Source organism: Canis lupus, chromosome 17, assembly GCF_011100685.1.
Source record: "Canis lupus familiaris isolate Mischka breed German Shepherd chromosome 17, alternate assembly UU_Cfam_GSD_1.0, whole genome shotgun sequence".
NCBI lineage: Eukaryota > Metazoa > Chordata > Mammalia > Carnivora > Canidae > Canis > Canis lupus.
Window position 1 is genome coordinate 30,595,797 of NC_049238.1, and position 70,972 is coordinate 30,666,768.

At 36.9% G+C, this 70,972-nt stretch overlaps 1 protein-coding gene across 5 annotated transcripts; it reads right to left on the reverse strand.

Moving 5' to 3' along the window:
* Window positions 1-2,563: 2,563 nt before the first annotated feature.
* On the reverse strand, window positions 2,564-58,939 carry ATL2 (atlastin GTPase 2). Of its 5 annotated transcripts, XM_038561298.1 has the most exons (15): window positions 46,190-46,206; window positions 41,797-41,917; window positions 36,264-36,508; window positions 19,968-20,102; window positions 19,562-19,666; window positions 15,856-15,906; window positions 15,496-15,552; window positions 13,924-14,016; window positions 11,494-11,632; window positions 10,600-10,727; window positions 9,378-9,434; window positions 7,572-7,643; window positions 6,513-6,944; window positions 4,988-5,002; window positions 4,765-4,890 (listed from the first exon to the last, which is right to left on the reverse strand). In XM_038561298.1, the coding sequence occupies exons 3-15, from the start codon at window positions 36,462-36,464 to the stop codon at window positions 4,783-4,785; spliced, it is 1,593 nt and encodes a 530-aa protein (XP_038417226.1). In that variant the 5' UTR covers window positions 36,465-36,508; window positions 41,797-41,917; window positions 46,190-46,206; the 3' UTR covers window positions 4,765-4,782. The 5 variants fall into 5 exon arrangements, with proteins under 5 accessions (XP_038417225.1, XP_038417224.1, XP_038417226.1 ...); XM_038561296.1 differs by lacking the exons at window positions 41,797-41,917; window positions 46,190-46,206 and adding an exon at window positions 58,783-58,939 and having other exon boundaries at window positions 4,411-4,890; XM_038561297.1 differs by lacking the exons at window positions 4,765-4,890; window positions 4,988-5,002; window positions 41,797-41,917; window positions 46,190-46,206 and adding exons at window positions 2,564-4,401; window positions 58,783-58,936.
* Between the last annotated feature and the right edge of the window lie 12,033 nt (window positions 58,940-70,972).

Sequence of the window (70,972 nt, forward strand, 5' to 3'; positions counted from 1 at the left end):
CCAAAGCTCGGTTTTAACTCCAAGGTCTATCTCCTTTTCCTGGAATTGAAATTTAAGTATGCCTCCAAGTTTTTAAGTAATCTTCATATTTTGTGACTGGGGAAGTCTAAGCTAATGCACAAATGATCCCCACCCCACAACCCAAAAAAGTTCCTGACAAGCTTCAGGAAGTTATCAGACTACATGGAGCATTAAAACAAGAAAAATTGAGTGCAAAATTTCTATCCCTGCTTCCCAAACACCTTTCACATTTTATTACTTGACTCTCTTACCAATCCTGTGGTGGGGGAAACTCAAAAAATAAGACAACTATTAGCAATCCAAGGTCTAATGGTCTCTCCTTAAAACCCCATCTACCCTCAGAAAAATCAAAGCAATCTACATGAGCATAAAGGATCTTCTTGGCCTAGGTAAATGTCTGTTATTTGAAAAAAAAAAAATCACATACAGGGTAATTCTGTTTTTGTGCAAGATAAAAATCAAGAGTATGTCTTATGCATAAACAGACATATCAATAAGCACAGGAGTTATTTCTACAGCATACCAGATAATGGTTACCTCTGAGGTACACAAAGAACAGGAAAATTTCACTTCTTGCTTCATATAAAGGAATATTGTGGGTGATTTTCACCTTGTTTCAGTATTAATAAAATTGTGTTTCCTCCACCTTTTGGTGCTTTACAGAATGCCACCAAGACAGCTTTCATCATGAGGAACTTGATTTGTCTGTGTCTGAAACCCCTGAAGGTGTGTAGTAACATCCTGGTTTGCAAGCCTGAGTTCCCCAGATACTTTTTTTGATAACGTGCTTTCCTACCAACCTCACAGGACCACTGTATGAAGTGAAAGTGCTTCGCTGGGCTATACAAAAGCTGTGATCCCCTCTTCTCAACCTTTTTGTACATATCTTTAGGCAATTTTGAACTGGTCAACTGCTAGCTTTGGCTCCAAAGAGCCCAGAAAGTCACAAATCTAAAAGAACATAACAAAAGTTGTATTGCACTGAAGGATGTCAAGAGTGGTTAATTCCTTAACCTTAACTCCAGCAAACCCCAAATCTGGAGGAGAAATCCCTAGGATCTAAGACTTCAGTAGAGAAAGCAGCAATTCTGTCCTCCTTTGAAAAGTCCCAATTCCACTTTGTTTGCCCAGGAGGCCTACTGGCAGATTCCCCAAAGTTCCAATACAGAGGCTTCAAACTGAATCCAAGACAGACAGTCACTTGGTTAGCAAACCTTGTGAGATTAGTAAACGCTGGCATGAGAAGGTGGCTGCCAGCAGCACAGTCAACTGCTCTCAAGGCTGATTTTTCTCATCATCCCACAACTATGACAGGAATGGGAAAATAGACGCACAGATTGATTCTGATCAAAGTTTAGGAATTCGACCATGAATAAAGTCTAACAGTTGGAGAACCTACCCAAGTAACCTCCCCTAGCAGATAAGCAGCTTATCAAAAAGCTGATTCCCTGGTTAAAAGGCTAAGCATGCACTTATGAAGACTGTGAAAGGCCACTTTGAATATTTATCTAGTGCACCACTAATAGCACCACCACAGCGTTTACTGAAATTTTAACAGGTTCTTAACCAAGTTAAGACCAAGCTTCCTTTAATCCCATAATAATGAAACAACGTAACTAACACCAACAGTACCCATGCCTTCAACAAGGATAAAGCCCCTAGTCCCATCCAATTCTGGAAATAACTAAAGCCCAAGTCCAAGTCAGAGTTTTCTGAAAATATAACCCTCACAAGTGAAATACTGCTATTCAATTCTACAGAGGAAGTTCAGTAAAATGAGGAGGACTAGCTATCTTCATGAGAAATGTGTATGTCAGAGGTGCCTGGGTGGCTCCGTCCATTAAACATCCAACTCTTAATTTCAGCTCAGGTCATGAGATGAAGCTTCACATTGGTCTCACTGGGCATGAAAAGCCTGCTTGGGATTCTCACCTCCTCAACCCTCACACCTCCTTTCCCCTCTCTCTTCATCCCTGCTCATACACTTGCTCACTCTCTTTCAAAACAAAAATTTATATATATATATATATATATATATATATATATATATATATATATATACACACACACACACACACACACACACATACACACACACACACACACACGACAGTAGCAGGGTTGTGAAGGACTGTCCCTCCCATAAAAGTAAATTATTTGTGTCTTAATTAGGAAAATAAATATTTGTCATTAAGCATTCCTTTAAAAAAAAAAAAAACTGTCATATTATATGGGCTACTACAAAATTGTACCACAGAAAATATACTAACACCAAAGTTAGTGCAGTCAACAGTTTTGAATATGCCTTTAATCCCTTTTATTGCTTCTTACTTAACAATTATTTTCAGTCTTCCAGCTGAAACCAAAGTGTTTTTTCTTGGAATTCTTTATAGAATTTTATCTTCTTCGTGGAAACACATTCTCCAATAAGAAATATTAACAAATCCATGGTCTAGATTTCACAACTCTTATGATTTGTTGTTGTTGTTGTTGTTTAAAAAAAAAAAAAAAAAGGTAAGCTCTGTCTTTAATTTCAGAAGAATTGCTATTATACAACAAACTTTTTATTTTTTCATTCATAAAAACAGTCCACAGCATTCATAAAACAGGGTGTTAGAAGAAATAAAAAGACTTTTCAAGTAGATTCTTTATGTTTTAAGAACAGATGAGTCGGTAGCAATTTAATACAGATGGAAACAAATACAATCCATATAAAAACAGGATTTGAAAGAAGGAGGGGAGGAGATATATCAACCGAAGTAAATTTAGAGCTTTCAGGCATGCAACTCAACATCTGAATTTTCTTTACTTAAAAACCAAACTAGGTGCTTTAATAATAAGTGTTTATAAAGAAGGCTACAAAAATATTGCAAAAATATTAAATATTAGCCTTACATATACCATCAAAAAAAAAAAAAAAAGGAGAGAAAGAGGGAGAAAAGAAATTAACAAATCCCCAGCTACACCTAGGCTAATCACAACAAGTTTTCCCTAACAGAGACAGACAAAGAAAAATAATTTTTACAAGCTCAGCTTTGGGTACAATACCTTAGAGCTCTCACTTGGGTGTTTCCTGCTCATGCTCTTTTCAGTTTAAACAAACATGGTTTATGTAATGGAATACATACTTGAAGGATTCCTTAAAAAAGAATCACAAGTTTCATTTTATATATACAACAAATTTTTAATTATGTACTGAAAATAAATTACAGGAAATAACTTTAAAATGCAACAGAGGACAAAGTCACAATAAACATTCCCATTGAATTCCCTTGGGGGGGGGGAGGTGAGATTGCAGTGCTCAAGAAGATAAATATCACAAATATATCAAAAACTTCAAATTGTCTATGCATTCACACACTGACATGAGCCACAAACATTCCTTCACAGGGACTGTACTTAGCCTACCACAGAACCAGATTTTGCCATAAACTACAAAACTTTTAATACAAAATCGTATTTATATATTTATAATTCATATACATGCCCTATCTGTGATTTTAGAAAATAAAAGCTACACACTGTACAGACACTCTTAACTCATAGCTGTAGGCAACATTTTTGGATGGAATTTCTCCCCCAATAAAATTAATGGCATATTTTATGTACATGAAGGCTAAACTGCATAAAGACAGTTCAGTTTCCCAGATATGCATCTCCTTTTAGGGCAGGTTTATAAATTTAAAAAGGCAAGACAAATGTACACCTCAGAATCACTTTCTTAGCTACAAGAGTTGTCATGTAATTTCTGTGAAATTTCTGATACATGCACTTATGTAATACTGGTATTGAAGGCAGTAAAGCAATATATACTTTTAATGTAGTGGCTCAATAAAGGCTTCATTGTCATTCTGATTCTTGATACAGTGATTTGTAACTTCACTAAAAATTAAAATTTCAATGGGACACTGGTGTTAAAGAGACTCTAAATAGATTTTTTAAAATATTTCCCTGAAATATCCTTTTACATAAGACAAATTTCACTAACATTAGATTAAAAGGAAAAGAAAATAAAAGAAACATGGCACAAATGTGCATGATAAACTAATGCTCCTCAGCCAATCTCCATGTCTTAGGAGCCAAGAACAGAATGCTTAAAACCAACAAACAATTTTCACACTCTGTGGCAGCCATCTGTGAAGCCAGTTATACTAAACTACTTCTACAGTTGATTGTAAACTTTGGTTTATTTTTATTTGAGTTCTCATTGTACAGCAAGCATGAAAAAAGGGAGAGTGGAGTCCATGAGGAGATGAATTGTCAGTCTGTCTTTAATCTGGCATGATGAGACACCTGGTCAGTCAGGCCTGCTTTGATAGAGTTTGTTACAGACTGCCTTATGTTTTCCTCCATCAAATTATCACCCAGGGGCTTCAATACCTGTGGTATGAGAAATGTGCAAAACAAATAAAAACATGAGGTAAAAAAAGAGTTACATATAAAAATAGATATAAAAATTCAATTCAAAGCAATGAAGAAAATAACCAGAAATGTGGGAAATAAAAAGATGCTTCTCCCAAAAAAAGCTATGATGCTACAAATAATGCAGTTAGACATCTGATAATGCAACAAAAACTAGTTTCCTCCTATTCAAACCATTTACAATTCCTAGGAGACGGATGTGCAATTCCATACCCTATATGCAGCATCAAATCTGGTAAGTATACAGCATTTATGCAGACCGGCCCAGACGGTCCTGCTTATTGTCCTACATGTATTAGTGGGAACACTTCAGATAGAGAAAAAAGTTAAAAATACTGTCTAATTTTTCTTCTTGTTATTGTTGGATGACAGTCTCTGTCGCTGTGCTGATGAAAGAGCACGATGGACCATTCGACGTCTAGTAACTTCAAACAGTTTGGAAAACACCTAAAACATGGAGTGATTCGTTAGGACAATGACTCAGAGTGCCTTGAAGTTAAAGAGTTTAAGACTACAAGAATCGGAGACTTTGTGGGTTTCTCACCTTCCTGGGACTCCTCTGAAGCAAAAGAAAAGAGAAATGCAAGAAAATTTAGGCAAGGTTTGTTGACACAGCACAGATCTCTGACTAGTGATCAACTTACCTTCACTACACTGAAAATAATTTTACACACTTTAGATTCTTCCATTTAATTATTTTGTAATAATGGCACCTCTAAAGTCCTAGAATCAATGCTATACAGGAGAATGACTGGCTTTCAAAAGAAAACACTGTACAATGATTAAAATTCATGCTGCAGAAAATTAGTAATGGTCCAAAATTTTAAAGTAGGTAATTTTTTTTAAAGTGAGATTGTTGATAGCTTTTAATCCATCCTCTATTAGAAGATATCAAAGGAATATGAAGAGTGAGATTTTTTTAGATAAAAGGTTAAATTTAACAAATATCCAAACACAAGCTTCCAAATCAGATCCAAATAAATCGAGCATTTCTCTGAAGAATAAATACAAAATCCAAATTAATATAGTGGGTCACTTTATAAAATAATGACATTATTACAAGAAAAATCAATACCCAATCAACCTTCAAAAAATTATTTACTTCGTCAGTCTTTAAACTTAATGCCAAAACCAACATGAACCTGCATATCCTAGATCTTCAAAATAAGCTCAATTACTTCATCGGCCCAGAAATGATATTTGAAAATGCCATTATTATACTGTCCGTCAATAATAACTGCAGCTTTCCTTCTGATCCTTGACATGATGCTCAAGTATTTCATGATGATCATTTTAATAACATCCTTGAATGGAATTTTCTCAACACAGGCAATTCCAGCACACAGTTGGCCAATATACAACATGGCTTTCCTTAGTAGATTCTTGTCAGGCCCGACTCTGAATTCTGGTTTGAGGTAAAATATTATGATTTGAATTCTGGCTGAGGTAAAAGATTACGATTAAGAGAAGCTGGTTCTCTTTGTAGTGCTTTGCTTTGTTCAGAGTGTAGTGTTTCCAAAGTACAGAAGTCAAACAAAATTCCTTTGGTAAAAGAAATCTCTACAAGATTGTTCCTTGTAGTACATCAGCAAATCACCACTATCTTCATGGATGGCAACAAAGACCTGAATGCCATCCACTATTTTTCCTCAAATAAGCATGCATTGCTTCTTGCCAGTATTATTAAGAGACTTCTTTTGCTTTCTTAAAGCATTGCACTTCCAAATTTCTTTTCCTTATACCGATTCTATTTTCTTTCCTCTAAGAAAAAAATCCTTAGAGACTCTGGCCCTGCCCATCATGTGGCATAATCAGGCCCATGACTAAGAATCTATCCAAAGGATATTACAGATTTAAGCTAATCAAAGCACACTATAATTATTTATGACTTTAAGAAAAAATTTCTCCGGTTCATTTTTATATTCATATTATACAACCAAACAAAACAGAAAACATCCTCTTGACATTCCTCATACAAAAGAAAAGCAGGTGTGCAAATACTGCAGAAGGGTGGGGAAGTGTCACAGGGATGAGATTAGTCACTGAAAAACCAAAAGATAGATACCAACCTGTTCCCACAGTGTTTCAGCAATCTGATCAATCATTGTTCCAATTTCTCTGAACTCCCCAGAGTACTTTACATATGCCCAAGTACAAAGAGATGTCAGTGCTAACCCCATGATAAGGTTACACAAGACGGCTATAGAGTTTAGGCCAATGAAGCCAGTCAGTCCTGAGATTATATACATAGCAAACATGACTGCAAACAGTGTGGCAGGGGTACGAGCAGCATAGAAGATATTTTTGCCATCATTGTGCTTTATAAAATTTGCATAGGTTTCTTCGATTTCAGCTTCAAGCTGGTCCTGATAACGATGGCAGAATTCATCTCCACCCATTTTTTTTACTGAACGGAACTGTTTAATCGCCACTTCCTTGAGATCCAGGTGTTTTCGCTCCAGATCTGAAGGTGCAATGTAAGGCTTGTCCCCACCACATACCTGTACAGACAGAATTACAGGAGGACACATTACAGGCTAGAAGTAATTTATATTTGGGAAGAAGTTCCCTGCTCACAGTTTTTAGTCTCAAAGTCAAGCCACCTACATGGTTGAGTTTTAAACTTGTTCATAATACCCTACACATAAATTACTTCTTATATGTTTAACTGACTTGGGCAAAATAAATAATCCCAGTAAAGACAGAAACAATTATACTGCAATCTATACCTGACTTCATTGGCCCACCAACACACCATTAGAATACAAAAAGACTGCTGGCACAGAGTGGGTAAAAAAGAGAAAAAAGGTATTTTAATGTTTGAGTTAGCAAGATTAGCACAGAAGTTGTTATTGGCCTTAAACTGATATTACATCATAAGATACTAATAAGAGCACTCTGAATCATGTGTCAAAACTATTTTAGTACAATTTATATAATAACTTGCCACCTGTATCCTGCACTCCAACCATGTGAATTATATTCTTAGTTTATTTGCAGTAGAGATGGTAAAGGGGAATCAGTAACTGATATAACGTGATAATCCATGCGGAGCACAAATTAGTTCAATTATTTTAAATGTAAAAATCCTCTTACTCTAGTGTCAAATTTAAATGTTGGTTACAAACCTGCTCCATACTTTTGCAATAGATCTCTCTTGCTCCTGCTACTGCAGCAAGATTATTAGCTTCAGCTGTTGCCTAAAAAAATAAAACAAAATGTGTCAATTTTATGCAAAAGATATTCAATGACTCTATAAATTCTGATTAACACAATAAATTATATACAATGAACATGCCTGAAAATGAACCAGAGAAAACATTATCGACTTCCAGTTTTCCTTTCCAATGGAAGGGAAGACCAGTATAAAATATCTAATAATTGCTTCTAACAGGACTGCCTAATTTTGTTTTGCTTAGGTTTATTAAAATGGGTATGCTAAGGTGTCTGGGTGGCTCGTCGGCTTAGCATCCGACTTTTGGTTTTGGCTCAGTAAGAGTCATAAGACTGAGTCCTGAATTGGGCTCTGTGCTCAGCAGTCTGCTTGAGATTTCTCTCTGCCCCTTCTGCTTGTGTTCTCTCTCTCTCGAATAATCTTAAAAAAAAAAAAAAAAAGAAAAAAAGGATTGTAAAAAAAATCCGTATGTGCTCAAGAAATCAAAGAATCAGACATGATCATAAAATGTGTCAAGCCCCCAAATGTACAGAACCAATGCTTGCTCTCTCTCCTATAAGTATTATACAAGAGACTTTCAAATTGACAAAACAGCTTATTGCAGGAGCTGTAGAAATAAATACTGTTTAATCTACTATAAAACTGAGAAATTGCCCAAAAATATCACCTAGAAATGCATCTGAAAAAAATTAAACATAAATTTAAGTGAAAAATTAACAGTATGAACACAGTGATATAAAAGTTACAAGAACAGGGATCCCTGGGTGGCGCAGCGGTTTGGCTCCTGCCTTTGGCCCAGGACGCGATCCTGGAGACCCAGGATCGAATCCCACATCGGGCTCCCGGTGCATGGAGTCTGCTTCTCCCTCTGCCTATGTCTCTGCCTCTCTCTCTTTCTCTCTCTGTGACTATCATAAATAAATTAAAAAATTAAAAAAAAAATTAAAAAAAATAAAAAATATTTAAAAGTTACAAGAACAGATGGACATTAAAATAACAATTATTCTTGATCTCTTAAATTAAGCTGTCTCATCTTCTCTTAAAAAATGAACTAGGTTAAAAAAAAAAAAAAACTAGGTTAAAATAACATTGTCCCAAAAGAACACTTTTTTTTTTTTTAAGATTTTATTTATTTACTCAAGAAAATGAGACAGAGACAGAGAGAGGCAGAGACACAGGCAGAGAGAGAAGCAGGCCTCATGCAGGGAGCCCAATGTGGGACTCAATTCCAGGACTCCAGGATCACGCCCTGAGACAAAGGCAGACACTCAACCACTGAGCTACCCAGGCATCCCAAGAACACTTTTTATAAAAAAGATTTTATTTACTTATTTGACAGAGAGAGAGAACAAAACCAGAGGGAGCAGCAGACTCCCCACTAAGCATGGAGCTAGCTTAGAGTTCCATCCCAGGATACTGGGATCACGATCTGAGCTGGAGGCAGACACTTAACTGACTAAGCCACCCAAGCACCTCTAAAAGAACAGCTTTTAAAAAAGGAGAGGGAAAAAAAGAAAAAAACTATATGCACTAGAGGCAGCTCTAAATCATTAATATCAAAGGGATAAATAAACTTTATTTCCAACGTTTATGGTCAAAGCTCAGAGAACAGAAGAAATTTGGTTCAGAGAGGCCCATATCAAGCCATCTCCTGCAAAAGAAATTATTTGCTTGAAAGAAGCACAACTCCATCTCCAGCACTTATTTCTAAACCAAAGACTTTTTTCCTTCATAAATATATGTACAACACACACACTACCTGAAGCATGGACTTTGGATGTGGAAGTTCCTCTCCTTGATAAATTTTAATATAAGCCTAAAAATACAAAAGACATTATATTGGCAGGTTAAACAACTTGGCTCTACATCATGAAGGAAGAAAAACCATTTAATATAAAAATAATTCATGCTTGTAAAAGGGAAGTCTAGGAAAAAATTCTAAATAAAAAAATAAAAAAAAGGAAATTAAAATCTTAAAAATCATAGACTCTCATTTCCAAAGTTAACCCTATTCTCAACATTATTAAAAATACATGTTGCAAAAAAGTTGCTAAATAATATCCTAGAGATTGTTTCTAAATATAATTCCAACTTGCATAAGTTATCTCATATATAAAAATTATTTATACAACGCCATCTACTTTATGAAAAGACATTCATAATTCTTCCCTCCTGCCATTGTTTTAAATGTTAGAAAATATTTTTACTCAATATTTCACTTTGACCAAGTTAAATTATATTCCAGTTCAAGAAAAAAATTACCTAATTTATGCTTTAAGGATAAGAAGGAAAAATGAAAGTTTTTGGTAAGTTCATATAGGAATTGCTCATCTTAACTCCTTACTACCTCTAAATTAATTCATAACAAAAATAGTATGAAAGTGAACATCAACTGTCCAATAAATGACCCAAAATATACTTTCAACTGGAATTTCCCTTCCATCTCTAACTACTATGAACAGAAAGAACCCTGACAATGGTTTTGTTCTGGCAAGCAAGCTATGAGGACTAGAAAAGAGCAGAGAGAGAGAGAGAGAGAGAGAGAAAAAAAAAAAAAAAAATCTATGAGTAATTTACTTAAACTCAGAAACCAGTTTTGTACTTTCAGTTGCTCTTATCAAGTTTTCAAGAACTCAGAGAGAAGGCTTTTATGAGAACTCAAGATGCAGAATTACATTCCCAATTATTTATCATCATTCACAAATGATAGAATGGTATGACAATTATATGGTGAATGGTCTTCTCTTCATATCAGAGCTGAAGAAAAAGCAGGATAATTCCATAAACAAATAAAATCACTGTCTAAGAGATACAAGTTGTCTGCTGTAATTTTAACTATCCTTAAAAACTGATATAGCCGATTCAAAGTAGAAAAAGAAACTATATATAAACCTCACTTTTTTGCTTTAAAGTATACATACATATCAATTTTAAGTCAGCTATACTTCTAACTGAGACAAAGTCATTTAATGTAGTTTTACCTTAAAGTATTCTACAAGATCTCTACAAGTGACTTTAGATCCACTTATCTCTTTTTCTACCAAATTTTCAGGGGCAAGCAGCAATGGAACTAGATTTCGAAGCTCTCTTTTAAAATCTTCATCAATATCTGGAGGAGATGAGATAAAAGCCAGCATGTTAGTCAAGAAAAGAAAGAAAGATTAAAAGCAGTCCCCTCTGGTAAAGATTCATAAAATCTTGTTTCATGAAAACGACAATATACATACAGTATTTATTACTTGAGTAGATTTATTTTAAAAAAAAATTTCATCCAAACACCTATCTCCTAGGAAAAAATACTCCTCTTATTCTGCTATTCCATTTCCCTCATCCTCCAATAATTTTTTCAGCTCAAATAATAAACTGCGATCTACCAAAATAAATTCCAAGTCTTTTTCAAAAGACAAACAATTCCTGAAATTATACTAAATTTTAATACTAGATTTTGTATTTCCAGCTATATTGTAAAACTTTCATTATTCCTCCAGCCTTTAGCCATCACATTTAATCCTAAAACATACCTAAAAATTTGCATCATCCCTAAAACAGTCTTAAATCTGATTACATGAATACAATATATTAGTAAAACATTTTACAGACTGCAAACAGATGAAATACTGAAATGTTCTCAGCCTTTGGAATTTTTAGGACACTAGTGCTAAGCAACAGATCACATTATAAAATATGCTAATCCATACACTAGGTGTCTGTGACAAACCCAATGGAAAGCTAGACAGACCACACAGCATTAAAATCACCTCATTAAACTATCTTCCAGTACAAAACAAAACATTAAGGAACCATGTATTTTTCTTTTAAACTCTCAGCCTCTAAAAAATTAAAGTTCTGATTTTAGCAAGAATGGGAATTCCCACCTTTCAATCTCCCATCAAAACTAGGATTAGTTGCAACTTTAAGACCAGGATGTGGCAAAAGGAAGCAACCAAGATTTGAGAAACAATTGTGAATGTGCTTCCTTACATTCTGTAGCTCTTCATGTTGATTCTGTTTTACCTGAGGGGAGAAAGAAACAGGGTGAAGATGCAAACAATAAAAAAAAAAAAAAAAAGAAGAAGAAGAAGGAAGAGGAGGAGGAGGAGGAGGGGGAGGAGTTGGAAAAGAAGAAGAAGAAGTTGTTTTAAAGAAAATACACATGCATACTCACAAGTGTGCACACTTAACTCCAATGCTACTTCCAGATGGGTGTTTTTTGACAACATAAAATTTTACTAAAGACCCATTTCTGACCACTTTGGTAAGACCCCACTTTATCTGAAAACTAGAAAAGATGTTTTCCCCCATGTTTGCTGCGAACGGATGAAAAAATACAAATAATAATTAATCATACTATCTAACACCAGACTAACAAGTAGTGGTTGTGGTTTACAAACCAGTAGATAAATTAAGAATTTGCCTTTAGGGATCCCTGGGTGGCGCAGCGGTTTGGCGCCTGCCTTTGGCTCAGGGCGCGATCCTGGAGACCCGGGATCGAGTCCCACGTCGGGCTCCCTGCATGGAGCCTGCTTCTCCCTTTGCCTGTGTCTCTGCCTCTCTCTCTCTCTCTCTCTCTCTCTCTCTATCATGAATAAATAAATAAAATCTTTAAAAAAAAAAAAAAGAATTTGCCTTTAAAGTACTTGTAACAGCAAAGAGAAAAACAAAGTACTAATTTGCCTACAAATAAAAAGGTCAACCCCCGAGCAAAATAACAGCTAAAAATGAAAAAGCTCCAATGCAGTCTAAAAATATTTGAAACTTGTTGGGATTTCACTACTTACCCCAAATGACTATTTATGATTTATGCTAGTTATCAGTGTTTTGGGAAGAGAGATTGCTATGTGTTTTCTAGAAGAAAATCTTAAATTTAGATTTCGTTTAATAACTACTCATCTCAGTATAATTCACATACTCTCTCAATGACTCTTCTCAAACACCATTTTAAAAAACGATGCACTATTTATAATCAACAAAACCTTGAAACTACCTAAATCTCCATCAAGAGTAGAATGAAGAAATTGTTGTCCAGTCATACAATAGAATACTGCATAACAATGAGACTGAATGAACTAACTACATGTAACAATATCTAAGAAACATAATACTAGCAAACGAAGCTAGACACAAAAGAATACATGATGTATATGATTCCTTTCCTAAAAAGTACACACAAAGCTCGTCAGAGGTCAGGATACAAGTAGAGGGCTGGGGGGTAATAGATGAAGGTGGGTACTTCTGGTGAGTACCGAAGATGGCTACATTCATTTGTATAAATTTATCAAGCTGCGCTTACAACTTGAGCACTTTCCTGTATCATTTCAATAAGATAAAAACAAAAACAAAACGTGGTCTTTGAAGTTCAAAAAAATTCTGAGTTTAGTTAGTATGTCTGATATGCTCTGTATTCATTTCTTCTGAATAAACCAGAGAAAACTCTGATGATTGAAATTATCTCTGACAATAGGGTCTGGAAATGCCTTTCCAATAGCCAAGAACGAGGAATTGGTTTCCCTCTTATTTTTTTAATAAGAAAATTATATTATGCCCCGAGTTTTTTAATGTAGTTGAGAAACTAAATACATCATCCTACAGGCAATAAAACTTTATTACCCAAAAGTGAGGACCCTACCACTTACAAATTAAGAGATTTTCATGTAACTTTTGTGTATGTGAGTAGATGGATACATCTGACCTGATAATTTCCCCCAAGTACTTCGATAGGAGGGTACACCTCAGGAACAAAGGATCATGTTGTGAGGTTATTTTCTAGGAATGCTTTAATGTAGCATGTTGCATGGATCAGGAGTCTGGACATTAGGGTCCTAGTTCCAGTTATCAACAATTAGTTAAGAGACCAAAGGCAAGTCACTTTTCTGGGTTCAGTTACATTATATATTTAAAAAAGGAAGCTGAATTAGATTTGGTTAAGATCCTTCTTCTAGCTCTATATGCTGTCACTCTAAGAGACAGTATTCTTTGGACAGAACACATCATCTGTGTTCAATGTATGTATATCATATTACCTATACCTAGTCTGTTCCAATTGTTTGGAAAGCTCAGCTATGCCAAAAAGAGACACATGCAAGTAGATCAAAAAAGTTAGTCTCCTTCAAAATTTTATCCTTTGAATATTGTACAGGAGTACAACCAATCTACTTTTCATCAATTCTATATAGGCTAATTTGGGATATGCAATTTATAGTGGCAACACTTAAGAGACAGGAAGTCTAAGCAACAGTCCAGACAGCAGACTCCTTCATCTGGCTTCATGCTTATTATGCTCTCCTCACTAGGAAATGGGGGCTTACCTGCAATCTCTTTTCAAGGAATTGTTTTCCACCTTCCAAACCATATGAATGTTCATAAGGATAACTCCAGTCTCGAATCAAAAACATTAGTGTCTACAGACAGAAAAAAGTAGAAATCATTTCTTACAAAATTTTACAAAAAAAAAAAAAAAAATCACTAAACAATTTAACAACCACTCCCCTAAACAATCCCTATGAAAAGTTATAGTAACCAAATGGTTAATACTGCTCATAGTTCTAGCAAGGTCCTACCTAAGCCTACAACACACACTCCTAGCCCCTATACCAAGCAATTGCTTCCATTTGAGAACTTCATGGTATTTGAAGAGTCACCAGAGGCAATAATACGGGATCTTAAAAAAATCAACAAAAGGCATTATTAGGGCATACAGATCATAATTTTAAGTCAAGGTTGTATAACTAACAGCAATTAATCTAATTCTAGACCAACTGATTCTTTTCACTGAATTTCTTATTCATATATGCTTTGGTTTCTCAATCGCAGCCTTACTGATAATTTGAACCAGACAATTCTGCATGTGGCTGGTTGGTGAGAAGTATTTCTGGCCTCTATGCACTAGGCCAGCAGCATTAACCTCCCTCCAAAACTGTAACAACCAAAAATGTCTCCAGACATTGGCAAATGTCCCCTGGGTGACAGAATTATCCCAATTAGGAAAAACTGATTTGGGCCAAATACAGTATATTTCATCCCTAGACAGAAAATAAAGCCATAGCCTGCCCCGATATTTCATAAAAGTGATCACCTGAGTCACATAAGACTGAGGCAGAATCAATATAAACCCACCAACACTAAAGATCATCAGCTGTCACACAGTAAGTACTTCACATACTGATGAGCAAACAGGGTGGAGTCATTCTCACCTATTATAACACATCTGACTAAACAGTACTAATGTCAACTTACAAATTACACTTACTTGAAAAAAGAAACCACCTGAAATTAGCTTTGCTTTTATTAATTTAAATCTCTGTCACAACAGGACTCTACAGAAGCAAACAGAGCATATACTTCTCAAATAACTCCACCTAGGTTTATTTCTGACTTAATATTCTGTACCTGGCATTTAACAGGAGTAAAAAATATGGGGATTGAGGGAATGGAAGGAAGGGAGAGATATAATAAATTGTGAAATTTTCTATATGAAACCAAAATTAAGAATAACTACAAAAAACCTACAATATTTTGTAATAGTTTTCCATGTATAAAGAAACTTACATGACTGTCTCAAGTTTAGGAATTAAATTACATCTAATTAAGAGAAACATTAACCTCTTAATCTAAGCATAGCATTAACAATCTAACTATATTCATTTGTTCTATTTCCTACTCTTGTTAGCCCACTACAGGTGGTAATTACATTAGTTTCAACTACACTGAATCTGTTACTAAAAATGAGTTTGAAAAAAAATAAAATAAAATAAAAATAAAAATAAATAAAAATAAAAATGAGTTTGTTATAATATCCTCTTATCTTCAGACTTAAAAGATAAAGTGGCTTGACAGCTTTTTATATGTAAGTTTTTAAAAATGATAAAATACTTATTTACCTGAAATGGTTTCTGGTAGATTTCTTCCATTGCAAGTCTGCCGTACTCTGTAAATAACTATTAAAGCAAGTTATTTAAAATAATGCCCCCAAATAGATTGAAAGAAGACATTTATCTATAAAGCCGTTCTATGTAAGACCATATAGATGTCAGAGCCTTTAAAATCATTTGAAAGTCAAGCATTTAATTTTCTAACAGACTAGTTATACATTAAAATTTCTTCTAGCTAAGAAGTTATATTTCAGTTTAAAACCATGTAATACTGAATCTTCTTACACTATAATAGGTTTCTAGATGGAAAGTCACAAGTAAGAATTATATTTTCAATTCTTTGGCACACATTCTTTGAGAAATACATACTTGCAAGTGTTGAAGATCATCTTCTTGAATATTCTGAGACAAATTATATACCTGTTAAAACAAAATTGTAGTTTTTATCCATTTTTTTTAATACCTAGCTGTGTACAACTTTACTTGTTGAAATTAAGGGTATTTTATACATCAGCACAAAAGAATCACCTAGCCATTAGCTTAACCAGTGGCACATGAAAAGAATTTTCTTTTTTCCTAACAGGATAAAACATTAAGGGGGGAAGTAGTGGCGGTAAATTACGCAAAAATCATGAAAACATACATAAGGGGTCTAGAAAGTGGCAGATATTTTTTTAAAGGTATATTATGTAATAAGGATTTTTTTTCCTCCTTCCCAAAGTTTCTTTAATGTTGTGACATGATCATTTTTTTTAACAGTGAAGACTGTTTCCACAATTATTTTCCTAAGTCAATGGACATAATTCTGCAAAAATATACTCCTCCCTAGTATAATCTTAAGAGTGTGTGTTTGGGTGGGTGGATGGATAGATAAACAGATGTGTTTGGACAGATGGATGGATAGACAGATATAGTTTATAGTTATTTAGTGTGTGCCTTGACTATCATCAACTTTACATGGCTTTTTTTTACTTCAAGTAAATCATTGGTCTAAATAACTTAAAATGAACATTTTACCAGCCTATGATAGCTGAAAAATATAACAGTAGGTGGCACTCTTGCCCTTTCTAGAATCTTTTATGAGGCTTTACAGGGCACAGAGCCCAGAGCTGAAGATTTGCGTGCTGTCAAGGAAGGAAAACTGGAGAAAAGACTGGAATTGCAAAAGAGGTCCAATCCTTCCAAGTCAGGCTAAAAAGTGACAGTCTGCCGAGGGAGAAAAGTGAGTATCCACAGATGTCACCCCTGCAGAAAAATAACTCAGGTCTAAGAAAATAGGGTTACTCCAAAAATAGAACAATTTGTTCTAATGGCAAATAAGTGATAATCTAGCTGAATCACGTGGATGTCAAAAATATAAATAGCCAAAACAGGCCAGCAAACCTAAAATGACATTCTCAACAGACTAACTCCAAACATGGAACTTAAAAAGTAGTTAATGACTGAGGTGATTATACTAGAGCTAAATGTAAAATCTGAAAGCATGACCAACCTATTCCTACCCATAGGGATCTTAGGTTTTAGAAAACAGGTCAAGATATTTTCATTGTCTGGGCCAGGTTGCAAATCACAAAGAGAGACTTGTTTATCTTAGATCATTAGTACTTAGTATATTGTATTTTACTTAATAGATGCTTAACAATCACTTGTTGAAAGAATAAATGACAAATGGATTTGTCATTGATCGACCAACCAGATAATTTATGAAAGAAAAATGTAACCTCAAAGATGAAGAAAAAAATGAAAATAATTTTCACCTTCATTGTTCATAGTTTGCAAAGTATCTTCTTCTATATTATCTCATTTAGATCTTATTTCTGCCTCCACACAACAATCACATGCAAGATGGGTAAAATCCTCATTTTACAGATAAGAAAGTGGTGGAATGGCTTTAAGTGATTGTCTAAAACCAGGCCACCTACTATCGTGAAGTTAAATAAATTGACAAAAGAACACCAAGGTACAAATTTCAGGACAGAGAATTCCTTCATTATAACTTAAGGCAAGCTACAGAGCCAGCTAATCTGAAGTGCACAAAGACTGGCTTCTGCTTGCCTCAAGGGAATGGCAGTAGTGCCACCCTGCAAGATCAGAGAAAAAAAAGGTAGAACAAAATGGAGAAAAGATATTGTAAGGGTTCCCAAAAGCATTATTTAATTGGCAGTACCAGAGCTCACCGGCCCTAAAAAAAAACAGAAGCCACTCTGAAAAGCATTCCTGTTTTATCTCATAATAATATCCAAAATTTCTTTTCATTCTGACAGCTAGGTATTTCAAAATGAGGAAGGAAGGAAATGGGAACTTATAAGAGACTGGACATATGTTCCAGATATTACCAGAAACCATTAGCAAAATTCCAAGATGCTATGACAGTACCACCTATGATCTACCATCAATAAGAAACATCATCTGAGGAGCATATACTTCTACTGTTTGCACATATACTTCTGCGTACATCACCACCAGCTAGGGCTAACCACCATACTCAATAATTCACTCTTCAGCCAGAGGAGCATCAACCACAGATGATCTCAGGGGAAAAAAAGTAAAGAGATACAAAATGACATGTGGTAGTTTAAATCAGTCCATCAGCCTAAATTATACAGAAAAGAGATGGACTAGCTTGAAGAGACCAGAACTTGATATAATAAAAAACACAATTCAAGTACAGAGTAAGTGAAAAACAGAAGGGATTTTACTAAATCAAATGGTTCCTATAAGTCCTTAGAGTATTATAGGACCATCACATAACATTTTGTAAGTTTAATATGAATTAATTCTTCTGCCTCTACTACCACCAAATAATCAAGTACTAGTTGTCATACATATCAAGTAGAAAACTAAGTTTAATTACTTGGGATCTTTTCTTTATTGGTTTAGCCAAAACATAAAAGACATACTCTATAATATAGCTGGGAACCATATGACTGAATTCAATTAAAGATAACATGCGGGGCAACCCCGGTGGCCCAGCGGTTTAGCGCCGCCTTTGGCCCGGGGTGTGATCCTGGAGACCCAGGATCAAGTCCCACATCAGGCTCCCTGCATGAAGCCTGCTTCTCCCTCTGCCTGTGTCTCTGCCTCTCTCTTTCTCTGTGTCTGTTGTGAATAAATAAATAAAATCTTAAAAAAAAAAGAAAAGAAAAGAAAAGAAAAAAGATAACATGCGGTATCTTTAAAAAGAAAGAAGAAAGGAAAAAAGAAAAGAAAGAAAACGAAAATAGAATAGAAAAGAAAAGAAAGAAAAGAAAAGAAAAGAAAAGAAAAGAAAAGAAAAGAAAAGAAAAGAAAAGAAAAGAAAAGAGAGAAAAATCAAGCAAGCATAGGGGTGCCTGAGTAGCTCAGTGGATTAAGCCTCCAACTCTTGGTTTTGGCTCTGGTCATGATCTCAGGGTTGTTGAGATCAAGCCCCATGTAGGGCTCTGTGCTCAGCGCAGTCTGCTCGAGATTCTGTTTCTACCTCTGTCTCTCTTCGCTCCCACAGGTTTGCGCACACACTCTCACTTTCTCACTTGTCTTTTCTCTCAAATAAATAAATCTTAAAAAAAAGTATAGATGCTATGATGAAAAAACAAAGGGATTGGTTATTGGTTTATTACTTCCTAGCTAACCACTCAAAGTATGAAATTCCACACTGTGAACCAGAAAAGCATGGAAATGTAAATAACTCTAATTTTAATCCTTCTTTCTTCAATCAAAAGACATTTGTTTTTCAATGTGGATCATTTTTTTTCTTTTTCAAATTTTTATTTAAATTCTAGTTAGTTAACATATAATGTAATATTGATTTCAGGAGAATTTAGTGATTCATCACTTACATATAACACCCAGTACTCAACAAAACAAGTGCCCTCCTTAATCCAGATCACCCATTTAGCCCATCCCCCACCCACCTCCTCTCCAGCAACCCTCAGTTGTTCTCTATAGTGGAGTCCTTTACCAGTTCAGGTTTGCTTCCCTCTCTCCCATCCACTTACCCTATGCTCATCTGTTTTGTTTTCAAAAAGCATTTGAAGAAAGAGCAAAGGTATTAGGATTATCTGAACTGATTATACCATGCCATTTCGTGTCTCACCTGGACAGAGCTAGTCATGGTGCTCAGAGCGAACACCGTTGCGCAGTCTTTGATAGTTGACTGGCTATCAAAGGCACCCTGGGTATCCATTAGCAGCACAGCCACCTAGGAATTTAAAAGTTTAAAATACTAAGTAAAATATTCACCAACAGTGACCAATTTTTTTTTTTTTTTTTTACCAACAGTGACTATTAAAACCAAATTTAAAATGATAAATGTCAAAATCAGTAATAAAGTCAAGGAAAGTACTCTAAGTATCTCACACGTTTTGACATGATAATCCATATATGTTATGTTAAAGTTAACATCGCATTAACAGTTCTGTGTTTTGATCTTTAATACCAGGAAAGAGATCAAAAAAAGAATATGGGAGGAAAAAAAACAGAAAGAAAGTATAAACATTTACTTTTGTTCCATTAGGTCTGTCGATCACAAATACTTCATTCCAGACTTGTATGCCTGTTGTTTCTCTTTCACAACCACCTCGCCACGTAAAGCCAGTCAATGGTTCATTGTTTCCACCAATCCAACTTTGGGAATCCTGTTAAAGTCAAGCATAAATGTAAAATAAAACACAAAAAGTTAAGAACTAATTAATGAGAAGTGTAAGAAATCACCCATTCTTTATTTTACAAATGAGGCAGGTAAGCCCAGCAAGATAAAATACACTTTAACATTACACAAGTAGTTACAAAAGCAATTCCAAGTCCTATCTGAGGTGCTTTGGTCTTAGAGACAGTCTCCTACAAACTAAACATCTCAAATCTCACATTTTCATTCCCTAGGCTTCTAGATAAGTGAGATCATACCCACTTTCTCCCCATTTTGAAGATTTCCTATGTTTAAAAATCACAAAAAATAGATACTAGCTATTGTGACATCTTGTACAAATAAGCAAAACTAAGTTCCAGAAAGAATGGCTGTCAAAAAAGCACTCCTCTCTTAAAATAGCTTATACTAAAATGTTTTCACGCTGCCTTAATTTTCTCTTTAAAAAATACCAACTTTAAAAATAACCAAAACACTTATTTAGAATCAGATTCAAACAGTCCAATTGTTTTTTTGGTTTAAAAGAGAAAAAAAAAAGCCTTTTTTAAAACCAAAAGGGACATCTGAACCCTGACAGGATATTTTACTAGGCAGTGCTAACTCACAGTAAAAATGACTGTTTGGTGTGATAACGGTACTGTGGGTAATACTAACAATAACAGAGTTCTTATCTGTTAAATACTCAAGTACTTATGGTAAAAAAATATGCCCGGCATTTGCTTTAAAATATTCCAGCAAAAAAATAAAAGTGCAGGGAGGTATACGGATGAAACAAGACCAACAAAATGTTGATACATACATTGGAGTTCATTATACTATCCTATCTTTGGTTATGTTTAAAATTTTCCAAATAAAATGTTCTACCTAAACCACAGGGCTAGACGGTTATAATTAAATATCGTGAAATAACATAAAAATTAATACATAATAAGATAATTTATCTGGAAAATTAATTCTGGGACACAATAAATGAATAAGTTTGACAGATATCAAGATCCCTATACTTTAGCCCACATACCCTTTACTCAAAAGTAACCCACAGGAAAAATTCATTTGTTTCAGAAATACTTTTAACAAGCTTAGATACATAGTCCAAAACAGATAGCAAAGGTCACATTAAGAGTAAAGATGTTTAAAGTAGGCTCAATGAGGAATGAAACAATTTATGAAAAACAGATTTAAGGTGGGGAAAAAAAAAAGTGTTGTCTAGACCATCATCTAATGTAAAAATCAGCCTTAAACTTCAAGCCATCCTATAGTTATTATTATCCCACAAAACTCCCATCCCCAATAGGTTACCAATCTTATCAATCACAAAATTCTCTTGCAGTCTTCTTCACTTTTCAGTGTCTTCAACTTAAGGCCCCTTCATCCCTGTTGGTGACAAAGCTACCTCATGGCATAACTCTATTTACATTATATACTAAGGACTTGCACTTCAGGAGGGGCCCTTCCAAGGATTAGAGAGATTATGATATCCCCTAAACAAGCCCAATGGTGGTCTTGCCCCTTGGACTATATTTTGGATGCTCCACATAGGTCTTCTTATACCTCCATGCTATATTCTCCAACCCATCCTTCCATAGTCACTTAATTTTCTCAACAAGAAATGGAATCATGCTACTGTCCTAAAATGTTATCTGCAGAGGTGCCTGGGTGGTTCAGTTGGTTAAGCATGACTCTTGGTTTCAGCTCAGGTCATGATCTCATGGGTGGTAAGATGGAGCTCCAAGTTGGGCTCTGCTTGAGATTCTCTCCCTCTGTCCCATGCCCAAATAAGTAAATAAATAAAATCTTTTTTAAAAAAGTCATCTGGGGATCCTTGGGTGGCGCAGCGGTTTGGCGCCTGCCTTTGGCCCAGGGCGCGATCCTGGAGACCCGGGATCGAATCCCACATCGGGCTCCTGGTGCGTGGAGCCTGCTTCTCCCTCTGCCTGTGTCTCTGCCTCTCTCTCTTTCTCTCTGTGTGACTATCATAAATAAATAAAAATTAAAAAAAATTTTAAAAAAAAAAAAAAAATAAAAAAATAAAAATAAAAAAGTCATCTGCAGTTCCCCATTTATCTATAGAACTCTGGAGTTCTGTTGTATACAACCCACTTTTAATTTTTTTAATTTACTTTTCCTATCTCTGCTCCCAATAGTCCCTACGATCCCCCTAACACACACACACACACACACACACACACACACACACACACACACACTTTTTCTGCCATACCAAAAAGATCACTATTCTAAATATGTATGTTGTTTAGCAGATCTATACCTTTGTTCCACCTGTTCTCTGCGTGGACTGAGCCAGCAATCAAGAAACTCTAACTTTTATGAATTCCTAAGAATACTGCTGACACTACAGGTGGTTATCTTTACATGGCTTTGGACTGCACTTCTTGCGTGAGTCTTCAGAGCACACGGTATAAATTCCACCTGTTTACCAAATTGTTCCTACCAAAGTGTCTTACCCCATTTTAGGCTCTCACATGTGGCTTCTCATTCCCCTAACAATGCCAAAGTGGTACTTGATAAATTATTTTTAAAAGGTCCAACCTATAGGAACAACTTAAAAGAATCCACCCTGTTAATCAATTTTTATTCTATATTTTACTTGTCTTATGTATCTATGAGAATGTATGAGACTGTAAGTTCCATGATGTCACCTGAATGTATGTTCCATGAAGAAGGAAGTTTTGTCTTTTTTTTTTTTTTTTTTTGTCTCAAAACATAGATCAGTATTCCCAGGACATAGAAAAAACACAGATCAGTATTCCCAGGACATAGAATAACGCCTGACCTGCAGTAGGCACTCAAAATATTTGTTCAATAAATGAACACAAAAAATTTTACTAAGCTTCAATGTGTTTCCTTTTGAGCATGGGTAAGATATATGGAAGAAATACGATCCCTTTTATTATTCCTAAAATCAATTACACAGACAAGAAAGTAAAAACAAATTTTAAAAAGCAGACATGACTGAAATCACAGGCCAACATATTTGCTAATCTTACCTTCTCCAAAACTTAAAAAGAATTGATGTCTCAAAAAAAAAAAAAAAGTCTCATAAAAAAAATCTACTATGTATCATGGTTTCCTAGTTCACCCTGTTACGGAAATGTTTAAAAACCACTAAATTTACTAGTCAACAAAAGTATGAAAGAGGAGCACCTGGGTAGCTCAGTTGGTTGGACGTCAGACTCTTGGTCTTGGTCATGATGTCATGGGTGGTGAGATGGAGCCCAGAGTCAGGATCCACAATCAGCAGGGAACCTGCTTGAGATTCTCTCCTTTTGCCCTCCCCCCACTCATACACTCATATTCTCTCTCTAAATCTTTTTTTAAAGAGAGAGAAGAAAGGTAAAACTTGAAGAAGTCTATCACTATATCATACTGAATACTGATAAGCTCCATGAAACATATTCATACATTCACTCAGCAAGTATTCACTGAACCCCTACCACGTATCAGCTACCGTTCTAGGTTCTAGGGCTACAACAGTACACAAGAACAAACTTTCCTGCCCTTCAGAAGCATTCTAGGGAATTCTAAAAGCAGTCTCACTGTAAAAAGATATTTGTCATAAGTTACTAAAAATAAATCTAAGAACTGAAATACAGTAAACTGGTGCCATTTACTACTGGGGAGATGAAAAAAAGCCTTAAAACTCAGAATTCCAAAAATAATCTTAGTCCTTCAGTAAAAAAAAGAGATCTTTTAGAATGAATCTCAATGGTAAAAAGTAATCTAAAAACACCTGAACTTTAAATATAATCAAATTCTATAGAGAATAAACATAAGCCTTGCCAAAAAGACTTACCAATGTAATATAATTATCAATAATAAAGAAACCCTACCTACTCTAAATAATAAGAAACAAATTCTTTTTTTTTTTTTAAGATTTTTATTTACTTATTCATGAGAGAGAGAGAGAGGCAGAGACATAGGCAGGAGAAGCAGGCTCCATGCAGGGAGCCCGACATAGAACTCGATCCCAGGTCTCCAGAATCATGCCCTGGGCCGAAGGCAGCACTAAACCACTGAGCCACCTGGGCTGCCCAATAAGAAATAAATTCTTATTTCACCATAGGCAAGATAACACTCCCTAGCAATGAAGTGAAACAAGCTAGGTAAACTTTAAACAGAGTTGGTGGTCCAGCCAGGTCAATGTCAGAACACACACAACTTCCTGTTTGAAGGCCTACACCCTTCAATGGGCAGATTGGAAAAATAAAGACCATAGTAACTTATCATAGCTAGGAGGAAAAACTGACAAAAGAGATGAAATTAAAGTTTCAAGTAACACTACAATAAAAGAGGAGACCCTTCCTAGTTGAGAGACATTCCCCCACAAAAGCACCACAGATGAAAATTTTAATCTTGTAAATCTACCTAATTAAGGAGATAGGTTATTAACAATCAACATCCAAATTGTGGATAGAGTAATATACATATTCTGACCACAAAGCATCAGTTAGTCTTTTTATTTAAATACATAAGAATCCTCTGCAAATCCTAGAACAAATTAAGAAACATTAGAGTCTTAAAACAGTTTTAAACTATCTAACATCTTACCTAACCCCATGCCCAACTCCTCTCTTTGGGGGCTAGACAGATAACATTATGACTTATCCAAGTCACAAGCGCAGACAAAGGACAACTCTATCAACTTAGGTGCACACTAACGAAGAATTAAAAAAAAAAAAAAACTGGTTAAAAGATGTCCTTGACTTTGATGACATTATACTAAATGAAATAAGCCAGCCACAAAATAACAAATATTGTATGATTCTATTTATATGAAGTACCTAGAATAAATTCATGGAGACAGAGGAGAATGGTAGTTACCAGGCACTGAGGGGGAGGGGAAAAATGGGAGTGTCATGGGTACAGAGTTTCAGTTTGTGAAGGTGAAAAAGTTCTGCAGACATTAAAAGGAAAGCTACAGACCCATAAAGCACAGGAACACAGATGCAAAAACATTCAACAGAATGTTAGCAAATTAAATCCAACAATGTATATTAAAAAAAATTATACACCACAGCTAAATGAGACTTATTCCAGGAATGCAAGAACTGACTCAATACTCAAAAAATTAATAACATATCAACAAGCTAAGAAAAATCACATGACCATATCGATAGATACATAGAAAAAGCACTTGACAAAATCCAACAACTATTCACGATTAAAAAACAAAAAACCTCCCAACAGACTAGTAACAGAGAGGAACTTCTGAACTTGATTTAAAAAAAATGCAAAGGAAAAAAAAAAAAAAAATGCAAAGGGATCCCTGGGTGGCGCAGCGGTTTGGCGCCTGCCTTTGGCCCAGGGCGCGATCCTGGAGACCCGGGATCGAATCCCACATCGGGCTCCCGGTGCATGGAGCCTGCTTCTCCCTCTGCCTGTGTCTCTGTCTCTCTCTCTCTCTCTGTGACTATCATAAATAAATAAAAAATATATATTTAAAAAAAAATGCAAAAATTCCTACAGCTAAAAATCATAGATAATGGTGAGAACTTCAACACTTCCTCCCCCAAAGATTAAGAAAACAAATAAGAATACCAACCTTACCACTTGTACTCAACATTGTACTGGAGATTCTAGACAGGATAGTTAGCCAAAAAGAGGTTAAGAGGTACTTAGATTGGAAAGGATGAAGTAAAACTATCTCTGTTTACAGATGACATGACCTGGTATGTAGAAAACTCTAAAGAACACACTAGAGAACTATTGAAACTAATGAAGGAACTGAACAAGGTCACAGGATACAAGATCGATATACAAAAATTGATTATATTTGATGGAAGCTTGCAATGAACGATCTGAAAATAAAATTAAGAAAACAATTTCAGGGGTGCCTGGATGGCTCATCTGGTTAAGCATCTGCCTTCAGCTCAGGTCATGATCATGCCCTCACTGGGCTCTCTCTGCTTGGTGGTGAGTCTGCTTCTGCTTCTCCCTCTCCCTCTCCAATCTCTCTTGCTTTCCTTCTCGCTCTCAAAAAACAAAAACAAAAAGAACCACAATTCCATACTTAATAGCATTTAAAAAGTAATACATTTATCAAAAGTAGAACATACTCTGCAAATAATTAAGCATTTTTGAAAAAAAATTAAAGATCTAAATAAACAGAAAAACATCTTTAAAACAAACAAATAAATGGAAAAAAATCTCATGTTCATGAAGTGGGACACTTAATATTAATATGGCAATACTCAAGTTGATCTTTCACAGTCAACCTAATCACCAACAGAATTCCAGCTAACTTCCCATAAAACTGACAGGCTAGGGATCCCTGGGTGGCGTAGAGGTTTAGCGCCTGCCTTTGGCCCAGGGCGCGATCCTGGAGACTCGGGATCGAATCCCACGTCGGGCTCCCGGTGCATGGAGACTGCTTCTCCCTCTGCCTATGTCTCTGCCTCTCTCTCTCTGTGTGACTATCAAAAAAAAAAAAAAAAAAACCGACAGGCTAGGTCTAAAATTCATATGCATGGACTTGCAAGGAACCTAGAATAGACAATCTTTTTTTTTTTTTTGAGATTTATTTATTTATGATAGACAGAGAGACAGGCAGAGACACAGGAGGAGGGAGAAGCAGGCTCCATGCCAGGAGCCCCACGTGGGACTCCATCCCAGGACTCCAGGATCGCGCCCTGGGCCAAAGGCAGGCTCTAAACCACTGAGCCCCCCAGGGATCCCCAGACAATCTTTTTTTACTATTATTTTTTATTTTTTAAGAATTGACAATCTTTAAAAAGAACAAAATAAGAGGACTCTCACCTCCTAATTTGAAAACTTCCCTAAAGAGCAATTGGTAACCAAGAGAGTCTGGTCCTGGCATTAAGAATAGACATATAGACCAATGAAATAAAACTGAGAGTCCAGAAATAAATTCATATGTCTATGACCAACTAATTCTCGACAAAAAAAAGTACCAAGACCATTCAATGGAGAAAGAACAGCCTTTCAACAAATGGTGCTGGAACAAATGGATAGACATATACAAAAGAATTGAAGCTAGACCCTTGCCTAATTCCATTATTATTATTATATACTACTGTTTTATAATTAGTGAATTACATTAACATGTATTCAGATAATTATAACATTATTCATAAGCCAAAAGGTGGAAACAACCCAAATGTCCATTAACTGATAAACTGGATAAAGAAAATGTGGTATATCTATAAATAAAATGATATTGTCTTAAAAATTAATGAAGCACTGATAATGCTACAACATAAATGAACCTTTAAAACGTTATGCTAGGGGTGCCTAAGTAGCTCAGTTGGTTCAGTATCTGCCTTTGGCTCAGGTCATGATCTCAGGGTCCTGGGATCAGGCCCAGTGTCAGGCTCCCTGCTCAGTGGAGAGTCTCCTTCTCCTTCTCCCTCTATCTCTAAACCCCCACTCATTCTCTCTCTTAAATAAATAAAATCTTTAAAAAAAAATAAAATATTATGCTAAATGAAAGAAGCTAGTCACCAAAAAAACCACATATATTATTTATGTGTATGTCCAGAAGAGGCAAATCTATAGAGACAAAAAAAATTGGTAGTTCCTTAAGGCCAGAGGTTTTGGGGGTAGAGAAGGGGAAGTGATAGTTAAAGGATACAGGGCTTCATTTTTCTCATTTTTAGGTGATAAAAATATTCTAAATTTGATTTTTGGTGACAACTATCACCATATTTTGTGACTGTCTATTCTAGGTCCCTTCCAAGTACAACTCTGCGAATATACTAAAAACCATAAAACTGTGCAGTTTAATTGGATGGATTATATGGTGTATGAATTATATCTCAATAAAGCTGTTAAAAGAAAAACCAAAAATCAAATACACTTAGTAGACAAGCTTAACAAAGACTTCCAGTCATACAAAATCCATCCCATACTACTACAGAAGTCTAGGAGGAAAAGGAAAGTCCACTGGAGGTTCTGCTATATATCCATGTACTAGTGTAACATGTCATAAATCCTATGGCTTAAGTTTTTTTTTTTTTAAGATGTTTTTATTTTTAAGTAATCTCTACACCCAACATGGGGCTCAAACTTACAACTTCAACATCAAGAGTCGCATACTCTACTGACTAAACCAGCCAGGCACCACTAAACTTGTTTGGGTTTTTTTAAGATTTTATTTGTGAGAGAGCGCGCGCACGCGTTTAAGTGCACGTGAACAAGGGGAGAGGGGCAGAGGGAGAAAGAGAGAATATTCTCAAGCAGATGCCCCAGGCTCAATCCCAGGACCCTGTGACCATAACCCCAGCAGAAATCAAGAGTCAGCTGCTTAACCAACTGAGCCACCCAGGTGCCCCTAAACTTGCTTTTTGATGGACGGATTATGATAACCATTATCCAAAGTATCTAAAGAAAATGCATCCTATTAGTGATTTTAAAAATGTGTAAGATTATGATAACCATTATCCAAAGTATCTATAGAAAATGCATCCTATTAGTGATTTTAAAAATGTGTAAGAAAATGATGTTTCAAACAGAACAAACATTCCTGAACGAAAACTCATTCAGTTAAACAGCAAAATTTTCTGGGAGAATGAGAGAGACAGGGAGTTAATAACTTTAAAAAACTATTCTTCAACAACAGTTAATAATAAAAGGCACTTAATTTATACAAGACTGTTTAACACCCTAAATGTCTTAATGTGTTTGATCAGTTCTTACATTAACAGTCTATTACTTAAAGATATCCTTCAGTAAATGACCTAAATGAAATCAAGTACTTTAGAAATAGTAAATTTTATTTTTTTTAAGATTTTATTTATTTAATCATGAGAGACACAGAGAGAGAGGCAGAGACATAGGCAGAGGGAGAAGAAGGATTTCCACAGGGAGCCAGATATGGGACTCAATTCCAGGACCCCAGGATCACTACCTGAGACAAAGGCAGATGTTCAACCACTGAGCCACCCAGGTGCCCCAGAAATAGTAAATTTTAACTTAAAAGAAACACAGATTTCAGAATGGAAAAAAGCTCTGTTAGAACAATTTATGTTCTCCCAAGTACAAATATATGACGACACAGGTACTGTAATTGTGATGATACTACAAAACAGGCAGTATATACAAGTGGGGCTTATAGCTGGAGAGATGTTTTCAAAGCCTACAAACAACAACATTTTTCAGGGAATAGACACTCAGGAATGCAACTGAGAAAGCCTCTCTTAAGATACTGCTATAAGGACTTTGAACAATATATTGTAGACTACTCCATCTCATCTGCTTTTGATTCCTCTAGCTTTGGCAACATTTGGTGAAGTTTTTCTAACTGAAATTACTCACACTAATTTTAAACCTGCATATGAGAGAACAGAAGGTTAGTTTCAGCCCAGAAATCAAAATCTAAGAGGAAAAAAAAAAGCCAGTGTGCTGATGAAAAAAGGGTAATCCACAGTTCACATAACTCAACCCTTTAGCTTATATTCAGGGATAAAAATAAGCCTAACAATTTTTATTTTCTTTATTAAAATTCTGATCAAATTTTGCTGGCTTAAAAAAATTTTTTGCTGGCTTCCTGCATAGGCAAAAATAGAACAATGTAAAATTTAAATTTTCAGCAGCTTATCACATAAGTTATATAGAGTATTCCTTTCACCTGTCGTAAGTGAAATACACAAGTTAATTCAGTTCAATAGATGAATAAGCTAAATTTCTACATTAAATGTAGCAACAGTTTTATAAACATGAACCTGTAAAGAGTAGGATGATGACTTAAAACTTACAAAATGCATACCTATCAGAACGCTAAAATTAAAAAGACAATAGTGTTCATAAGATGCATAACGAACGTAAATCTCTTACATTGCTCGTGGAAGTACAAATTGGTAAAGCCACTTTGGAAAAAATTTTGGCAGTCCATCTAGTTAAATGGGCATTATGGACCTAGCATTTCTACTCTTGGGAATATAACCGACAGAAGTAAGTACTTATGTCACCAAGACTTATATAAGAATTTCATGGTAGCTTTATTCATAACAGACAAATATTACAAATAACTCATATGTCAAAAGGAGTAAATAAATTGTGATTTATCTTAATCCAATGAAATACCACTCAGCAATAACAATTACTAATGCATGTGATAACACAGATAAATCTCTTAGATTCAATGTTGAGTGAACGAAATGAGACACAAGACTGAATACTTTATGATTACATTTATGTAAAGTTCAATCAAGAGTAGACAAAACTAATCTGTGGTGATGTAAGTCAGGATTGTGGCGGACTCTTGGTGTTGAAGACAGTAATACCTGGCAGGGAGCACGATGAGAGAGCCTTCTAGAGTGCTAGTAATGTTCTCTTTCTTGATTTGAGTGGCAGTGGTTACAAAAGTATAGGTACACAAAAATTCACTGGCTATACTAATAAGGTTTATGCACTTTATTTTAAGTTATACCACAAAAAAAAATAATGACCCTTGGAAGAACCTTTTAAAAATATTATTCATACTCTAAATATATTTCTTTCTTAGAAAAGAACATGAAACAAGCCTTCCTTCATGCATCCACACATTTCCCACAAGTCTCACATCTCAGACATTGTTATTAGCCTTAGGGAAAAAAAAGGGTGAAATCAAGTTCAACATCCCATATGGCCAATTCGGAGTTATTTGTACTTTTGGCAAATTATATGTAGCAGCACATATGATCCTTAAAGATAGTTCTTACTCCTGATCTCTGGAAGCCATTCAGGGAGCAACTCTAGTAAAATATAAAAACTATATATAGTTTCCCTTAAAATGCCTTTAGTAATTATGTTATAAATGTAGTCAAAACTCTTTACTCACCTAAGCATAGATACCAGTGGGCAGCAAACAAGTTAACAGGCATGCACTCCTGTCAGTCTATCTCAACTACTGAAATAGACACTGAAAGTGACCATTTTCAAAAGAACAGTTCAGTGAAAGTATGGAAAAGGACCAAACATCATTTTACATAGTGGTTTTAAGAATAAAGACTTTGGAATCAAACTGTCTGGTCTGGCTGGTCTCAGCCTTGCCATGTCTTTTAAATTTAGCCTCATTTCCTTACCTATCAAGTTGAAATACTAATATTACTGTATTGGGGTAATGTGAATACTGAGTGAGATAATACCTATTAAATGCCCAGTAATCAGAATACCTAGAATTCGACAAAGATTCAGAAACTGTTATTTTAAGAGATAATCTGTACTTCCTCATGGAAGAATACATCATCTATGAGATGCTCTTGCCAAAAAGTCGAACAAGTCCTGAGTCTGATCAAGTCCATAGATTTAACTCACAATTTATAGTACATTCACAGGACAAAGGAACATGTAAAACTACACCATTCAGATAAAAAACAACAACAACAACAACAACAGCAGCAAATCCAGACTGGAGAAACTGTAAGACCAGCAACTAATTTATTTAAAAAATAAACTGCCAAGAAAGAGACGGAGGGAAGCCTAAAAAGAATTAAAAGCACTTTAAAGGCCACCAATCACAATGTGGATCTCATTTGGTTCAATCTTGACTTGAACTGTAAAAAAATTTTTAAATTAAAACATATGAGTCAACTGCAAAGTTTATCCCTTTTATTACCTAACTTACGAATTACTCGTTTTTATGCATGATATTATTGTAATGCCCACAAAACCCCTTATCTTTAAAGAGATATACTATAATATTGACAAATTCTATACCTGGACATACTTCAAAACAACATATAAAGTATGGAATGAGTTGGAGTATAGATGAAATGAGATTGAGTTGATAACTATAAATACATGAGCACTCATTATGCTATCATCTACTTTCATAGGTGTTAAAAACTCACAGTAAAATTTTTTTAAAAAACAGAAAATGATATAAAAGTACAAGCAACTCTGTACAGAATTAAGACTAGCTACAAGAGTTCAGTAGCAGCTCTCACCCATATATCCCAAGTATTAAGTTTTACATTCATAATTTAATTCTAAATTAAGTTTTGACCTTCCTAAACCAATTCCTGAAATTCAAATTACTTTTACATGATAATTTTTGATCAGCATTCTTCTAATACTTCCTATTATCACAGGTGTAATCTACTTGGGAAGCAGGGGATTCACAAAAATCAACTTACTAAAACTGGTAAGATCAAAACAAATATCCACTGACAGCTAAATGAATAAATAAAATGTGGTATAATCATATAGCAGATAACAAAGTAACAAAAATAATGAATGCTCACTACATGCAAAAACACGGACACATTTCATAGATATCTCAAAGAAATAAGCCAAACACAAGCTTTTATAGTATGATTTCATTTACATGCAGTTCAAAACTAGGCAAAACTGTCTGTGGTACAAGAATCCAGGATAGCAGTTATCTTTTGGAGTAGATATTAACTAGGGGGTAGATATTAACTGGAAGGGATATAATAAGGTGGGGGGTGAGGTTCTGTATCTTTATCTGGGTAGTGGTAATATGGGTGTGTACATGTGTAAAATTTCAGAAAGCTATACAGTTAAAGATTTGGATACTTTTCTGTATATAAATTATACTCCAGGAAAAAAAGAAAAGAAAAAACACATTTATCTAAACTACACCCCCCAACAACCAAATCAGCATTAGAAAGGGAAAGGCAGGGATCCCTGGGTGGCGCAGCGGTTTAGCGCCTGCCTTTGGCCCAGGGCGCGATCCTGGAGACCCAGGATCGAATCCCACGTCAGGCTCCCGGTGCATGGAGCCTGCTTCTCCCTCTGCCTGTGTCTCTGCCTCTCTCTCTCTCTGTGTGTGTGTGTGTGTGACTATCATAAATAAATTTAAAAAAAAAAAAAAAGGGAAAGGCATAGAATACTTGAATATACATATATAATTCGCAAGGAAAAGTCATCCTCTCTCCCACCACTACCACCTATTCTGTTTCTCATTACAGATTTTCATCTCCTCTTATATAACTCCCTACTTGTACAAATAATGATTTTTTTAAAATACTGACATAATAGACCTAATAGTTCTCACATAAATTTTTATAATTATTTACAGCTTTTTGAGAATTCAGTTTTTGAGAAAACTCAAACTCTTTTACAAAAAATATTCTACTTACAAATTACTAGGTTCACCAACAATATTTGAATTTCTGTAGTATTCCTCATATGTGGCATTCATAGTGAATGTCGTAAGTGATATCCTTTTAAGTTCAAAATGTGCTACTACTTTATGAATTCAAGAATCAACAATTTTAGTGACCCTCTCATATCTTATATTTCATGGTAAAAGTTGAACTGTAGTTATTGATCAATTCCAATACACAACAGAATCTTATTCTAGAAAAATGTCTAGTTCATCTCTTGTTTACAAAAGAAGACTAACTTCTTTCCTCCTATACTTTTAAAACAATCTTTTCAAAACACAGTGGTAGCTCAAACAAAAACCCTGTGTAAAAAGCTATTTACTTCACAAGAATATAAGACCTAAAAATCAGAATTTCCCCTATTATTTGGAAATGTTTGATAAAAACCTCAGAATATTCTTAGTTTTAAGAATTTGAATACCGAAGTTTTCATTTTTATCCAACGGAAACAAGCCTACATTCAATCTTGTATTACTTTACTAATTACTCAAAATGAAGTCATCTATTTCTAAATCGTAAAGTAAAATATTTATATTTCGCTCCTTTAGTGAACTGCATCCTTACATAAATTGACTCACGTCAATAAAAAGACAAAGTCAGTACAAGCCACTGCTCATCTCCTACCTTCTTCAGCTATCATAACACCTTTGCAGGCAAGATATGGTTAATGAAATAAATTCAGAACTATTCCATTGTGACTTTCCTTCTATACTTTCATTCTCCTAGGAAAAGCATAACCCACCACTAAATCAGTGTAAGTAGAGGCATGCTGTCCCAAAATTCAGACTATGTTTAGCATCATTTTTATTTTTTTTTTTAGCATCATTTTTAATTAACAGAGTAAGATTATTAATATCAGAAATTCTATATGGAAACCTTATCAATCAAAAATTAGTAAAGCTATTTCAGCTTAGAAGCCACTAAGTAGGTATATAACCTCACTCAGGTCCTGATAACCTTCCTATGGCTTCAGTGTCTCCCCCAGGAAAAGGGATATTGTGTTACTTCAGAGACGATAAATACAAGACACATGCTACTCCCCTCCTGAACCACCACTACCAATTGATCAGAGATTGATGTAGAAATGGCACCTGAGGTGAAATTTATCTGTCATTGCTAGGTAAGTGATCTACACTTCCTTCCCCTTTGAACATTCTGTCTGTGACCTACCTGGAATCAAATACATTTGCACTCAACATCTCAAGACACACATACATACAATAGTATAAGCTTACTTAAGGAGTCAGAACCTCAATTATCATCTTTAAATGTACAGTCTTTTTTAAAAAGAATATGCCACTATTTATTCATTTCTCTATTTCAGATGTAAAATTTTGAGAATAATCAATCTAAATGGATGAAATAATGCATTTTTCTCAGTTTGCTACACATGTAACATAGTGCTGTTTAATATGAACTACATTCTTGATATTGAGGCATACCTGACCATGCCTGAGGAGATCTTATGAAAAGAATTTACTACTGAAAAGTTTCCTGGAAAATCAGCTAGGAATGTTTACCTTGTTACTTACCTTAAGGCAGATGCACACCCAGTTACAGATTGATATAGAACTTGTAAAGGTGAGCACCCTGACATGTGTTTAGACAATTACATAATTCTGTCAAAGCGTTATTTCTAGCATCTTCATGTGGCTTCTGAATGTCAAACGCCCCTGTAATGAGAGTTCTTCCTCCTAAGTGCGGCACTCCAAATTTCCAAGTCCTCCTTCTTTGTCCCTATCAAATTCTCCCTCCCTCAGCCCAATATTCAATGGTTAGAAAAACATTCTGATTCAAGTGAAATTATTTTTTGCTTTTTTTCAGGGGAGAATGCCAAAATCAGGGGAAAGAAGGAAATAACAATTGCTTGGTATTATGAAAAAGTGAAAATCTGTGGAGAAGGGGAGATTCACTGGTCAAAACAAGAAGTGCTTACTACGGGACAATTAATGTGTTAGATGAGGGAGATGTGGTAATCAAGATAAGACCCACTCCTGACAGAGGTTAAACTCACCAGGAAAAATAAGTAAGTAAAACAGTATCAATGAAACAAATGACTTGTACATCAGAGGTGGGAGGAGAATATAACATAGTCTTAAAAATCAGAGGAGTCCTCAGGGCACCTGGCTGGCTCAGTCACAAGCATGTGACTCTTGATCTCAGGGTTGTGAGTTCAAGTCCCATTTTGGGCATAGAGCCTACTTAAAAAAAATAAAAATAAAAAAAATCAGGGAAGGCCTGCTATGCAAAGATTAGCCAAAGATAAAGCAACATTTGAAGAAATAACAAGAAACACTTGAGGAACTGCAAATACGATGGAATGCTTGACACAGAGAAGCAAGATACGAAGCTCAGACATCATCAAAGGCCTTGGAAGCCACTCTAAGGAACTGGACTTTAGCTCAAAATGTAATAGTGACTGAAGCGAACTTATTTGAAGAGCATAGGTATACTTTTACAAAAGTCTCTATCAGCCCACTTCACACATTGTTGGAAAGGTGATTAAAAAGGGGAATGTGTGGGATCCCTGGATGGCTCAAAAGTTTAGTGCCTGCCTTCGGCCCAGGGCGTGGTCCTGGAGTCCTGGGATGGAGTCCCACAGCAGGCTCCATGTAGGGAGCCTGCTTCTTGCTCTGCCTGTGTCTCTGCCTCTCTCTGTTGTGTCTCTGCCTCTCTCTCTCTCTGTGTCTTTCATGAATAAATAAAATCTTTAAAAAAGGGGGGGGGGGGAATGTGTGAAGAAATAACAAAAAGGGAGAGATGAACAGTGTATCAGAGACCTTAGCGTATACTCAGACATCTCGGGTTAGAGCTACAATGACTCTGACGTAGATTCTCACTCACATGCATCAACATGTACTACATGCAAAAAGCAATTACGGAGATGAGGAGGAATCAAAAACTCAAACAAACTTAGATTACTGTCTTAGAACTGAGTAGTTTTAGCAAGAACTGGATTTTGGTAAAATTAAAGACACAGTTCTCACTGTTTTTTGTCTATTATTTTTAAACAAGGTTGGGTTTTGGTTTTAATTGGGTTCAATTTAAAAGACACTATTCACCTTGTTATACATATATCTAAGCATGAAGTCCAGTAGAAATGATTTCCCTTTACGAAAAGCTCCTGCCACGGATACCACTACTATGTTAAGATCTCGTATGTGCTCCTGTAGCAATATCTGCTCCAAAGCTTCTTCATCGAGCTCAAAGTTATGGTCATCTTCATGAGCAAGAACAATCTGTACTGGACATGGTTTCTTCATAACCTCATCAGAGTTTACTAGGTCATCATCTTCATAATTCTCACCTAGAATTAAAACAAGAGAAAGAGGTTACTTGAATTCCTGCATGACAAATTTCTAAAGGATCACAACTAAAGCAAAATTTCAAGTAATTTCCCCCTTATTGCAGATCATCTGAAAATACTTATATAAAGTAATATTCAAGTACATACTGGATTTCTCACTCCCTCCTCTATAACAGAACCAAGAATACGCTAAGATTTCCCACTATATATACAATAAGCAGCAATACTGAGTACAGCCTCTACTATTAAGTCTTAACAGCTAAACGTGAACAGTAGCTGTTTCTTGAGCCTGCATTATTCTATAAACAATTCCTGTATGCACACATAAAGTTGATCTGTGCAAAAGGGAGTAGGAGGGGAGTCTATTTTACCGAATAACTCAGATTCCAATTCTCCCTGTGGGCATCACCTGGAAATTACTCTAAGCCACAAAGATTAAAACATGAGTTGTAAACATTGCTCCCTGGGAAACTTAAAACGGCTAAGCTAGGGTCATAAGAAGTTTCTAAAACGGACACTTATGGTAAAGCTAACAAGTCCCTAATTTAGTAAGAGTAACCTAAGAGTACAGCTTCCCTTATTAAAGCAAAGCACAGGATTAATATCTTAGTGGAAAACACAAGAACAGTGAGGTGCCTAACTATAAGATAGTTTCATTTGCCTCTGGGCTCTTTTTCACCAAAGACCACAGCCACCACTTCAAAATTACACATCTCCCCAAAACAGTTATATAAACTCTTCCTTCATTCACCCCGCACACCAAAAGAAGGTAACCTTTGCAGAACTTTACTCAACAATGAGAAGAAAAAAAAAAAAAAAATGAGTAACTATAAAACCCGAAACAGCAGAGACAAGTTTCTAAAGTTTAGGTTTCTGTTCTTTTAAAAAAATAAACAAAAACATCTAATAGCTGGTTTCAGAGTCTATATCCCTTGTCTGGCTCTCCTCCCTATCAATTATCCCATGTAGCAACAACTTACTCCTGAGGACCTTATCCTCTTCCACATCAACAATTTTAAGAGACTCTCCCCCTTGAACCTGTCTACTAAGCTCCTTCCCAATCTATGGAGATGTACAGTATCTGTTCTGTTCAATGCAATGACTGTCCCTTCTCTACCAGCAGACAGCCCAATGAGAAGTGGCACATTATTAGCCAACACTGCTAGAATATCTTATCCAACTAACAACTATTCTTAAAAATGAAGTATCTACATTAATGGATTTTTTTTTCTCCTTACAGAAAGAAAAATCTAGCTTTTGATTTGCAAAAGCTAGGAGAGCCTTTACTTCCACATTACAAGGCACCTTTAACTGTAAGTAGCAAAAGCAGCAATACTATTTCAAAATGCACTGCAAACAATAACAATATAAAGAGCAAGCCATTTCAAAGAAGAATCTTTGAAAGTAAAAGCAATCAATATTTAATTAAAGAGGATATTATCACTTCCAGTTTCATGGTACACATGCAGAGTGGTACCTAACTGGTCTCTTCTTGCTGGTGTCCCTCCTCTAATCTGATCTAAATTCCACAGAGTAGCAACTAAGTAACATACATAAGTGAGTGTGATTAAATTACTCTCCTTAAAAATCACTGTTACAGAGGATTAACAACTGCGATCCTACATAAAATCCTGTACTCACTGCCAAATCTCTCCTGCCTCATTTGGTGCTACTCTCGCCTCTGTAAACTACAAATAGACAAGCTAGCCTTTTTTCAGATCCTTATGCTATTACAGCTCTTTCTAGACTCATATTTCACTCATGATATTCCTTTGTCTGGAATATTTTTTCCATGCCATTGCCCTAATCAATTCAATAAGACTTATTCCTTAAGTCTCAGAATATGTCCCCCCTTCTAGACTATCAATCTTCTGTTTAAAACTCTCAATTAGCTTCCCACCGTAACCAGAAAATATAAAGAAAAAAACAGAACTCGAAGTTCCTTAACCTCCACAGCCCTGTGTTATCTGGTTCCTTCAATCTAGTCCCCTAGCTTTTCCTTGAACAGGCCAAACCTGTGTCCCCTGTGTCCCACCTTAAAATCTTTGTCCTGGGGCAGCCCCAGTTTAGCGCCGCCTGCAGCCCGGGGTATGATCCTGGAGATCTGGAATCAAGTCCCACATCAGGCTCCCTGCATGGTGCCTGCTTCTCCCTCTGCCTGTCTCTCTATCTCTCTCTCTCTCTCTCTCTCTCTCTGTGTCTCATGAATAAATAAATAAAATCTTAAAAAAAAAAAATCTTTGTCCTGCTTTCCCATCTGGAATGATCGGTCCCTAGAAACTCGTGTGGCTTAATTCTCCATCATCCAGGTCTCAGCTCAAATATTCTCTTAAGTGTAGCCTTCCTTGATCACTCAAGTCTAAATTAAAGACCCCTCCACATCACTTTAAAAAAAACAGGTTTCTTTCCCCACAGTCCTTTTCAGTATCTAAAATGACCCTTTTTTATGTGTTTACACGTGTATCTTATTATCTCTCCCTCCACAGAATATATGTACCTCAATCACCCTGATGACCACTCCATCTCCCAGCATCCAGAACAGTGCTTGGCACCTAACAGGTGCTTAATAAATATTTCTTGATTGAACGAAACTTACACATTTCATTCAGGAGTTTTATACCTGCCCCTATGTATTTTAAAAGCAAATTTGAGAATCACCTAGTTTGGGAAAATACTTCCAGCAACTCAAGAGTAGTGTACTTATCACAAAATTACAATTAAAAGTATTAAGTTCTATTAAGTAATACACTAATTATAAAGAATCCAAAATGATTAAAGGTTAAAATATCACAATGACCAAACTTGGATTGATTTTGTTAAAAAATCAACAAATAGTCTTGTTCTTACAATAAAGAAAGCATTAGTTTTTGAAAAATAAAAACAAATCACTTGGCAGGAAATTTTTATTAACTTGAAATTTTACCTAGATTAGTTGACTATAGTTACCATGTAGCCAGTTTTCTTTGATTAACATGGATAAAGATAGGTACCTCAGATTTATAGGCAGGTGTCTAGATTCTGTCATCATTTCTAGTGTGTAGACTTCAAAGTGAAGTGCACAAACCATGTTTCAAAAGTATAATGGAGCACATTATAGTGACCTGGTTCACTTAAGTTTACGCCCTCATTATGATTTTTCTACCAAATTTGTACTAACTACAGATAAAGAACTCCATTCATCAAACACTGATATAAGCAACTGAAAAATAATGTACATTAGATTACTTGTAAACATTAACACATAGTGATTACATACAATTGGAAATCTTTTTAAATTTAGCATCACTCTAAAATTTTAAACTAAAGTTAAATGCGATGCAGAGAATAGTGATTTTATTTCCATTTTTCAATGCCGGAAAATGACTTAAGGTGACTTCAGATTTCCAATAAATTTTCCTGATTGACTGTTCCAAGTCAGTTCTTCCCCACTCCAATTCCCAAAATGATCTTTCAAGATAAAAGCTGAAATATACTTATAGAAAATCAATTGTTCCCCAAGTATTTCCCCATGCCTTAACACTAAGTATACTTAACCTATTTGCCACAAGGCCTACAAAAAGACACCTGCAGTAGTAAAAAAGATGAGTAATTGCCAGGGGTTGAGGGGAAAGGAGACAAGGATTTTTAGGGCAATAAGCTATTCTCTCTAATGCTATAAAGGTACACACACGGCATTACACATTTGTCAAAACCCAAAGAATATACAACCCTGTAAGTGAAGCCTACTGTAAACTGTGGGCTTTGAGTAATAATGATGAGTCAATGAAGATTCATCAACTCTAACAAATGTACCCACTTTGGTCTGGAGCAGGGAGGCTGTTGATGTGTGTGGGGCCTGGGGTATATGCATACTCTGTACTTTCCACTGAATTTTGCTATGATCCTAAAACTGCTCTAAAAAAAGAAACCTATAAAAAAAAAATTTGTCTTTTTGATTGCTCTTTAAACATACTTTATCTTAAATCTGCCAAACTCATACATTCAGCATATATTCCAACAGCAAAATTTACACTTCAAAACTGACCTAGATCCGTCTGCATTCAAGCTTAATTATAAGCTAAGGCAATAAAAAGATACTACAAATCTGTATTACAATAAAATGTTACTAACATTAGATTATTTCAACCCCAAACTAAACTTGTAGAAAGAGAACCAAATAAAGAATAATTGACTTTTCAAAAGCAATGAAAGTATATTTTAAGTTATTATTCACATTCCAACTAAAAACTTAAAACAAGGATCCCTGGGTGGCGCAGCGGTTTAGCGCCTGCCTTTGGCCCAGGGCGCAATCCTGGAGACCCGGGATCGAGTCCCACATCGGGCTCCCGGTGCATGGAGCCTGCTTCTCCCTCTGCCTATGTCTCTGCCTCTCTCTCTCTCTCTCTCTCTCTGTGACTATCATAAGTAAATAAAAATTAAAAAAAAAAAAAAAAACTTAAAACAATTCTTATGGAAAGTAGCCTGGATTCAGTCTACTTAGTCTATTTTCAAAAATTTGCAGTTTGACAAAAGCAATGTTTTTGTGTCTGGTATGTTTATACTCAACATTTATACTCTATAACCAAATGGAAACAGTATCCAATTACTTTATTATTAATTATTCTAATTATTTTAAGTTTATTCTAGCACATATTTTTAAAAGCCATAAAGAGGTTATACCATGGCAAAGCTATTTGTAGGAATCTTATAAAAAATAAGGATGCAAAGATGTACAGGTTTGCTGACCAGTGTTATTTACAGTAGTAAAAATTAATGTTGACTGTGGAACTCCATTGGAAATGGGCCCCATAGATCTCTTAACCATGTGGACATACTATGCAGCTTAAAAACACATCTACACATTTAAGAAATTAAGGACATTTAAGACATCAGTATTAAATATGTGGGAATAAGGCAGATCACAAATTATTATAACTCCTCTCCAGTTTTGTTTTGCTTTGCTTTTAAAAACACAGGTACACTTAGGGAGAAAAAAAAAATATATACACACACACACACACACACACACACACACACACATCACTTGGGACTTCCAGGCATTAGAATAACTACTGGCCCTCTGTTGCAAACTATAATACTAGACAAAATATATGAGGCATCTTTTTTCAAGGATGGACAATAGTCATAGGAGTCAAGCAGTAATCCTTGCATGGGAAACCAAAGCACAAGCAAAGATCTGAGTTGAGGACTGCTAAAGCAACTGGAACCATTACACAGGGCAGAGAGTAAAAGAAGCTGTGCAGAGGTGGAGCCAAGGTGCAAAGGCACATAATACTAGCAAAGCTTACCAGAAAGCTGCTACTACAGTGTTGAACAGGAACATAGACTCCAGAGATGAAACAGTATTGGGGCACTTTGGCATTCTGGACCAGCTATGGTAGAGATCTTATGAGCACTTCAGGCATTAAGCTAAGGCAGAGAGAGCAAAGGCATAATAATCTGACAGGTTGGCTATGGAAGAATAGATAAAACAAAATGGCCATTATGTTAATAATCACTCAAAAATCTGGGAGATGTATATACACAGGTTCCTTATATTGCTCTCTTCACTTCCATACATATTTGAAAATTTCCATAATAGAAAGTTTCTTTTAAAAAGTAGAGAAGCGGGATACCTGGGTGACTCAGTGGTTAAGCATCTGCTTTCGCTCGGGGTGTGGTCCTGGAGTCCCCGGATCAAGTCTCACATCCGGCTCCCTGTATGGGGCCTGCTTCTCCCTCTGCCTAGTGTCTGCCTCTCTCTCTCTATCTCTCTCTCTCTCATGAGTAAATAAAATCTTAAAAAAAAAAAATGTCAAAAAGCTAGGGGCACCTAGGTAGCTCAGTTGCTTAAACGTCCAACTCTTGATTTCGACTCAGGTTATGATCTTAGAGTCATGAGACTGAGGCTGAGGCCGCACAGGAACTCTGCGCTCAGTGGGGAGTATGCCTGAGGATTCTCTCCTCTCCCTCTGCCCTCCCCAAACTCGTGAGCGCTCACACCTGCTCTCTCTCACTCAATGTCTCAAATAAATAAATCTTTAAAAAGAATAGCAAGGCTAAAGTTTTCATTAGGAGATGAAACAGATCCAAATACAAAAGACAGAGATACAGGTCAGTGCTATTAGAAGTGAGAGAGAAGTCTCAAAGATTGTATAACGCAGCTTTCTCAACCTTTCTTCTACTTCTACAGTCCTTTGGTGACTGGGAGAAACAAAGGAGTACCATGGAAAATTTAAAAAAAAAAAAAAAAAAAAAGGAAAAAAGAAAGTTTTCAAAATATACAAGGTCAAGCAATTGTAAAATTCTACATCTACACTACCATTCCCCCCAACCTACTTCCCCATGAAAACAGTTCATCTAAACACACATCAATCCTTCCCAAAATCTGAAAGCAAAATCCCTAAGAAACTCAGTATCAGTTGGCTAACTAAAAGTAGACACTCTATTACTAAGAAAAAGAAAAAAAAAAAATGAGGCTTAAAATCAAATCTATTAAACACCCTAAAAAGAAAATTGTAGAACCAGATGGCTACACTGGTGAATTCTACCAAACATTTAAGGAAGAAATTATACCAATTCTACAAAGAATCTTACAGAAAAAAAGAAAAGAACATTTCCCAACTCATTTTATGAAGCCAATATTATTATTCTAACCAAATCAGACAAAAACATTACAAGAAAAAAACTACCAACAGTCCTCATGAACAAACATAAAAATCCTTAATAAAAATATAGTATTTTTCAGTATATAGTATTCAGAATATACAAAAAAAATCTACAACTGTTCACTAAGAACAATTCCATTTTTTAAAGACTATTAATCTGAGAGAAAGAGAACATGCATGCACAAGGGGGGGGGGGGGGGGCAAAGGGACAAGAAAACTTCCCGCTGAGCAGGGAGCCCAATATGAGGCTCGATCCCAGGGCCCTGAGATCATGGCCCAAGCATAAGTCAGACGCTTAACCAGCTGAGCCACCCAGGCACCCCTATAACAATTCCATCTTAAAATGGGCAAAAGATTTTATCTTCATATCACCAAAGAAGATATATGGTCATTAAGCACATGAAAATATACTCAACACCATTAGATGTTAGGGAAATTAAAAACAATACCACAATCAGATACATCTACATACTCTAATAACTAAAATTTACAAGACCAATGAAAGCGCTGGTAAAGAGCAAACGACACATATATTTCTGTTGAGAATACAAAATGATACAACCACTTTGAAAAACTTTTGGTAATATCTTTTAGAAAGTTAAACATATTTTAAATAATCTCTATGCCCAACATGGGACTTGAACTCACAACCCCAAGATCAAGAGTTGCACGCTCTACCAACTGAGCCAGACTGGAGCCCAAGTTAAACATATATTTACCATACAATCTATAATCACACTCTTAGGTACTTAAAAGAAATTAAAACATAACAACAAAAGACTGAAAATGAATATTCATAGCAGTTCTACTCATAATGGCCATAAACTGGAAACAACCCAATGTCCATTTACCGGAAAATGCATAAACCGTGTTAAATCTGTACAATGGACTATTACTTGGAAATGAATTACTAAAATACACAATGACACAGATAAATCTAAAAAGATATATACTAAATGAAAGGATATATGAAATTCTAGAAAAAGTAAAACTATAGTAACATAAAGCAGATAATTGGCCACCAAGAGCTGAAGGCAAGGGAAGAAATTGACTACTGCTACAAACTGTGTGTCCCTCAAATTCGTATGTTGAAGCCCTAATCCTCAATGTGATGGTATTTGGAGGTGGGGCCTGTGAGGGGCTAATATAAGGTCATGGGGGTAGAGCCCTCATGTATGGAATTAGAAAGGGACCTGAGAGAAATGATCTCTTCCTCCACCCTGTGAAGACAGATGCAGAAGCCATTTGCAAACTAGAAAGAGGACTAAAACCAAATCTGCTGGCACCTTGATCCTTTCCTAGTCTCCAAAACTGATAAATAAATGTGTGTGTAAGCCAACCAGTCTATGGTAATTTGTTATAGCAGCCCAAGCTAAGTCAATTCTAAAGGAGCACAAGGGAACTTTTTGAGATGATGGAAATGTTCTGTAACATGACTGGTGGTGGTGGTGGTGGTGGTGGTGGTGGTGGTGGTGGTGGTGGTGGTGGTAGCTACAAAACTAGCATTCATGAAAACTCATCAAACTATACTGAAAAATCAATGATTTTTATATAAATTATTTCAGTAAGGCAGATTTTGGAAAAATCAAATGCAACTTATTCCCCTTAGCACTTTTTTTTAATTCATTCAAGAGTGAGATCACAAGTAGGAGGGGAGGGGCAGAGGGAGAGGGAGAAGTAGACTTCCAGTTGAGCAGAGAGCCCCAGGCAGGGGCTCGACAGATGCTTAACCAACTGAGCTGTCCAGGTGCCCCCCAACTTTAGTACTTTCATTTATTAAATGAGAGGATAAAGCAATACAACAATTGATTAATCATTTTCCAGAACAAAAATGTCCCCTTCAAGGAGTATTACCCATGAAGGTTATACTCCAATGTCATGAAAAACTAGAGCTGTCAATCAATTCTGACACTACTCAAATTCAATATAAAATGCTTTCTCTTGACCTGAATTCAGGAACTGGAAAACATAATTTTGAGTGTTTCTAATGGTGACAAATGTACTTCTTTGTGAATGAATTCCTGTGAATCCACTACCACATCATGCCAAAATATTTTGGTTAGAAAATAAAAAGGTATTAGGAAGCTACTAATACTTATTTTCCTAAAGAACTCAAGACAGCTTTTTATATTGAGGAGGGAGGGCTTTTTTATTCCTATAAATTCCATAATCTGTTTAAGCATCAACAGATTATGCATATGCTTCCTAGCATACATATCTCAAGACATATGAGGACATTCAAGTTCTAGAATATATGCTTAAAAATTAGCCTCAATACTTAAAATTAAATCTAATATATCACTCACAGGGGCTTTAGAGATTCGGCAGCCAGATTCACTAATTTTACAGATAAGGAAAACACAGGACTAGATTTTTATTTGCAGGGAGAACTGGGCTAGGTCTTCTTAGTGTTTTTCCTCCACAGCAGTGCTTCTCAAACTTTTAGCATGCATATGAATCACTTGAGGATCTTGTTAAAATGCATATTCTGATTCAGTAAATCTGGAGTGGAGCCTGAAACTGCACATTTCTAACTCCAAAGTGATACAACACTAATGGAGTACCAAGGATCACCATATTTTACAGGTGTTTAGTATGTAAACTAATTTTATTTTGTAGTTTCTACTGATGTTAAGGTTTTTACAGGAGGAAGAAAGTTTTCAAGCTAAACTATAATCCTGCATTCTTCCTGAGACAGCTAATACTCTGATATAACTAATCACTCCAGGCTAGCCACTGAGGATTCTGGATAAGGTGAAAAAAGGCAGTGAACACAAGACACCCCTACTTTAAAAATATAAGTATAGAAAATGTTTTAGTATTTGACATGATATATATAGCCAGATTTGAAAATCATTGGACTGGAGTCATCATCAGCCACCTGGGTGAGCTTTTATAATAGTCCTGGACTTCCCTCCATTCGCCCTCCCCATCCCCCAAGACAGATGCAGCCCAGAATAAGAATGCTGACAGATACAAACTTGAACTTCCATCCTATAGTTTTTTTTGAAAAAGAGAAGCAGCTGTTACCTACCAGGTACTTCAAGAAAAGGTTTTATTTATTTGCTCCTGTAAGATAGTATTATTAAGAACTACAAGGTTACACTTCTTTCATAGAAAACATGAACCATAATGCAAATTGCAAAATAAAAACTTCAAAGATTCCAGAAGACCTATTAACACCATCAGATATCAGATACTTTCCCAAATTAGCTTTGCCACTTTTGTTAATCATTTTGCTAAAAATGCTCTTAAAGAGTTATCTAATGTAATTCATCTCCTTCCTTCATTACTGTCAAATCAGGAGATACACAAAAGTTGTTTTCTTAGAAGATTCATATATTATTTTCCACTTGAAAACTACTGTTTCCATAGTAACCAGCACTGATGTCATGGAATTTTTACTGTTCCCATTTAAAGAATACTGAGGCATAAAAATGTTTTTATGAATTTACCTTAATAGATTAAGAAAAATGTAAAATAGACTACAAATATATAAGCACAAAGTATTTTTCCCAAAGCTTATCACCAAATACTAAGTAGTTCTTAAAGCATACACTTAAATACAAGTGTAATTTGAGAGAAGAAAAAAATTTTCAACTAAAGTTAATTTAAACTAGATATTTTAAATGAGGATGCAGTTTATGAAGTCAATTTTGTTAGCTAGTTAAGAGATGCTAAAATAATGGCTCAGAGGACTACAACACAGAAATTCAGAAAAATTCTATATAGGTTCAAGTTCTATACAGTTTAAGTCCTTACTAAGGTTTTTCCCGATTGTCTTCTAAAGTTAAGTCTTGTGAAAAATCTCACCCAAGTCACCCAGGAGTCTTGCATCTGCCCTAAGTACTTTTTTTGGAAGGAGGAAGAGGGGAAGATGATATATTTTTGTTCTGTGGTCCCAGTTTTTAAAGAACTAAGAGTCCAAAATACTGAAAAATTTAATTTTTAGAAAAGTCATTTATATGCTAGAGGAATACTTACGCATACGCAAAGGAAGAGAAAAACAAGGTTCCTTGTTCACTGAAGTACTATTTGAAACGCCAAAAAAAAAAAAAAAAAAAAAAAAGACAATCCAAATATTCATGGATAAATAAACCATGAAATAGAAAATCAAAATTAATGAATAAGATATAAGTGTGTGTACATGGATAAAATTCAAAACCAATGCCAAATGAAAAAAACAAATCAAACCACAAGCTGCTTAAGCTGCTTACTTAAAATTTTTAAATACAGCACAATACTGTATATCATGCATTTTTAAAATGCATATACAGGGGCAACTGGGTGGCTCAGTTAAGCATCCAACTCGATCTCAGCTCAGGTCTTGATCTCAGGGTTTTGAGTTCAAGCCTCACATTAAGGGAGAGTGTTGGGCCTACTTCAAAACAAACAAACATATATTTTATAAGAGTATTAAAAAAAACAGGAAATATGAATACCAACTTCAAGATGAGCGTGTATCTGTGGAGGGAGGGAAGAAAAGAAAAAGATGTTGGGAGAACCCTTCAACTTGTACAGTGTTTGCTTCTCTTTAAAAATGATTCAAAACAATTAGGGCAAATAGTATGCATTAAATCCAACAATGGGCACTTGAACATCTGTAATATTTTTCTATCATTTTTATAAGTTTGAAATATGTTACAATTGTTTTTAATGAAGCATGTTAAGTTACTTCAAGAATTTACATCCACAGAAAAAGGAACTATTTGAGTGACTATGACTTTAAGACAGGCATCGTGACAGAAATCCTCTCAACAGCCCTGTAACTTAGCAATTATCCCCATTTCAGAGAGAAGAAATGTAGACAAAGTTTTTTAATAAGAAATTCTACAAAATTCTACAGCTAAAAAGAAATATATGCATCAAGTTTTCTATAGTAAGTCCATCCTGCTTCCTTTATACCAGACTTTTTACGTTACAGGGTAATTCTTATAAAAATCATTGCTCCCCCAGTGGTATAGCCATAGAAAAGAGACTCAAATCAGTCCTTATTTTTGAAAGGATGTTTATCACTTAAAACAGATCCCTGGTACCAGTTCATCTATTCTTATGAGTAAAAAAGACAAGTACAGATTATCTGTAGGCTTAAAGGGTTTGATCTTGTTTGGTTGGGAGAGGTGGACTAATAAACATCTAGTATTTGAGATTTCTAGATCCTTAAAGCTCTGGATTTAAACTGCAGTCTAGAAAAAAAATAGAGTAACGAAAATAATCAAAACTACAGATACACATAAGTTTTCCTTGAAAGGAAAAAAAAAAAAAAAAACCCCACAACTTTGCGATTGCATGGTCATACCACCTGCAATTTAATTATACATGGATCTGAGTTATGCTGACAACATTTAATTAGCCAAAACCACACCATAAAACAATGAGTCCCATGTACACTAAAGTTTAAGAACCACCTGGGTGGCTTGTTTGGAATACAGACTCTTGGACCTCGCCTCCAGAGTTGATTCAGCTGATCAGGAATAGGATCCAGGAATCTACATGTGTAACAAGCACCCCACTAACCACCACCAAGGTCATTCTGATGCAGCGAGGTTAAAGGACTAGAAGTGGGAGCACGTAAATTTCTATTCCTTCAACAAACATTCACTGAACACCTACAACATGATTCTAAGAATTGCAAAATTCACTAGTGAACAAAATTAAAAAAAAAAAAAATCCTGCCCTTAGGAGTTTATTACATCCTAAAGATGAGGAAATAGAAAACAAGTAAACAAATATAGGACATTGACTAGTATTAAAACTTCAAAGAAAAATAGAGCAGATTAAAGGAAATGGAAACAGGGGCTTGCTACTTCATAAAAGAATAATCAGGCAACACTTCTCTAATAAGGAAACATTTGAGCAGAGAATTGAAAGAAGTGGATATCTGGGAAGAGAGGTGAAAACATTATTAACTTTTTCACTCTTCAAAATACTTTAATGTATGAAATAATTTTAGGTATACCTTCTACTACAGAAGAGGGAAAAACAGTGCCTATTCTGAGTTAATAACTACATAATTATCTCTTTAATCCCCAAAATCACTTTGTTGGGTAAGCTATGAGTTTCTGTATAAAGGAGGACAATGAGAATCAGATTAAGCAATTTGCAAGGACATATATTTCCTAAGTATTCAAATCTGGACACATACTCAGGTCCTTGTCAAATCCATCATCTTCCAACTATGCCAAATGAGCATGTTTGTTGAATAAACTTGCTGAATTCTTACATGCTCAAGATTTCTAAAAGGCTGAAAAAAGTTACCTTAACCACAATTTGTTTAGGGAAAAAAAAAAAAAAGGAAGAGGGGTTTCTCATCTTTTTTTTTTTTTTTTTTTTTTTTTAATTTATGATAGTCACACACACACAGAGAGAGAGAGAGAGAGAGAGAGAGAGGCAGAGACACAGGCAGAGGGAGAAGCAGGCTCCATGCACCGGGAGCCCGACGTGGAATTTGATTCCGGGTCTCCAGGATCGTGCCCTGGGCCAAAGGCAGGCGCCAAACCGCTGGGCCACCCAGGGATCCCCGGTTTCTCATCTTTATAACAAATCTTGACATATGATTATTTTTCCCTCTTTCCAAACATTTCCTTGTCAAAATTTAATCATTTATACAGTCAGCAAATCACTTATACCATCCTCCAACATTGGGGAAACAATCTTTTTATCTTCATAAGCTTTCTAGAAGAGCACTTTTAAAGTGCAGACTTTTAAGATATGAGATGCAATAAAATTATATTTCCAACTAGTAGTAATTAGAAAGCAAGGCATTATACTAGATACTAGAGAAATATAATTTGCTGATGATAATGGTTCTTACTCTCAAGGAGCCAACAAAAACAAGTAAAAAAGAACAGTATAAAGAAAGTGCTATGTTAGATTATTTAGCTAATGTTATCAATGAAGACATCCTGGAGAAGGCTGTACCTCTCTGAGGCCTGAAAATCTGATTAAGGCTAACCTTAAAAGTTTAGGCTATGAATACTGAGAGCCAAGGAAAGCATTATCCTGAAAGATAAGGAAAATTTTGAGGCAGAGGAGTGACAGGATCAAAGCTGAGCTGCAGAGATAAACCAAAAGTGATGAGTGAATAAGAAGTGTAATGAGAATCTAAAAACAGAGAAATCAGATATTAAGTAACTAGAAGAGCCTGAGTATAAGATGAGAAGCCCAAAGACAGAAGGTGATAGCAAAAAGGGAAAGCAATGCATGCAAAAGCTAGCCAGTTCAACATCCTTCTCTGAAGTAGGCAACAGATAACACTAAACTATTCCATATTTTTATAAGGAACATATCCTTTTCTTATAAGCCTTTATAAAACAGCAATGTACTACATTTCCATTCCCAACAGTAATTTTGGTACAGTTACTCTAAGGTTTTCTAACACAGAGATCGGGAATCCATCATAATCAGATTAGATTTCCTTGACTCAGGCAAAACATTGGATCATTCTCTTTTTGGCCCCAAAATTAACTTAGTAGTAAGTTAAAAAATATTAAATCCATTAAAAAGCTACTGAAATTTGGGATAACCAATTAGCAAAGGAGTTGTTAAAATACACACACACACACACACACACACACAGAGGGTTAAATTTAGAATAAGGTTTTTATGACAAATCTCAAATAGGTATCTACCAAGACTCCAGAAATAAGATGCTACATTCCATTTTGCCACAACTCTCTACCTCGGATGACTCATTATAGCAGCACTTTATTTTTTTTTTTTAATTTTATTTATCTGAGAGAGAACGTGTATGCAGGGAGAGGGACAAGCAAACTCTCCACTGAGCAGAAAGCCTGATGCTGGGCTCGATCCCAGGACCCTGTGATCATGATGTGAGCTGAAGTCAGATGCCTAACCAACTGAGCCACCCAAATACCTCTATAGCAGCACTGGAAAAAAAAAAAAAAAAGTATACTCTCCCAAACTCAGCTCAAAATAGGCAAAATTCCTACTAAGAAAACAGCTGTAAAAATAGTGCAAAACAGACAAACATCCTTCCAAGTAGATAGATAAATGTGATTTTTTGAAAAAACAAAAGGGATAAGAAAGTCAGAGGTTCTCACTATACTCTCCTTTTACCCTTTCTCTAGTTTGGCAACTTTTTTAGAGTACATGTCAGGATTCTTTATGGTAGATAAATGTACATGCTCAAAAACAGGTGTACGGGAACACATCTTCACAGTTTTTAAGAAGTCACATTTGGGGCTATTCAGTTTTTCTAGGAATCATCCAGTTATTTAAATCAATTCTTTGCCCAACTTGACTACAAAAACTGCCCATATTCTCTTTTTATTACACATGCTCTAACACCATTTGATCCTCTAGTTACCTTTACCTAATTGCTTTTACATACTTTTTAAACATCCCTTCTGGAAAAATTCTTAGGAAAGACAAGGGCTTAAACTATTTTGTAAAAAACCTTACCAAATACTGCCTTTTTATCTTCAAAGAAGGGATATATCCTACACTCTGCTTCCTAAAACCCACTCATTCTTCAAGGCCTGATAAAGCCCACCCTCCTCCACGAAGTCTTCCTCAGTAACACCAGCACACAGTAATTCTTACCTGTGAAATTATAAACTTAAGGATAAACTTTACTCACAAATACGCATAAGGTCTATCTGATCTCCCAACTACATGAAAGCTTAGACAAGGGATCTGTTCTACACTTTTCTACACAGGTACTCATTACAAGCAACCAAAGAGCCCTTTCGTAAGGTAGGTGCTCAATATGTCAACAGATAACATCAAGAGGAAAAAAAGCTAGTTGTCTAAAAATGGTCTTCTATCGGCCTGTCCTCCTCTACCTCTTTACTCCCAAAGAAAACTAACTTCTTTACCCTGAAGGGGTGGTAACTTTCTTTGTACACTGAATACATGCCAAGTGTTTTTAAGACATTATCTTTTATAAACTACCAAAGTATGTTTTTTTAGTTAAGGAAACGAATCTACCATGCTACTGGGCACCAAAGCAGAAGCCCATACTCTGCCATTAAGAGAGTCAGGAATAAACAATGTATCAGGAAGAATTCAAAACAGTTCAAAAAATAAAAATAAAAATAAAACCCTTCTGGTAGCATACCTAAAAAATTCAGAAGAGATTAGCACCAAGAAGTTGAAAAGTTGACAATTTATTTAAGAAAAACACTCATATGGAACCATTTAGATATTTTTTCAAAAACACAATATTCCTCCCCAAATCCCACGAAATTAAAAAGCAAATATAAACACTGAGAGATGGTCCAAGAATATGAAAATGCAATAAAAAGAATTCAAATTCAGTTACCGTATTAAAATTTAAGAATTAACTGTAATTGAAGAAATACAAATGCAACAATAAGATCTTTTTTACCTATTATGTGTTAGCATTTGTTTTTAAATAATACCCACTTGTGAACAAAAGTATTTGCAAACAAGTACAAAAAAACCTAACCCAAATGAACACAGAATAAATCAGAACAAACTTTCTGAATGGATTTGCTGATGTGTCTTCAATCTTGAAAGGTATAGTAAGTAGTTTGATCCAGAAATCTACTTTTAAAACCTTATCCTAAAGGTCAAGATTTATCTACAAATATGGTTAGCCATCATTATGCACAAAAAATAACCTCATATCCAGGAGGATTAGTTTAGTACTACTATGCCATTTTAAAAATCATGTCATAGAGATTATTTGATCATACCGGGAAATACAGTATGAAATGAAAAAGTAAATTACAAAATCACAAAAGATCCCAATTTAGAAAAAATTAAATTATACATTAAAAAAGGATATACACTAAAAGATGTATACTAGAATGCTAACAGTGCTTACCACTAGGTGGTATGATTTTTACTTTTTTCTTTTTTATGTGTATTTTCCCAAGTGTCTACAAAGATTTACTGCTTTTGAAATTTAAAAAAAAAATGAAACTTTTACAAGGTATAAAATTACCCATGTTAGATTAAAAGCCATGATCACAAGATCTGATCAATCACAAGATTAGCTATAATTTAAAGGCAGTAGATACCTTTTTTTTTTTAAGATTGTATTTATTTATTAATGAGACAGAGAAAGAGAGAAAGAGAGAGACCCAGAGGCAGAAGTAGGATCCCCAGGAGCAGGGAGCCCGATGTAGGGCTTGATCCTAGGACTCCAGGATCAGAACCTGAACTGAAGGCAGACACCCAACCAACTGAGGCACCCAGCCACCCCTAAAGGCAGTAAATTTCTATCTTAGTATCTAATTGTAAGACTTTTGGCATGAAAAAAAAAAAAAAAGACTTTTGGCATCAACAATCTTGTTCAACCTTTCTGAGAACTTCTAGCCTACACTACAGAATCTGAGAAACCATACCCAAGGCAACTGCCATTCTCCTGCAATAAAAAGCCTCTCAACTCTAAAACCCTCCACAGATCATATTGTCATATCTATTTTAAAATTAAAGTGCTGATGAAAAGAGCGATTTCTGGAAATGTGATTAATAACTATGTTCCAAAAAAACCTAAGAACAAGAGTGAGTTTGTGTCAAAGTTTCCCTACCATTTACCTCAAAAATCAGCTATCCTCATTCTGATAAGAGCAAACGTAATCTAACTTTTAATATCTCATAAACCCATTCATTCAAATATGGAATGAGAAGTTCATTTAGCATGCCCATTTCACCCCCCTTTTAAAAAAAGTTAGAGAAGGCCTTAAAAGTTTCTAAAGTGCCTTCACAGATTATCTATTTAATAATCCAAAAAGAAAAAAAAAAAGACCTGTAAATTTGCTAAGGCAGATATTACCTACCAGGAAGGAAAAAATGCTATTACAAAGCTAGTATTAAAATCCAAGCCTCGGGATGCCTGGGTGGGTGACTCAGTGGTTGAGCATCTGCTTTCAGCTCAGGGTGTGAACCTGGGGTCCTGGGATAGTCCCCCATGGGCTCCCCGTGGGGAGCCTGCTTCTCCTTCTGCCTAGGTCTCTGTCTCTCTGTGTCTCTCATGAATAAATAAATAAACTCTTTAAAAAAATAAAAAAATAGAATAAGATAAAATCCAAGCCTCCATTCTAAATCCATTCAGGAGATCATAAGAAGTTTATAGAATTCAAAAGTTAAGTCTTTAGTTAAAATATGTCCTAATCACTATCCATGACTCTAAATGTGGACTTCCAAGTCAATCATTCTTTAGGCATTTTTGTCCAAAACAGACCCGAATTAAATTCTGCACATTTACTATCTAAAAAGTAAATGCACTCTCCTTGAAAACTGCCATGACCTTAACTAAGTTACTTCATATTGAATCCTATTCAGAAGACTATTTTGCCATATGACTGATTCTCTAAAGTGCAAGTTTATTAAACTGAAGATAGCAGAGAAGTATAAATATATATTTTATCTTATAAAAACAAAGTTTTTATCTTAGAAGAACAAATGTTTTTCAAGTCACCTATTTTGAAACTTAACTTTTAGTCCAAAATAACTACATTATACTAATAGCTACCATCAACAGAATGTCTGCCACTGGGTTGAGCACTTTTATCACATTTAATACCTGCAATATCCCTAATCATGAACACATTATCAGCATTTTACAGATAAAAAATTCACCTACCACCTTTGCCCAAACTAAACCTTTGTCCAAACTGCAGGAAAAAAAATTAGAAGAGACTGATTGCAAATATATACATGTATATACAATAGAGTAAGTAATCAAATTGGTGCATTCCTACATAAACATTACAGTCTCCTACACATAAACAGCTTTACCATTACAAAACACCTGTACCTATCATCTCATTTGTTTCCCACAACAGCCCTCCTTTGGGATTATTATCACTGCAGTGTGTAAGGGGCTTCAAGGCTGAGTTTAAGTGAAGTTACTCAGCTTCTGATTCCTTATTCTTTCCCATTGCACTACCTTCCTTCTCTATACTTAAAAAAACACTGCCTCCACAGAGTATCATGCAATAAAAAAAGGAAATGTACTATAGATCCTTGATACGCATCTTTCATAAATTACATAGTTCACCAATAAGTTATTAGTTACTGGTTATTTTGACACTAGTCACAGAAATATAATTTGTATGAATAATTTCATTAAGCTGGTACATTACCAAGGAATCCCCTAAATCCTGTCCATAAAACCAACTATCTGCAGCCACCCGTCCCATGGTAGATAGTGAAGGTGGGTACTTAAATACACATTTTACAAAAATCTACCTAAGATTAGCATATATGTTACACCTAAACACACAGAGATACGGTTACCAATAACCTGAAAAAATCATTTGTAAAACAGTTATCTTGGCTTTGCAATTCTGAACACTTCCTACTTCTCAATGTCCTTAACAAACAAAATTGTTCTATTTCATGAATTCTACTTCTTTCTACAACATCTACCTTTTCCCTTCCTACTTCAAAATTTCCCACTCCACTTAGTGACTTGATCTATCTTTACTTATCTATTAACTGCTCCAACTACTCATTAGTATGATTTCAGATGTCATTCATTCAACAGTTTTACTGAGACATTTCTAATTACGTATGCAATAATTTTCAATGAAAAAGGGCCCCTACTCTCCTCCAAGTCCACAGCAGTAAGAGTGCCTCTGAGTAGTTTCTGTGACTGTAGACAAGTTAAAATCACTCCCTCTAATGGGATTCCCTCAAAGGAAGATTTTTAAGGGAGAAATAAAAAAAAAAGCAAAATGTTTAAAGCGCTTTATAAAATATCAAGGATTATTCTATTGCCATCATATTTTCAGACTGGTGGGAGGTTTTTGGCAATTCTTTTTCAAAGCAATAGAGAAAGCACTCAACCATTCTTATAGGAGGGATGGTGAGGAACGGTAAAGGATAGGAAGAAACTTATATGAGTAATGAATTCTTTGGGGATCAAGCTCAGTGACTCAATATTCACATCCATTTTCCTTAAGTTAAATAATGCCCAAGAAAGTAACACACTTGGATTTTAAAACTATAAAACAGTAATACAATCAGAATAGCACTACACTAAAAAAAAAAAAAAAAAAAAAAGCTATTTCCCTACAGCCACTCCACCCAGAAAAAACTCCTATAAAGCAGTAAATCACCAGTACAAAAAAAGTTTAACTTCCATTTCCATTCCTTAAATTTCTTTTGTCTCTTAATGTTGAGAGCCCTATTTGAACATAAACAAATTTTTAATATGCTTCTTGTTAAAAGTCTCCCAACTATAAAAATATTCCTTGAACTACAGCATGGAATGAGGTGACAGTCTTCTGTACTCTTTAACAACTGCTTAATATCAGACAGGTGGAAAAAGCATAATTTTGGAAATGGTCTAATAATTTCAAGAAAGTTGCTTTCATCTGTGAATACTTTAAAACTTTGTCCTAAAGTTAAAAAGAGTGGCAAAGTAAAATTGAATCCCAAAATAGGTGTACCCATTAAGGCCAGAATCTCATTTTAACTCACAGTTTATTTTCCCTATAATAAATACCTCTTTACTGTATATAAGACATCTCCTTCTTCCCCAAATAATTTCCAAGATATTTAATCACATGAACAGAACCTGTCATCTGTTAAGTCATTAAAATACAAGAGTACATAAATGTTTACAAAGATCCTGCATTCCTAAAGAGAGTATGCATTTCTCTTCCTAAAACTAAACTACTAGAGCGTAGAGCGGCACCTGAGTCACCCCTGAACTCAATTCTTCAAGTTTACTTATCCAGAAAGCAGAGGGAGACAAAGAGTTTCTTCTACAGTCAAAAACAGCTGAGTCCCTACTCATTCACAGCCTGTTTGCTCTCGCTTTAAACACAAATCTTAAGTTTTATTTGGATTTTTATGTCATACAGTGACTACAGAGCAAATCAGCAGGTTTTAGCCATTTGATAGGTATGGTTATCAAGCGAAGGGCTACCTCCAAGAGCAGGGAAAACCTGTAAGCAGACAGCATGTTTAATAAATGGTGAGCCCTATTTATCAACTCTTAAGAAGCACATTTCTTCTCGATGGACCATAAAATAAAAACGATGTTCATAATCATGACTAAGTCACAAAGTTATGCTTCTCTTAATAAGGCAAGTACACAAAACACTCTGAAACTACATCTAAAACGGTTATCTTAAAAATACATACGAGTAAGTGCAAGAGCGTATACACACATCACAGACACGCCCCTGGGGTCCAAGAGATCTAAATCAATCAATCAGCATTCCCAAACTAATTACTTGAGAATTCTAACCAGAAGGGGGGCACTAAGGCAAAACAAAACCTCTCTTTGGTTGTGTTTTTTCTTTTCTACAGGTACACAGTTCTGTCAAGTGCTTTTGTTGGCAGGCAATAATGAAATACGCTTTATTTCCTGCTCTTTTCCCTGTATCAAAACTCGACAGTTTGTCACCACCTCGGACGTATGTTCAACACATTCAAAGGTCACTATAAAATGATGAAATCTGTTTCACATAAACTTTCCTGCTGAAGCTGGCCTTCGTGGATAACATCTTATCAAAATGCTTTACATTTCATCTCACGAAACCTTTATCAGGTTGGAGAAAAGCGGAATCTCAAGAACGCCAAGTCCACATTCGGAGTAGTTTATAAACTCAACGCGTGCCACGGACGCACTCAACTAACCGTACGCTTTTTACTGTTGATAAACCTCTGAAAAAAAAAAACTTTGCGCCTTAAGTACTACCAAGATTCTCCATCAGGACCTCACGCGTTCAAGTCACACCGCAGCGAAAAGCTCAAAGGCCGAACGTCCTAAAAATAGGGGTGTTGTGAGCGGGACCCACGACGGCCCGCGGCCACAGCGAACGCGCCGTGGAGGGGGCAGCGGCGCTCCTCGTACACGTACGAAGCAGCTCACACTCAGCCAAAGCCGGGAGCGACGGGTCAGGTGACTCACACCACACGCACCACAGTCTCCCCGGGCCCTACTACGCCGCCTGGGCGACTCGTGCTCGGCTCACAACCCTAGTTTAGCAACTCCCCGGCCTCGCACCCTCGCCCCGCGCAACCCGCGAGAACAGGCTCCGGGGCCGAGGCGTCCGAGCAGGCGGGCCCCGGGGCGCAGCCCTGGCCTGCGGACTGCGGTTCCCTCCTGGAAGGGTGTCTGGAGAGCTCCCCGACCTGGCGGCGAGGGGGTCGGCGCCCGCCGCGCGCCCCGCGCCCTCCTCCTCCGCGGGGCCCAGAACGCCCCGGCCGTCTCCTCCGTCTCCCAGAGAAAGGCAGAGGGCAGACGGCGCCCGCCGGGAGACACATGGCCCTGCCGCGCCCGCAGCTCTCCAGCACCCGGCCGCGGCGCCACCGACCTCCGAGCGCCCCAGGTCTGCGGCCCCAGCTCAAGGCCGCCCCCTCAGGTCGGGGCGGACGCGGCGGCAGCCACGCGGCGGGCGGGCAGGGGGCCGGGCCGGGCGCAGACGCGCGCGCCGCCAGTTCACCCGACAGCTGCGGGAGCCGCGGCCCCAGGGCCGCCTTCTCAGGCCGCGCGCCGCCACAGCTCGGGGCGCGGCGGGGGCTAGGCCCGGCGGCCGTCAGACGCGGCGGCGGGAGGAGCGCCGAACCAGCCACGGACGACGACCCCGCCGCCTGCGGCCGCTGCCCGCGGGTCCGAGCGGCCCGCGCCCTCTCCGCACCGAGGCCCTGCGCCTCCGCCCCGCCGGCGCTTACCTAGGAAGGTCGTGGACGAGACGTGGTTAACCCCGGTACTCGGGTCGCTGGTCCGGCGCCGGCGCCGCAACCCCTGGTGCGGCTGCTGCCTCCGCGCTGCCTCGTCCCCCTCCGCCATCTTGTACCGATTTAAAATTAACTCCCCACTGACGTCAAACGCCGCCGCCGCTTTATCAACCTCCCGGGAGCCGGCGGGGCGCCCGCGGGTCCTAGCGCCGCCAGCAGCCAGCGCCTCCGTGCCCTCCCCACGCCCTCTCGCGTCCCGCCCACCGGCGCCCTCGCTCCGCCTCCGCCCTGCCAGCCTCCCCGCCCGCCGGTCGCTGGGTTTTCCTGGCCTCCCACTTCTGGAAGGGATTGGGCGGCGCCGCGACCGCGATCGCCTCGCCTCGCCTCGCCTCGCCTCGCCCCGCACAGCTCCGAGCTCAGTACCACACCCCCTTAGCGCCGCGCTGGTCTGTGTGAACGCAGAAGGGATCTCCAGAGAACCAGGTCCCTCCTTCCCAGTTCAGTAACCCAATTCTTCTTGCGGCTCTTCTTGATTATCGTTAACTCGCGCTCTGCACGTGAGGTTGCTTTCGCGAACGCCTTCCTTTCTCTGTTTTATCCCCCACCTTCTCCTCCACGGCTGTTCTCTTCCTCCCTCACTGTCCCCCCTCCCAGGCTATTGCCCTGCCCTGCTTCTCCTCTTGATCTGTGCTCGCCCAAGTCCCTAATGTTGCTTCCCCTCTGAGACCATCCTATGGTTTATTTGCATTAGTTCCTATCTGCTCGTGAGACCCTCCCCCATCCTCTTGACTGTGCATAACCTTTCCTGCCCCTAGTACCTGCAGGGACAAGCCAGAAAGCACTGTCATCAGAAAATGAATTGTAGGAGGTCTTTTACTAACTATGATGAACCTTCTTGTGAGAATCCAGTGATATCCTGTAGAAAGTTCAGGTCACCTTTTAAAATAAATACCAACTAAATCAATAAACACAGACAGACAGACAGACCAGCCTCTGGAAGCTTCTGTGAAACACAGTCTCTTTTCTTTTGGATTTTTACCACATCACCAATGCATTCAAAACTCTTTTTCTTTGGTCAAGACAGGTGTCCAGGTGTCCAAATTGCTGTCTTGTCCAGGTCTTCTCACAAGTCTAAAAATCACAGCCTTTCATCTTGCATGATCTCTAGAAAAGCATTGGTGTCCTAGGAGCTTGCACAGTGCCATCCTAGCAGGGTTTTCATTGGGCTATTTGTTTATTCATCTGTTTTCTGTCTTTATAGAAAGGGAGCTGGACCTCCTCCTGGGCTTCCTAACTCCCTGAATCCTGGTTCAGTGCCCCTAAGATCCCAGCCATAAGCCTGGTTTAATGACGGATTTCCTTTCATAATCTCCCCATGCAGCAACTATTTAATGTTGCCCACGATCTGTTTTATGCAAGAAATGGTCTTGGGCATGAGAGAAGATACAAAGATGAGTATTTTTGCAGACAAAGAATAAACTTTAGTTAGAATTAGCAGTTACCTTAGTATTGAGCGCCCCCCATCATGGACCCCCAAGGATTCACAGCTCTACTCCTCCTAGTCTATTGGCCTAACTGCTTTCCTTTCCACTATTAGACACTAAGTATATCCTGGACTGCTACTACAGTGCCCTGCACAGGTCCCCACAACTCCTGACTTTAAGGAGCGTGGAGAAGCCAAATGGAAATACAGTCAAGAGATTGAGCATTGTCCCACAGTCACCTCAAATCTGCGTGTGTTGAAAAGTCCTTGGGGCGCCTGGGTGGCTCAGCAGTTGAGTGTCTGCCTTCAGCTCAGGGCCTGATCCTGGGGGCCAGGATGGAGTCCAGCATCGGGCTCCTTGCATGAAGCCTGCTTCTCCCTCTCCCTATGTCTCTACCTGTCTCTCTCTCTCTCTCTCTCTATCTCTGTCTCTCATGATTAAATAAATAAAATCTTAAAAAAAGAAAAGTCCTTTCTTCGTTTTCACCAGTCAGCTATCCCTCTTGTTTCTCATCACAGTGAAACCTCAGTGTTACTTCAGATTTCTCCCTCCTCGCGCTTCCCCTCTCCACCAAGCAAGTATACGAGTCAGTTCTGACTTCTGAATCTCTGTCCAGCTCACCTCCAATCCATCCACTCAGCCTTCCTCTTGATTCAGCACCATCATTTCCCACTGCACTGAGGTAATGTCACTGTGGGCCCTTCTATGGGTCCTCCACCCAGCCACTGGCTTGAGTTTTCTTAGATGCAGATCTGTTGATGTGATTTTTCTGCTCAGGATAAAGTCCAAACTCTTCAGAATAGTTGACAAGGCCTTTCATGATTTGGACCCTACCTATGTATTGAGCTTCATTTTTCACTACTCTGTCACTTATTCTTCATTTTTTTTTAATTTAACAAATGAATTTTGACACTGTTGTATGTGCTAAACCACAAATAATGAACAAGACAGTCAAAATTGGTTTACCTAGTTGTTTTGTTTTGTTTCTTTCTACAGCCCACACAGACCGCTCCAACACAAGAAAGTGAGTTTCAGGGGCTCAAGGATCTAAATTATTCATGGGCACCTGGGTGATTCAGTGGTAGAGCATGTTAATCTTGATCTTGGGGTCTTGAGTTCAAGCCCCATGTTGAGTGTGGAGATTACTTTTTAAAAACTGTGGTTCTGGGCAGCCCCGGTGGCCCAGCAGCTGGGCGCTGCCTTTGGCCCCGGGGTGTGATCCTGGAGACCCAGGGGCGAGTCCCGCATCAGGCTCCCTGCATGGAGCCTGCTTCTCCCTCTGCCTGTGTCTCTGCCTCTCTCTCACTCTCTCTCTCTCTCTCTCTCTCTCGCTCTGTGTATCTCATGAATAAATAAAATCTTTAAAAAATATATTTTAAAAAATATATATATATATACACTGTGAATTCCTGGAGGACAGAAACCAGAGCTTATCCACAGCAGGTACTTTGGACTTTGGGATTCTGCCTTCAGTTAGTGTAAATTGTATCCAAAATTATTTCTTCCAAATAGACAACTGTAAAATGTTTAAATCCTATGAACAAATGGGCAAAAGTTGTCCACAATTTGCAAAAAAAAAAAAAAAAAAGTGTTGTAAAGATGGACCTTAAACATATGAGAAAATACTCAGCTTCACTCATAATAAAAGAAACACAAATTAAAATAACATTGAGACACCATTTCTCACCCATCAGTTTGGCAAAACTTCAAAAGCTTATGATTACACTTTATTGTCAAGGACATGGGGGAAAACAGGCACTCACACACTACTTTCTCACTGAGACTACAAAATGGTGCAACCTCTATGGAGAGGAATTTGGCATTGCCCAACAAACTTCAAATGCATTTACACTTTGACCTGCCAGTCCCACTTCTGGACATTAACTCTGAAGGTACAACTCCAATAATACAAAAAAATACATTTGAGCAAGGTTATTCACTGCATTATTTGCAGTTGCAAAATATTGGAAATGAAATATCCAACTGTAGGTAATCAGAAAAATAAATTATGATAAATACTCATGATGGGGCAATTTGTATCTATAAAGAGAGAAGAGAAAGATCTCTATGAACTGGTATGGAATAGCTCCCAAGAGATATTCTAAAGTGGAAAAATCAAACTGCAGAAGAGCATATATAGTATGCTACCTTTTGGGTAGAAATAAGAGGGAGAAATAAGAAAACATGCGTATATCCACTTATTTGTCCAAAAAGAAACTCAGAAAGGTTAAACAGAAAACAATAGTTGCCTCTAAGGGGGTGGGGTTTTGGGGAGGGAATAAGAAAGAATACAAAATGGAAGGGATCCCTGGGTGGTGCAGCGGTTTGGCACCTGCCTTTGGCTCAGGGCACGATCCTGGAGACCTGGGATCGATTCCCACGTCGGGCTCCCAGCGCATGGAGCCTGCTTCTCCCTCTGCCTGTGTCTGCCCCTCTCTCTCTCTCTGTGTGTGACTATCATAAAAAAATAAAAAAAAAAAAAAACAGAATGGAGTGACACTTCTGATTATACTGTTTTATATAGTGTTGACTTTTGAAAACATGTTCTACATGATCAAAAAAATAAACAAGGACAGGAAAGAGTTACTAAAATTGAAAGCAAACCAAATAACGATATATTATAACGATATCTAAATGAATAGCCACCCTGAAGAGGGGGAAAAAAGGCAACAAATCCAAGTAATTTACAAACACAGAATCAGACTATAAATATTTCTCAGTCTTGGTTGGGATAGGGGGAGAACAACAAACAAATCCTGAACATTTTCTAGTAGGCTTATTCTTGTATAGGTATGGGCAAAGCAATTCTGAATCTATTTTAGCTGTATTATGGATCAGTAAATATATATATGTTATATATAATATTGATATATATTATATGTAATCAATTTATATAATGTACATGTATATACATGTATATATTAGATATGAGTAAATATATTTTAGATGAATTATAGATAAATAAATGTGTTGTTCTTGCTGAGAGCTAGGGTTCTCAGTGGGGAAGAAGGGACATACAAATAATGAAAGGGAGAAAGTAAGGTGGATCCTATAGGATGAACTAAATTGGAGTTATTGATATGGACTGAAGATTTACAAAACATGCATATATGTATATGGTGTCTGCAAGTGTAAATATGCGTGCATGTGTGTATATACAATGTATATATGTATATACATGCATATATTTCCATTTCTTAGCCACAGAAAAGGCTTATAAACAAAGACACCCAGGTAGCAACAATCATACCTAGTGCCCAATCTTGGCCTCTAGTACCATTCTCTACTAAAAGGAAGCAGATGTCCATGGAGAAACCACTGATTTTAGAACTTGAGCAGGGTGAGAACAATATGAACCATGAGCATCATTTTTGTAGCAGAAGAAGGAGGTACTCAAAAAACAAAACAAAAAGTCTCAGAAGAGGCTCCCACTGGCCACATTTGAAACAATTTGAGCACCAAAACAAGTAAGGACAACAATGAATTATAGAAAATAGGGAAAATAAGAATCTATAAGTCTATACCAATGATAGATTGGATAGGTAAATAGATGATAGATAGATAGATAGATAGATAGATAGATAGATAGATAGATAGATGAAGGGAGGACTCTTGTTTACAGTAAAATGCTGAGGGTCAATTGGTAAATGTAAAGGCAGTGCTAGAATTGATGAGTCATCACGTTGCAACCATGATAGCAAAGCCTAGGTCAGACAAGAATTATTAATGGATGCTAAAACTAGGGGCAAAGATTTGATGAAGAGTCGAAGATTTGCATGTCTTAAAGTTTCTCTTCACATTTGCTTATTAATTGCAAGAGAAAAATAGAAACTGAAATTAGTTGATACTTTGACTAGGTGATTAAAATTAGCATCACCAGGGGTGTCTGACTAGCTCAGTTGGTAAAGCATGTGGCTCTTGATCCAGGGTCGTTTAAGCCCCACATTAGGTGTAGAGCATACTTTAAAAAAAAAGTTAACATCACCAGTGAGGACGCAGATGGACATCATGTGCCTCCAGATATCATGCTCTGAGAGAAACATTTATGCAGTATGCCAGTCTGGAATGAACCTAACCATGAGGGAACCTAAGATAGGCCTAAAACAAAAAAAAAAACATTCTATTAAAAGAGGAAAGAAAAAAAAAAATAGAAGAGGGGATATATTCTTTAAAAGATATTCTTCAAATATTCTTCCAATTTTTTTTAACTTACCAAAATGACTTTTATTTGTATGTGCTACATAAACAGTGAATGGTAATTCATGGCACTTGTTACTTGGTCCAGACATGAAAAGGTTTATGGAACCAGTAAATGACATTTTGAAAAGGGTCGTGTCATACATCCAAAGTAGACCTGTTTAGCACAATTCAATACTATTCCTTCCGTATTTTATAAATGGAATTTTCTTCTACTTGTATCCATTTCCCGGGGCTTATGGACCCATTCATATCCTCCATATTTAGAATCAAAGGTTCCTTTCTGAAGAGATCTTAATTTATCAGTGTCACAAAAGACAAAGAATGACTGCAAAAATGTTCTAACACCCTTGAGTCAACTGACAAAATTAAAATATGGCTGGTAGATAGAAATATTACAGTATTAAATTTATAAAAACATAGTGTTATTTATACAAAATACATACAGGAGTATCTTAAAGTGCCAGCATGTATCAAACTTTCTCTAGAATGGTTTAGATAATATTAGGAGAAGACAGAAAGGAAGAAAATAACCATAAAACAGATGGGGCAAAATGTTAATAATAGTCTGGATACAGAACATATAGATGATCAATGTTTATTCTTGCTCTTGAAACTTTTCTGTAATTTTGAAATTATTTTCAAAATGGATTTGTTTGGGTTTTATAATTTTAAAAATGTTTAAAAAATCTTAAATTGTTTCTTTTAAAGGATAAAAAAATCATCTCTTTGATTAAAGATTGATCAAAATTTACACTTCATATATCACTATGCAGTTATTAAAAATAATCACAACTAACAACTTAGTAGAAGAATATCTTTATGTCAAGCAGGAAAAAGTAGATTACAACTATGTAAAGATATGTGTGGACATAGAAAAAACTGGAAATATGTTAAAAACTGGTTGGATGATATGGGATTATGTTCTCTATTTTACAAATTGCCAGTTGTCCTGCTGCACTGCCCATAAGATATTTAAAAATTACTTTGCAAGTGGTTCATTTGGGCTTCTAACAAATGCCTATGATAGAGGATAGAAGAGGCCTTGATTTTAGGGGGGAAGAATTAACTTGGACATTCTAATGTCTATGTCTTCCTTCTTGGAAGAAATCTTAGAAAATATTGGCACAAGTCAGCAATAATAGAAAAATTTTAAATAGGGTAACTAATGACCCAAAGTCTCTCAAATCTCTGATATACAGTTTGTTCCTTTTATATAGAATACTGCTAAAAGCCTCACAATATCCTTCACAGCTTGTTCGATATGTCTAGAAGAGACGGAAAACTCTCAGCATATTCTCCAACCATACAGTCTGGATTTTCCAGCTGATTCTGCTTTCATACATAATCACCTATTCTGTATGAAATCGTACATTCAGATGTTTAGTTGTGAATATGTTATCACCATGCTTTGTAGAATTGGAGAACTTGCTTCCCCATTTCCTCTACTCCTCTTAATAATTACTCCCTTTTCCTTTCTTCTCACAGGACCTCTGGAAATTGCTTGATTTCTCTGAAAAGTCAAAAAGGAAGAATAAAGCTAGTTTACAGAAAAGCTACAGATTCAATCTAAATATTTAACCTGGGGATCCCTGGGTGGCGCAGCGGTTTAGCGCCTGCCTTTGGCCCAGGGCGCGATCCTGGAGACCTGGGATCGAATCCCACGTCGGGCTCCCGGTGCATGGAGCCTGCTTCTCCCTCTGCTTCTCCCTCTGCCTATGTCTCTGCCTCTCTCTCTCTCTCTGTGTGTGACTATCATAAATAAATAAATAAATGATTTTTTAAATAAATAAATACATATTTAACCTGAATCAGGAGTTCGTCCCAGTTGTCATACAAAACTGGGGGGGGGGGGGTGAACTAGGGGGAAAAGCATTTCCGTGTTCTTGGCAATATTCTTTGAGTAACTGAAGTGGTCTGAAGGTTCTAATTCCAGTTCTGGGACCTGACCCACCACCACAATCCAAAGAATGATAACCTTTTCCCCTGCTTTCATATTAATGGCAGGATCTTTATCAACTTGTCGGTGGCATCCTCCTTATGTCTGAGTGACAGGCAATTTAGAAAGTTGGCTTTGTAAGGACATAATCTATTTTATTATTGGCCTGAAGAATATAGTATTTAAAAGAAGAAGACAAAAAGGGGCATCAGGATGGCTCAGTCGATTAAGCGTCTGCCTTGGGCTCAGATCATGATTCCAGAGTTCTGGGAACCAGCCCCACATGGGGCTCTCTGCTTCATGGGGAGTCTGCTTCTTCCTCCCCCATGCCTATCACTCCCCCTGCTTGTTCTCTCTCTCTCTCTTTCTCTCTCTCTCTGTCAAATAAATGCATAAAATCTTTAAAAAAAAAAAAAAGAAAACAAAAAAGAAAAGAAAAAAGCTCTAAAAGGATTATTCCACAAAGATTTATACATTGTCATTTGCTCACTAAAAAATTGCCAAGACACTAGAAATAAACACTTTATAAGCAGGACAACATAGACCATTTGCTAAACTGAAGTTGATAGAATCAACCAAAAAGCTACCGAAGTCCTTACTGACCTCTAAGTTTGCCTGAGAAGTCACTTCACTATCTACTGCCTAGCGCAGGTGTGTTCTTTCAGAAGACTCACACATCACACAGCAGAGCCATTAGTTTTCCCTCACTTCAGTTCTAAAGACCCCAATACTGTCAGTCTGGTCTCCCATGTTTTTTCCTTTCCTTTCCTTAATATACTTTTCTCTTTTTGGTGTTCTGTATATGTTGTCCCCTCCCCAGTCTGCAGTTACTCTACCTGAATCAAAATGGGCCAAATCCTTATTAAAAAAAAAAGAAGAAGAAGAAAGAAAAACACCTTCTCAAAGAGAAAAGGCAGTGATTCCTAAAGAAAACCTTCCCCACTCCTATTTCATGGATTCTTGCTGAGTTTTCCATGGAAGGAAAGCACAAGGTACCAAGAGTATGAGAAATGGCTGGAACAGACCCTATGATCTTTTTAATCTCCATGGAGATGGTGTAAGATAGAAGGAATGTTCTTCCCAATATGAAGTAGAGATTTGGATATCCACTAGTGGGAACTCCTCCCTTGGATTAGGGGGCATCAGATGAACTGGGCAGGGTAAGGGTAAGAGAACAGGTAAGCAAACATAAAGTAGTGACTACAATAGAAAAGGTATTAGATATGGCTGAGGCTAAAAGGAGATGATTTATTCTCTGAGAATAAAAAAAGTTGCCCACGTTAGGGGCAAATTGCATCTCTGGAGACCTTGTTACGTTTTCAGTGTTGTTTTTTCTGGAAGTATAGTTTAAGCTACACCATGCTTACAAACTACCGCTCCCTCATGCGAAGATACGTGCTTTTTTGTGCATGAATCACTGACAGAAGATGAATGAGCCATTTCCCTGAGGCCATGTAGAGTTCTGCATACAGGCAGAGTTGCTTCAGGGCCCAGTTGACAAAAAGAAGAACAAGGCTGGAGAACCGGCCTGGGGTCAGACAGGGTTAGGAGCACTGGCAACCAGGAAGCTTGACCCAATGGCCAGCATCCCTAGGTGAACTCTGCAGGCTCAGTGGTAATGGCCACTGGTTAATTCCGAAGTTGCAGTGACTGTGGCTAGCAAACTGCTTTGCTATCTATGAGGCTTTCTTTGAGATTAAACATTCTGAGGGAGAGAGAGGGCAGAGAGGACATTTTTTGCAGGAAAAGAGGGAAACCAGAGTAGATGTAGACCAGAATAGGGACTCTGGGTTACTGACTGGCAGGGAGATTTTACTTATATTTAAAGCTGATGAGCCAGAGTCATTTGGTTATATTCTCTAAGGAAGATCAAACCAAAAACATCAAGGTTACTTGAGGCTATTACTTGCAGGAGCCTGGACAGGAGTGCATGCTTCTCCAGCATAACTGTGTTTGTCTCCCATTGAGAATCATCAGTATGTATTTATTTATTTATTTATTTATTTATTTATTTATTTATTTATTCATTCCAGGGGTTTTTTATTTTTATTTTTTATAAATTTTTTTATTGGTGTTCAATTTGCCAACATATAGAATAACACCCAGTGCTCATTTCATCAAGTGCCCCCCTCAGTGCCCGTCACCCAGTCACCCCCACCCCCCGCCCACCTCCCCTTCCACCCCCCCTCGTTCGTTTCCCAGAGTTAGGAGTCTCTCATGTTCTGTCTCCCTCCCTGATATTTCCCACTCATTTTTCTCCAGCATTTAAAAAGTTAGTTGCTGGGCAGCCCCAGCAGCCCAGCGGTTTAGCGCTGCCTTCAGTCCCAGGGCCTGATCCTGGAGACCCGGAATTGAGTCCCACATCGGGCTCCCTGCAGGGAGCCTGCTTCTCCCTCTGCCTGTGTCTCTGCCTCTCTCTCTCTCTGTGTCTCTCTCTCTCTGTCTCTCTCTGTGCCTCTCATGAATAAATAAAAAGAAAAAATAAAATCTTTAAAAAAAAAATCAGTTACTCCATATGGAAGACTGTGGGCAGATGAGTTTCCACCCGGGCTGCTTAATCTTAGATGTCCACTTTTTCTCTAGAGCAAGAGGGAAATAATGACCTCTCCAGCCCATGTTGATCCCAAGAGAGAATGACAAACTGAGCTATGTTAACATCAGTGTGGCTTTGTGAAAAGAACACTGACTTTGGAGATCAGACCCCAGCTCTGCACCTTCTATTTGTCACCTTGAGAAAGTTAATTAACCTCGCTGACCCTCAGTTTCCTCTGCTTAGAACATAAAGATCTCTTCGTAGCATGTTTGTCATGAGGATTGCACATAATATAGATGGAATGTTTAGCCCATTTAGGCACATCGTAATAAATGATAGTCATCATGATTATTTCTCCATGGAAGCAGCTCTTTTGAGTCTAAGCAGAGATTAAAAAGCAAAAACACAATTAATAATAATAATAATAATAATAATATCTATTCATAATTTCATTTAATTGACAAAGTACCTCAATGAAGCAAGTATTATCAGCATCATCAGCCTTTTACAGAAAACAAAACCTAGGTTTAAAATGTCATAAAAGGGGCAGCCCTGGTAGCCTAGCGGCTTAGCGCCACCTTCCACCTGGGGCCTGATCCTGGAGACCTGGGATTGAGTCCCACGTCTGGTTCTCTGCACAGAGCCTGCTTCTGTCTCTGCCTCTCTCTCTCTCTCTCTGTGTCTGTCATGAATAAATAAATAAAATATTTTTTAAAAAAAAATTTTTAAATAAAAGGTCATAAAAGGGACACCTGGGTGGCTCAATGGCTGAGTGCCTGCCTTCCGCCCAGGGCGTGACACAGGGCGTGATCCTGGGGTTCCAGTATTGAGTCCCACGTCAGGCTCCCTGGATGGAGATTGCTTTTCTCTGCCTATATCTCTGCCTCTGTCTCTGTGTGTGCCTCTCATGAATAAATAAATAAAATCTTTAACAAATTAAATAAATAAATAAATAAATAAATAAATAAATAAATAAATAAGGTCACACAAGGGTGCCTGGGTGGCTCAGTGGTTGAGCATCTACCTGTGGCTCAGGTCATGATCCTGCAGTCCTGAGATCTAGTGCTGCATCAGGTTCCCCTCTGGGAGCCTGATTCTCCCTCGGCTTCTCTCTGTGTGTCTCTCATGAATAAACAAATAAAATCTTTTAAATAAATAAATAAATAAATAATAAAAGGTCACATAATTTGTTCAAGCTCACGTGACTAGTAAATTGAAGAGCTGAGGTTTAAATGCAGTACTGTTTGCTTCCAGGGCCTGTGTTCTTAACCAGGTATCTCTAGATTACATGCCAGTCTTCAAGCTAGACACTGAAAACTCTATAATCATAAGCCATTTATACAGACCATTAAGTAGCTAGAAGCAGCTTCTGGTTGTTCAGGAGACTGTTTCAGGTAGCTGGAGTGGAGGTAGATACCTCTCAAAGTCCAGGACAAGGGTGGACATGAGCCCTCTGACAGACATTCTCCTAAATGCAACAGAAGCATCTACTTGAATGACCAGCATCTATAGAATTCATAGGTGTCTTGCAGTCACTAAAATAGCTTAGCAGTAGGAGCAAAAAAATCCAAATCCGTGTACTAGATCTGCCTGAGAATATTTGGAAAAGTAGACAGAGACTGCTTTTTAAATGAATATCAGTGTACAAAAGAAAAGGACATTGTCAGGAACTCTTTAGGGACTATTATCAGATTCTATCACATTTTTTCAAAGATAATAAGAAGGAGGTGGCTGTCGCCATCATGATACAGAAAATGTGCTTCTGGCTTGAAGGAAATACTGCCATGTGTTTTCAATTCCTCTGAGAACAGGGGAGTCAATGATTCCCTCCCCAAGCCTGTCCAGACACACCTAACATCCTCCCCATAACTCCCCAGCCTTCAGGAATACCTTTGAAGTCAGTGGGAAATCTGGGCCTCTCAGAAGGAATTGCATATTTTAGCTTCTTTTAGATTAGGACGGTATCTATATTGGCTTTATTATAATCAACATATTTTATTTGTAAGTGGAAAGCAGCCAAATCTTTTCTAT

Bases quoted from the DNA above. Each gene is read 5' to 3' on its own strand.
- ATL2 (XM_038561296.1), bottom strand. From the start codon at position 58,900: ATGGCGGAGGGGGACGAGGCAGCGCGGAGGCAGCAGCCGCACCAGGGG. The intron at 15,907-19,561 runs GTGAGACACGAA...TTGTTTTAACAG, and splicing joins CCATGACTAGCTCTGTCCAG to GTATATAATTTGTCTCAGAA. The intron at 15,553-15,855 runs GTATGTATTTCT...TTGCTTTAATAG, and splicing joins ATGATCTTCAACACTTGCAA to TTATTTACAGAGTACGGCAG.